Source organism: Diadema antillarum, unplaced genomic scaffold (assembly GCF_040938485.1).
Source record: "Diadema antillarum isolate AM-2024a unplaced genomic scaffold, OU_Dant_1.0 seq00000770_RagTag, whole genome shotgun sequence".
Lineage (NCBI taxonomy): Eukaryota > Metazoa > Echinodermata > Echinoidea > Diadematoida > Diadematidae > Diadema > Diadema antillarum.
This window is the reverse complement of record NW_027271660.1, coordinates 1,175,753-1,236,700: the sequence shown is the minus strand read 5'-3', so window position 1 is coordinate 1,236,700 and position 60,948 is coordinate 1,175,753. Positions and strand designations below refer to the sequence as shown.

General features: G+C 40.2%; 3 protein-coding genes across 3 annotated transcripts; all 3 read right to left on the bottom strand.

Annotated features, from left to right (window-relative positions):
* Positions 1-3,807: 3,807 nt before the first annotated feature.
* Positions 3,808-11,174, bottom strand: LOC139738856 (uncharacterized). Its single transcript, XM_071649489.1, has 7 exons — positions 11,074-11,174; positions 7,520-7,760; positions 6,957-7,188; positions 6,095-6,223; positions 5,585-5,813; positions 4,958-5,096; positions 3,808-4,308 (listed from the first exon to the last, which is right to left on the bottom strand). Exons 1-7 carry the CDS (start codon positions 11,172-11,174, stop codon positions 3,814-3,816), a joined length of 1,566 nt encoding a protein of 521 aa, XP_071505590.1. The 3' UTR covers positions 3,808-3,813.
* An 8,801-nt stretch (positions 11,175-19,975) lies between these two features.
* Positions 19,976-22,057, bottom strand: LOC139738864 (uncharacterized). Its single transcript, XM_071649497.1, has one exon. It carries the CDS (start codon positions 21,789-21,791, stop codon positions 20,205-20,207), a length of 1,587 nt encoding a protein of 528 aa, XP_071505598.1. The 5' UTR covers positions 21,792-22,057; the 3' UTR covers positions 19,976-20,204.
* Positions 22,058-35,864: 13,807 nt separating this feature from the next.
* Positions 35,865-46,003, bottom strand: LOC139738855 (uncharacterized). Its single transcript, XM_071649488.1, has 4 exons — positions 45,919-46,003; positions 40,288-40,423; positions 38,312-38,418; positions 35,865-35,887 (listed from the first exon to the last, which is right to left on the bottom strand). Exons 1-4 carry the CDS (start codon positions 46,001-46,003, stop codon positions 35,865-35,867), a joined length of 351 nt encoding a protein of 116 aa, XP_071505589.1.
* Between the last annotated feature and the right edge of the window lie 14,945 nt (positions 46,004-60,948).

Sequence of the window (60,948 nt, the reverse complement as noted above, 5' to 3'; positions counted from 1 at the left end):
TATATCATAATGTAATAACCAATATAGTTTTCGACAATATCTCGAGACACTGAGGGTATACTAAAGGTAATGCTACTAGTATTAATTGGGTTTCAGGTTATCAATGTTTGTGAGCGAAAAAGATTTCTTACATCCGTATTATTTAGCACAGGCTGTGAAAGAGCTACTGGACTGGCTTAATGTCATTTCATTTGAGACTCCATGTAACTAAGAAGAGTGATTGCCTTCAAATTTTTGATATTTTTTTTTTCGTAGACATATCACTTCGACACCACGAATCCTTTCAGTGTAAAATAGAGGGGAAATGGAGAAAACTCAAAAGAAACGATTGAAGAGTAAAGCGCCAAACTAACGACACTAACCACAAAGCACACCCACCATCCATTCTCCTTTCAGCTGCCATGGCAACGTGTCCCTTAGTGTATAGGACGCAAGTATTATATCACCGCATAGAAACACCTGTTCATGGGTTCGAATTGTCACCATTGGATAATACGACGACGTTTTGTGTGATTGACGATGATTCTTATGACAGAGGTTTATTAGTATACAGACTTCACTTTTGATAAAGTAGTGTAAGGTGATATTACCAATAACAGGTGAGTTGTGGAAATAACATTAAGGATTGTGACAATGATTATGCCATTGATAAACACATTTCCGTAATGTTTGTTTATTGTATATGTATAATGTTTTGTACTTTTACCCTGACAGTGTGGACCTCTTTGAAAACCAGCATTTTAACTGACGAGAGTTTTGGCATAGCCAAAAAGTCCGGCCTGATTAATGTCTGCAGTACGATTATTTGATATGTGAAATTTCAGTCAACCACAATATATTTTAGACTGTAGACAACTTACTATTACTCATCCTTCACAGTCTTTCACAGAGTGGCCTAGTACCTTGCCGACTCTATTTGCCTGGGAGTGTTTTGTGTCACGGGGATTTATGAAAGGGAGAAGGTTCCTCTAATTGACATCAATGGATCGAAACACACCACCAGTGTTCTTTAGCCTGTCCCTAGTTGGCCATTTTATGATCATACTTCGGTAAAGAAGCCGGTTAGCATCTGTACTGTCTTTATTTATCAGTGTCGTCAGCACCAACACAGCATTATATCATCATTCAGTTCTCCATACGGCAGAAAGATGTCTCCTCATATTCACACTCTATTCACACATACACAAGTCTTCCTCGCTGATCTCTTATGACTACTGTTCAAAAACACTGCAAAAACTCAGGCTAATATCATCATGGTGAATATCATAAAGAAGCGTGATTAGAAATTTATTTTTGCAAAGCAGTGTGTACACGTCAAGAATAGTTTGCACCAAAGACCAATAAATCATAAAATGATTTGTGACAAACATATATGAGATGAAAATTCTCTTTGAGATGATAAGAAGAGATATTTACAATATGTGGCACGAATATACAAGAACTACAATGTATAATGAAATTTCCAGCAGCCAGATCGCAAAGGTTAGAACACCACTGTCACCAAAGCGACTAAGGCAAATGTATATAGGTGTACGTCTAGCAAGCCAATTCAAGAAGTTTGTTTGGTATGACGCTATATAGGTATTTTGTTCTGTGTCATTAATTGGTGAATTCAACCAATATAAAAGAAGTTCTTTGTTTCTCTAAGGTTGAGATAGAAGGGGGCAATTTACCACCCTGCGGATCCTGAATGAGGGAACACATGGATGAAGGATACACTGACAAACGTGCATCTTACCATCCTAATTACAGGAAATTAAATTGTTTTTACGTTACTACTCACGGAGTAGATACAACCAAGAGAGGGACAGAAGTATGCGCTCTGATGATACATACAGAGTCATTTGAAACTTTGCCATTTCTGCTTCTTCACCAGATATAAACAGGTATCTACCTGCATCGAGAATTCCTTTTGATGAATAATGTTTTCCAGTCAACCAGGTGCATATAGCATTCGAGGCAGACACAAAGGTAATAGAACCTGATAACCTAGATAATTTCATACTAACGACTTTCGCGCATAGGTTATCATAATTACATTCAGTAGCTGAAAATATAAACCATAACGCATGTTTAAGCTGTAGTTTTTCTTTCATAATCTACGCTAAAGATGATGGAATCCGTCGAACCAGAAAGATGCATGCACTAAGGACACAATTGCTTTTAGTGCAATAATGTGCACTTGAACAGGAACAAACCAAAAGACGATCGTTCTGCTTCCACAAACCTGTGTGTCAAAACGTTGGTACGAGGGCTGAGTATGGTCATTGTGGGTAATTTAACTCCCCCCCCCTGCTTTTTCCATTTGGTTCGTCCATATGGTATATGCATCTGAATTGCGTATATAATGATGGAGTTCAGCTTTAAGAGACCAACAGAGAGTCACACAAACCTTAACATCCACTTTATGCTTCCAACGACACGGCAAGGTGGCCACTTTCTCATGGCATATAGAAAATATATATATATATATCAGACTCTTTAAAACTTTGTATCAAAACAGCACGGAGGTGAATTGGTAGCAAAATTAATGCATGAAAATGAACGGACTATTGTGCGATGAAGTAAGAATTCTGTCCATTTGGTTTCGGTGGGAAGGAAAATATATTCAAGTTTATACAGTCATTTTCAAAGGAATGCCGTGAAGTTCATAGATATGTTTTGAAAAAGATCTGACGTCACAATTACAGAGACTAATTGTGACCGAGAGAAGAAAGCATGCACGATTCTTCAAGTATTAAATAAAACCAAAGTACAGTACACTTGCTCCTGTCCAGCGCATTGTAGCGAGCTTATCGTAATTAGCCTCGTGTCAGGTTCCCTGTGGTAACCTCACTTTGCGCTATATTGTAGTGTCCAAAATAATGTAAAGTAATCTACGCGTTTGTCCAAAGCGTGCATTTACCGGGAGAATGAAAAACTTCTCGGTGTATTCAAATTGTGTAAGTGTACATAATTATCAAATACTGCTTGGGAAACAAATACTGGTGGAAGAAAGCTCTATCGCAGTACAGTGACTATTAGTATACGGTGGCGTCTTGTCGAATACTGGGTGCTTCGAAAGCGAATACTGGGGGAATGGAATACTGCAGCTCTCTTTCATCGGAACACCATTCTTTACTACATCGGCGTGTTAGAACACAAGACCGTCAAAGCTATATAGTACATGTACAATGTATTGTCAGGGTATTTATCTCCACGAGCATCATATCTCTTTCTTCTCACAGACTACTCGTCTGTTGCTAACATAAATCGTATTCTATTCGCATAGCCACTTGAAGGTATAAACCTTACGATACGGTGGGAATTAACTGTACTCAAAATTATAATAATTCATGTTTCTTTCTTCCCAATCCCCAACCTTTTGTCTTTGATCACATAACTGTTGGAGTTTGCTTTAATTTCAGGCATGGTAGAAGATCGTGTAGAACAATACTTAATATGCCCCGTTGCATAAAACGGAGGCCATTAAAGACGTCTAGGAATACTGCATAATTAAGGTGCGTGTCCAATATGCAACGGTCTCCAATAGAGAGCGATTGGAAGACAGACGACATACCGTAATACTTTCCCGCTAAGGAGTGACCATCAATCAAAGCATTCTACGCTGCAATGTAAAGCTGTAAATAATTCCGCCGACCATTCCCAGTGACAATGAATATCATGATGGGATCTCGTATAGAGTGCAGAATATTTAAGTTACATGTTTTCATCATTTTGGCCATGACCACTGGAGGCTATGCCCAATCAAGTACAGTGGAGCACAATCTAAACCACGTTACTTAGCAACTTGCAAGACCTCCCCCTCCCTGGTCAGACAGTGCCTGCAAGAGCCGTCCTCCGCACGGACTGGACTCCCGTAGCGGACGGTCCTTCTTTGACTAGCCGTTCTTTCAACGCCTTTCTCCTCTTCATTTCCTGCTGTAACAAGTACAACTGTGACTTGCACATCTTCGGCCGTAGCCCCTGGTATGTCATTTTGTGTATGGTGGTGAAGTCCTGCTTCCCTGCGTGCTCCAGAGGTTTATTATCGGGAGCGAAATTTGGCGTCGGTTCGTCTAGCGAGACGTGCTTATAAGTGGAACTATTCCAGCTCTCTACCTCCATTTTGCCTCGCGGCTTCACGTACACGTTTGCCTCGTGGAAATCGCCGTAGCGGATGCGTGGTTTGGCGCCCCAGTCTCTGAAAAATCGCTTGTTTGTCGTCTGGTCGTAGAATTTAGCCGATCTCATCCCGCCTTGCGTGTGCGGCCGCCGAAAGTTTGGTTGTTTGTAAGCATCCTTGACATCGATGGGGCGGTAATCGACCTGTAAACAATCAAACAGGAAAATTATTACTGAATTCAGTGTGTCAATCCTCAGACATATTATCAATCTTCGGAGAGGATGAGGATCGAAGGATGTACAATGTACTACAAACCGGCATAACCTGGTACAAAGATAAAGTCTCTATCATATGCAATATTCAGTAAAGGCGCTTTCCATGAGTGAGCTGTGTTTGGTTGGTCTTAAAAAGGCGAATAGGTGTCCTATGTCAAACGCCCGTATTCGTATATCTATTCCGTTATTTCACGTTCACTTCTATTTTCTTGCCATGCCTTATAAATATTCTTTCTATTGCAGTGTAGTGCACATTTTGGTGCCGGTCTTACCTTTAAAGCCCTAACTGCGTTTCAGTCATGCCCGTGACAAATTCCTTCGTTGCCTACAAAGGTTTACTAGTAAATGCAGCATGGTATTAAACTACATGTATGTTTCCCCAGAGACTCCCCAATTTTTCTTACGACTGAGTGATTTTGATGAAATGTTGTCCAACTACATATCTTCCTGTTTCACAGTCATTTTTTCTATTGCAGTACGGTGGATATCAACTGATGTTAAAAATAATAGCGGTGTCGCTGGAATAAATACATTGTGCCATGTATTTCGTGCCAAGACTTTTCATGTGTAAACTAACCTTGTGTGACGAGTCAGTGGCAAACTTGACGGTAGGCGGGCAGTACGTGTCTGCGTCCTTCTTCATGAGGGCGGGCTTTGGATTAGTCATGACGTCAACACCCTGAAACTCTTGCTTCTGCTCTGTCACAAAGTCAATCCTGTGGCAATGTAACAAAATAAACGTTGAAATATCAATGCGATAGAAATTTCTCTGCGTGGTGGAAGCATGAAATGTCCTCAATTCGCAGCGGTCAGTGGAGCATTGATTTCGATCACCAGGCAATGACTAATAAATTTTGACTAGCAATGCCCTTAGAGTTTTAAAAATCATATCGGCTTTTTAAAGTAGACACACCAATGCTACCTATGCTATGAAATAGAGAAGCGCTTTCAAAAAGTCGAATGATTATCTCTTTTCAAAAAGCCACAATGGGGTTGCAAAATACAAAGATAATTTAGAAACCAACCACAAAACGATGACAATGTGAAGTGAGAATGTCTTTATTCACACACTAGAAGTTATTGAATATCCATTGTGGAAAGTACAAGTTCACTTATGTACCATAGTGAATCACTTCTGTAATATTAATGATATCATATGAAGCATGAATCTTGTCGCAGATGTCGTGGACTAAACCGACCGTACCTTGAATCCATGCTAAGTCTTATCGTTGTAGGTGGTGGTGTGCATGGCTTGGGCGGTAAAGGTTGACTCTGGTAGCCAGCGAAGTCACGCTTGCTCTGCGTGAGGCCGTCGAACTTAGCCCGGCGGGCAGCCGAAGGGTACTGGTTGGAAGGACGGGCCGTCTTCGACTTGTGACCGGGACCCTGGTCGGTGTAGGTCATCTTGTGCACAGTGGTGTGATCGAACTTTCCTGTAGAAAATAACATATTGGAATCCGTTTTTATTATACGCCATTGTCGTGTACAAAGCGGCAATTGTGTGTTCATCTACTTCGTGAAATAAGTTTATCATTGATTGACACACAAAACATTTTGTGCAACGAACTTAACCACTATGCAAACCAAATTCAGTGGAGAAGAGAAAAAGGGCCCTCAATCAAATTTGGCAAAGGAGAAAACAAAGAGGCAAAAGTAGAGGAAATGAGAGAAAGAGAGAATGAGAGGGGGAATTTGACAACTGTATATTGTTTACCTTCTCTAACGTGAATATTGCCTACGTCTGCCCGGATCATCTCTCGCTTATCGATCGGTCTCTCGACAAAATCGTTTTGTGTCATCGATACCAGCTCGCCAAGCTTGTCACCCGGGTATAAAATAGAACCTGCAAAATAGAAAAAAGAACACGCAAAGCATCGTAATTTCTCCTTTTTCCTTCAACATAACTATTCTACATTATTATCTATCATTCCCACCGGACAGACACAGAGCAAAGTGTTGCCCTATCACTGGGCGCAGATTACCTTTATTCCTTTACGTATAGTTCAGATCACTATCCTGACCGCATTGCTCTCTAGAAATTTCCACACACTCTGCCATAACTTGGAAATATTCTACTAGACATTTACCAAACGCTCTCTCCTACAATGTAATTTGACATTTGCATCGCCGAAACAAGTTGACACAGGTTTAAAGTCACTTGGAAGATGGGTGGAAATCATGAGTTATTCATTATCTACCAGTTGGCCCATCTTAACAATGCCTCTTGTACCCTGTGGGGCGGAGGAAGGAAAGATGACCTCCTTCGGTGTCAATACCATTACGTCGTTTACACAATGCCTAGCATAATATGTATAATATATTCGTACAGATGTCACGAACATCACACTATCTTGAAGGAAGTGTTCGTATCTCCCCTCTTCTGAAGACATAACATAAATATCACGCTCTGACATATTTTTGAAGATACAGGAGATGATTTTTTTTTCCCGGCTAATTCAACAAATAAGGATTGTACGCCCCTGGGCAAGATTACTACACTGTCATCTCAGAAAATCCATGATTTCTTATGAGGGAGGGAGCCAAAACCAGGGTTTGGTATATTTCCCATTGTTTACCTGCAAATGACGGCAGTTCGCCGAACGCTGCCGATGGTTTCGAATCCCATGGTCGAAACTCTTCCTTGTGGCTCGTGCGCGGATCGAACTTCGCCGATCTCGCCCGATGCTGGTTGGACCTTGTTGGAGGGCGTAGGGCTGCAATTTCAGGAAACTGTGTGTGACCAGGATAGGTTTCCTTGTAGACCGTCTTCCCATCAAGGGGTGCGCTGGAAGGCTCGTAGTTTTCGGTCTACAAGCAAATTAAAAATGGCACATGCAAAGACGGTGATCATACAAGAAATTAATATGTCATGTATACGACAGGGTTGCAGAGTTTCGATGGCCGTCAGCTTTAATTTCGTACGTGGTATAAAAGGAAATCTTGATTAATAAATCTTTCTATTTGTCTATTTATTTAGCATTCATTCATTAATGCATCTATCCATGTCAATGCATTCTTTCACGTAGTTAATAATTATTTCCCTTGTCTCTCTGACATATACCTCTTAATACATCTCATTCTCACCTGCTTCTAAGATTGGGTTTATTCACGGAAGAGAAAACAAACGGGTGGGACTTACAGGCTTTATTTTCGTGGGTTTCTTCCCATCCCCACGGGGAACAAAGTCGACCCTCTGCGTGGTGTTGAAGACCATCCTAGGCGGGTCGGGGTCACGGGGCGTCGGCGGGGGAATGAGAGGCAGCCGACGTTGTGCCCCAGGGAAACCCGTGAAGGTTTGCTGGTAATGACTGAGGTCACATGGTCGGTTGCTGTTCACTGGACGCCGCTTCGTCTGGCAGTCATTGTGATGCTTGTGTCTCCTACATTGCAGGAGGGAAAGGGAGTGATGAAATACAAAGACATGTGTTTCATGATTGTCTTTCTCATGACATGTTAACTGGTTCTCAAAGCTTCTAAATATCATTGTCTATGGAATATTTTGTAAAGGTTATGTAAAGTGGTTGCGGAACAAACAATTGCGCGTACATGGTCTACCATTGGAAATAACACAATTACGTGTATAGATGCAAGGACTATCATGACTTGTACAAACCATCACAATATCATCATTTGCAACTGAGTAAGGACTATTCATGTAGGCCTTGACTATAATCATCGCTACTCCTCCTTTCTCGCTGACTTGCCTGCTCTCCTTTCTTGTTTATAATTTTTGTATGTTTATTTATTCTTGTCTTTCTCTAATGAATTCATTCCATCTCGCTCTCTGTACAACAAATCCTGAGAATGTGCCCTTTCCCCGTATGCTCCCTTCTCTCAAAAATAAACAAACAAAACAACAACAGTGCATCACAATGCACAATTTACATTACAATGAATGTTATGACTTGAAGCATGGTGTACATACATGTATATCTACGATAGATGGATTCCTCAAAATGATCTCTCTCTGTCACCTTATTTCTGGCTTTATCCTGTTATGCTCTAGTGTACATAACCAAACTTAGCTTTGATTGTTCGTTTGCTCCATAAAAGACATACTCTGTCATTCTCCGCTATTTCATAGAAGCAGCTGCCTATTAATATACCTGTCTCAGCCTGTTGTAGGTTCATGTGAATTTTTTATTTTGTGAGAGCGACACTCGCGTGACGTTGAGGTTAATGCTAAACGACGATTGTGTGCCAGTGAGAATAAAGCGATTGACTTTAAATTCTATTTACGATATACATTATATTATACAGCGTAAGCGGTGATGGGTGGAGGTACGAAGTTCAACTACACATGTGATTCTATACAACAGCACAGACATGTCTGAATCTAGTTTAAGCAGCTGCCTTTCATTACTGTCTAACAGCACGAAGCTCAACGTCAGGAAGTGAGATATCATGGTAAAGGCGAGACAAGAGATGGTATGACAGGTGGAGTGCACTGGTGAATATTTGATAGGATCATGCAGGTGTATAACGCCTTGATATTAGCTCGCGGACAAAAGGCAATTCTTCCGGAGAATCGAGTACATCCCCAGCTTGGTTTATCTATCCATTATTTTCGATGTGTGATTACGACTTGTGGCGCTCGACCGAATTCCAGCACAATGTAGATCACTGCATTTACTGCAAAGAATTGGTATCGCATATACTGTGAAATATCACTGGCCAGCTACGTGTGGGTATAGTCAGAGATGTCCAGCACCATAAGTAACAACACAAATAGTTCATGATATAACCTATTTTATCTATCAGTTTAAGAAAAAAATGTATCAGAAATTGCCCTATAACGCATAAACAAAAACACAATTATATATTTTGCAAAGGTGGTATACGACAAATCGAGAAATCGAGCAGTGGCTACTGGCTCGTTTCCTGCTCAAGTATCCATTTATAGTAACTTTTTATGCAAATAAGTATCAGAGGTAAATCATCTTTGACATTCTCCTGGATATCTGTGATAAATGTTTATGCAGTATTGCTCAAAGCGGTGTTAGACGTGCCTTCATTCATATTTATCCCTTGATTCCATTTTTATCTGTGATCGAGGATGTTATAGCAGCGAATGTCGAAATACTGCAGTTAATAATATTGATCAAAGTAATACCAACACAAGTTTATAGCTATCTATCATAAGGAAAACAGCGTATGTTGGTTATTAAAAGTACATGTTGTATAACATGCGCTATTTCAGTGCAACCATTGTTGACAATTTCTAAGCGTCGATACCGTGCAATTGTGAATATAACAGATTAAATATTTTTATTTGTTCTCCAAGTGCAGACCTACAGTACAATGCAGCTGTCTAATGTGAGCATTGCTAAGTGTGTGGATTTATTGCATATATGATACTTGAATGCAGCTCCAATGTAAATATTGACTGTCTTGTCTGTCAACTAAACGCAAGAGTGATTCTCAGTTGTATTGCAATACTTGCAGAATCTTATCATACAATACTCGCAGAACGTTATCAATACTGTGTGTTCAACAAGCAATTAAATGGAATGATTTGTTCAGATTATATTGAAGACGGTGTGTTATAAGTTCCGTGTGTAGTGTGTATACACGCATAATCCCAATGCTGTTTCAACAGGGACATTTACAATTGTACGTTGATAGTCCTTGTAATTTCACTTATAAACACATTTTTGGACATACTGTAGCTTCTGTTAAAACCCGTCATCTCTGAGAGACACTTGGAGAGACAAAGCTCAAGAATACACGTTGATCTACAATTGTTTAAGGCGAATATACGTGTAATATACTGTTGCCAATGCGTGTGTAATGTATATTTTACATGACACATTAACGACAAACCAATACAATTATGTAATTTACTGTGATCATCAAGACTACAGTTTGTACATGTCTGATGGATTAGGCCTATAGCAAAATATGTGCGCCAATTTCCTCTAGATGTTTTGTTTTGTTTTTGTTTTTTGTTTTTTTCAGTGCAAACTACCGTAATTACAAAGATTGTACCTCTTACCTATGATGTTGCTATCCAGTTACAAGAAATTTACAGCACATGTTAACAATATATGTCTACTCCATTTTTTCCCTTTTGAGAATTCAGCTATGAGTGACCAGATACAGTATATGGGACGTACTTGTATATAGTTACATTGTATACTGGTGCAGTGATTGGCTTTCATCAAGTCTCTTATTTGCAAGTATATCACAGCTACACATTTGCACTGGATTCACTGGCATCCGGCAAAATAATTGCAAAATTCGTAGACCTAGATCTCGTATCCTCTCCATCTGACAAAACATGGTAAAACATGACATGTGAAGTTCTTCACAAATGCACTTTGTTTATCCGTTGAAATATGACCCCCAAAAACCCACATGTAATATACACTGTTATAGCTATACATTAATTGTAAGCACGTACTGTAGTGTACAGCGTATCACTCAATTTTATTTAGCTCCTTAAAGTTTCACTTTATATGTCGCTTGAAACAAAATGAAGTTAATTCGTAGAATGTTATTCCAGTTTATTGCTGTTGTGTGGGATGAATACAAAGTTGTACATGAGAAGTATGATTCACAGTCAAAGGTAGGCACGAGTATACATCAAGTCCTATGGATGTCATGTTTAGTATTACATAAAACATCAGCTGTCCGTGGTATTATGAATCATCATATCAATACTCACAGGTTAATGTCGGTAAAATTACTTACCCGCAGTCACAGATTTCACAGATGCATGTGAAGTGTGGGAACTCCACATTCAAGATGCTGGAATCTATCGAGTCTGACGATACCAAACCTCTGGACTTCATTCTGTGTAATTTCACAATTTCTTGGTGTTACTCAACAAACTTTCAGTGAATGCTATCAGTTATTTGTTCTTTTTTCCTGGGCAGGATTCAGTTTATATGTGCTGGATTCAATTTCTCGGCGTTGTTGAAATAGGCAACATGTTGATGTGGATTTACACCGAGCGGGGTAAAGGTGTCTATGAACTCTTCCACTGGTGGGTCAGCATGTTGTTTGTCCGTTACTCCCCTCTGCTGGCCCTGTCGACCCCCACGCGTCCCGGAGAGCGAGTTCGCACCGTCCCAGTCGGAAATATGGAGGTAAGATAACGAACGCGACAAATGATACTTCAATCGTTGAATCGTCAACACCAAATTCGAAGAGTTGGAGACTTTTTCGAATTAAAATGTCCAAAGTTAGACTGAATCCATCCTCTGACTGATATTCAAGAGGAGTTTGAGAAGAAACTACCTTGGTATATCACATATCACTTTACATGACACCACCGATATACACCACGGCTGACACACTAACAGCGATGAATGGGTTCCGATACGCTTTGCACGCGGTAACTATCAACATCGCTCGCCAGGAGTGTAGCCGCCTATTGTTAGCATTGTGTAGGACCGTTGCTAAGGACGGGTAATGAATATGTATGAAGGGTCGTCGCGAACGCTAAAAGGTCGAACTGGTGCATTCGTCTCCACCTTCAGTATAAAAGCGTTCATCCGTAACTACCACAAGCGTGCAGTCAACATTGTCATACAGTGCTCCTGGCATGGTCAGTGACATCACCTTGCTCTACTGAATGAAAAGAATAGTTCAGATTACCCAGCTCTTCGTGGCAAATTATTGTTCCATTTCTAACCGACAGACAAGAATTGTAATGCCGGAGCATTAAACGTTAAAGTTCAAACAATTCTACAGAGTTAACGGGACTATGTTATATGTACAATTTTGGGTGAGATAGGGATTCAGGTTCTGATGTTTGCGTATGAAAAACCTTTCATGAAATACAAATTAAATAGCATATCAATTCTGAGAGAAATTAAAAGTTTATTTGATGAAACGATCTTGAAATAGCCGAGTGATATACTAAAACAAAGCGATCCTAACAAAAGATCGGACCCACCTTTAATTAGGATTGCTTCGTTTTTTAATATATCAGCCATTTAACTTTGAATTCCTATCAGAATTGTCCATGATTATCTCGAAAAAGGTTAAAATATACTTCTCCCATCTCAACCAAAACTACAGGGAATGGTTGATCAGTACCCTTGGCCTATAATTTGTTCGTGTTTTTTTCTCAAAAAACAAGCATGTTCCCCCTGCCAATTTCCCAAAAGAATCAAATTTGCGGTGTTTGCTCCTCTCTGAAACAAACAAACAAACAAACAAACAACACACACAAAAGCAAGCAAACCAGGCTGAGCAACTAAGCTTGTATGTAAATGGGGTTTATTGAACTTCATGCGTATCCTCGGAAAGTTTAACTTCATATATTCCCATGTGATATGTATCTCCTACTAGGATAATTGTTTGGAAATAGCTAGGGCAGAAACCAGACATACAGGAGAAAGAGAAGAGAAAATAGGAGAAATAGAAGAGGAGATTTAATTCAAGAGAGGTGGAGGGAGAAAGAGGCAGAGATAGGGAGAGAGAGGGAGATAAAGGGGGGTAGATGGAAGAGGGAGAGAAATGAGATCGAGTATTCTCGCAAAGATTTCTGAAAAGAGTAAGGTTTTATCGACGTTTCGGGTGGTTGGAGCCTCTTCTAAGATCCCCCCCCCCCCCCGGCCCCCTCCAAACACTCCACACGCATCCATCTCCACCTCTTACAAACCCAATAATCTTGAGACTCCTATCATACTGCCATACTTGGGTATACTTCAATTCTCAATTTGTACTAATTCTTACCTATCCTGACGGGAAAGAGATTCTTGTATCATAGCCGATTTACATGTATATATTTGGTTCTCTTTTGTTGATTGTAAAGCGCTCAAAAGCATTTTGGTGTCATTATTATTACGATGTACAATGTATTCTATTTCCTCTTTGCCGAACAACTACAGATACATACATCTATCACTTACATTTCGATTGAAGGAAATACATGTACTGATAACGTCCTATGAGTGGCATTTGCTAACAATGAATATTGGCAACTTATCACAGCCCTTCTCTACATTCTGAGAAAGCTTGAGGTCTAATACATGTATCATTTCCTCAAGGAATTTTGTCCTTCTTACACTTCACAGTCATCCATCTTTTGCAAACCCAGGAATCCTTGGGACTCCCATCACACTATCACACTCAGGCAAACTTAACACACGAAATAATTCGAAACAAAACAAAGAAGAGCAGCAATCGTATCATTTCCCTTTAAAGAGAAAGTTGCAGTTACGCAGAGGTTATGCTTGTGATATCATCATGCGCATTCAGCTATCGTGCAAATCATCAACACATTATATAAGCTTTCTGAAATCATGCAAACAAAAACATACTGACAAATATACTAGTACAACTAGGTTCTCATTTTCGATGCTTTATTGTTCTTGGTTCTCTTTTTGCATCCAATGCTGTGGTTGAAAGATGGCACTGTACAAACTAATTGTGTGCTTTCTTTTTGTAAACAATGCAGATGTATACAATATACATGTATTCATTTGCATGTAGTGCTGACTTTCATTTTGAACATTTTGTTCTATCATGTTCAAAATTCATATCAACATTATCAACATGAAACTGTAAACGTGGCTTGTTAAGGTGACCAACTGACTTGTGATTACTGCACAAGCATTCAACTGAATTATACATGTACATATTTTCATGGACATACATGATTATATAAATTAAGAATGCAACAAACCCTTGTTTCTCCTGAAAACAAGAGCAATCCCCTGATGGCAAGACGCATGTAGTTATGTACAGGCAAGGGAAAACAATGCATGTTGTGAGTTGACTTTTGATCAGTAAGTGCACTAAAGTTCAATAACCTTGTTCACTTCCTGGTTTGATCAAAACTTTCAAGGTTCGACAGTTTGTTTGACATCAACTTGTAGAATGCAACTTGGTAACAGAGCGAGTTTCTGTATATATATATACATGTATAAAAGAAACCAAACAAAGCATTAGACAACATTACATCATGATTCCTATTCAAGCATTTGGGATGGTTTGACAGAATCTTTCCACATCCAAATGTATCAGAATGGTCTTGGTTTCACGTCCCTATCTAGTCCAGCGGAATTCAGTATAACAAGGTATTTAATTGGGACCAAGGAACTTTTTCATCATCATGCATTTTGTTGTTAATAAATACATTGTGTAGATAACAAACACAAATCCTCTCCCAAAATGAGAGAAAAAGCAACCCTTCTCCTAAAAAATTAACAACACAAAAAGTAAAATCCAAATCAAAGCGACTGTCCCACAGGATAAAAGGGAACAGTCCGATATGTCATGAATCTAGGTGTATTTGTGTCAAGTTTCTTTGTATTAAGAACATGACCACTATTTTCCAATTTACCTGAACCAAAACAGCAAATTCTTCACAACATCTATACTGCCACCTCATCTTTCCGAGGACAATGCCACATTTATGCCCTAAATCTTCGGATGCAAAATGATTTGCATATCATCTGCAATTTGAATGTGTATTATCTTCTCCCATCATTGTAGCCACTTTACAATTATGACACTTGTCTCATAATGTCATGTTCAAAATCATATGTCAGGTTTAACATAATTCGTAACATAAATCCAACATCTGAGATGTCATTGTCCATTCAAATTTAATCTGGTAACACCTACTGATATATCCATAGTTTACAGACTTGATTAATTACATGCACCACAATGAAATACTGTTAGCATCTGAGTGGCATATTTGATGGCAATACAGATTGGCAACTTACACTGTATCACTGCTCGTCTCCAGATTTGAGAAAGCATAAAACAGCTCAAAACATCACATTTAGCATGAAATGTTTCCAGACAATACACAACACCACATATTTATGACAGCAAATGTCAATTTCATACACCCATACACTGTTTCTTATAAGCTTACCATTGCTTACCTTAATACCAAACATTTTCGCACGCTTCTATTTTTGTGAATTTTGCAAGAGCCAAGATTTTCATAATTTAAATGCACACCAAAATTCTTGTCTACATTATGCACTGAATGCCATTGCAATTTGCAAAAATATCATGCTGCGAAAAAGGCTGTCAGCTCCACTTCACGAAAAATTCATGCCACAAATATTTCTTGCTTTACAGTTCAAATATCACCTTCTACCTGTACTGAAGTTGATAAATCATTAAGAACATTTACAGTTTGTCAGAATCATGTTTATTGTTTCAATCCAATATTAATGCAATACTGCTCTTTTCATGAGAGAATGTTCACTTTTAATTCTGTGTACACAAGATGAATGCTGAGAGCTGAACTGTCATTTCAGCACATTGTTCTAATCCACAAAATTCCTGCTGTGAGCATGAAATGATTCCCAACATCACACACAGTGCTGTTTCCAAGACACCATTCCTAAGATAAGTATCTGGAGCACATCAGCAAGATACATGAACATCACAATGCGAAATGAGAATGAATTTTTACATCTCATGAACAAGAGACTTGAGAGTCTAGTACTCACATGAGCATCACATACTGTATTCACCTTCCATGCATTCTTGCAGACAACACTTTGAGAACATAGCACAGGAGCGGGGGAGGGGCATGGTGTCCATTTGAACAAATGTCGCTATGATAGCGACTGATAATGCCTAAGCCATAATGCATGGTTCTCCCAGGAGGTCTAGAGTATGCTTTGACCTGTGGGACAACAGTTTCATATAATTGGCAAAAATTTTAATGACATGTTTGTCAAAAATGTGTTGAATGTTTACTTTCCTTGAACTAAATTTCATTTGGATGGATGGCTAAATCGTTTATGAGATCAGTCAGAGATTTGAGAATTTTCACTTGACATTTGAACCATGCCCATTGACCCCATGGCCCATAATTCTTCAACAATTACTTAACTGGTCAATTTCCATTTTCAAGGCAATACTTTGAGCTATTTTCAAACTATGGGAAAAAATTCTGATACACTGTATTTGAACATTTTCCCTTGATTTTTGACCCCCATGGCCAAATTCTTTTCCCCTAGAGAATCATTGTGCAGTACAGACCTAGTTTAATTAAGTTCATGTATAGAGTAATCTCCAAGGTATGGGGGGGGGGGGGAATGTAACTTCAGCATTAAATAGTAGAATTTTTGCATTTTCTCTTGACCTTTAACCTTTGACCCCATGACCATAACCTTTCCCAGAGAATCTTTATTTGGTAATGCAGGGCTGCACACTAACCCATTTTTTTTTCTACTGGTCCAACCTGGCTGTCAGACCAGTAGGTGCCCAGTTTTCCATCTTTTACTGGTCTATTCCTGAAAAAGTTACTGGTTCGATAGTGGTTTTAACTGGTCAGGGACCATCTGACCATTGTCAGTAAACACTAAGTTTCAAGAAAATACATGTACACTGTACCTTCAAGCATTGCATGGATATGGGAGAAATAGTGAATTCTTGATAATTTGACCTTGACCTTTGACCCCATTACCCTAAAAGTCCAAAGAGAACACTGACAGGCAGTACACATGTACTAAGTTTCATGAAGACTCCTTGAACTATTTCTGAGATGTAAAGAAAAAATGAAATTTTAGCCTTCTCCTGTGACCTTTAACCCCATGCCTCAAAACTTCCCCTACAGAATCATTACCGGGTAGTATGGATACACACAGTTTCATGAAAATACCTTCAGGCATTGTATATGAAATTTTGAGAATTTGACATTGACTTTTGACCTTCAGCATATTATGCACCCAAAAGTTGATAGGCACAACTTTGTCCACTTGTGCATACCCAAATGTCAAGTTTCGCTAGGATACTTCAAACAGTTATGCTGTTCACAAAATTGATTACGGAAGGACTGATGGATGGATGGACAGAAGAATGGAAGGATGGAAGAAAGGATGGACAACCCCAAACCATAATGCTTCCAGCGACACGTTATGGCGGAGGCATAAGAAATTTACTGACGACAGATGACGTACACTACACACTGGAAGATGACTGATCGCAATAGCTAACTTGAGCCTCTCATTCACGAGCTAAAAAGAGCAGGGAAATACAGGTGTATTCAAATTTTGTTCAGTATATCATGTTGCAACAGTATATCATTTCCAAATCAGAAAAGGGACAAATCAACCATGAAATGCTTCACACTTCACTAATAGCACATCACTGTATGCAACATCTTAGCATTTTCATGGTGTTTACCTTTTTGAATAATGATGGACTGTGTTCCCTATGCACCCCCCCCCCAAAAAAAAAAAAAAAAAAAACCCAGTGGTAACACATTGCCAGTCCATACTCTTGTCAAAGTAGCTCCAAACCCCACACTGCCAAACACAACAAGGAGTTTTGATTTCAACTCACAGGAGAGATGCCTCATTCTGATTCAGGGTATTTTAGTTCTATCACAGTCCAATGACGCTGAATATGAAACGGCTCTAGCAAGATGTCAACATATATTCAAGAACATGAGTACCTCACTATAAATCTTCACAATATGTAATGCATGCACAGTATCAGTCTTGTGGACTGCCTACAATGTGTACAAGAGTGAAGATTGCCAATCACAAATCCTTCTTGTGCTTTTCACGCACAAAACCACATTCAACATTGTCTAAATCACATTCCATTATACGATTGTACATAAAGTGGAAAGAGTAGTCATGCTGTAACTTTACAGTGAATTATATTCTGCCATCATGAAATGAAAACAAGAGACCTGTGGGTCTAGCGCTCACCTGAGTATTGCAAGTTCACCTTTCACGCAGTCACTAATCTAAATTATTAACAGCTCTATCAAAATTTGACCAGGCATTCTTAAGTAGAAGATGACAATGTACAATAAGGGCCCAAATTGCTTTAAGATTCCTTAATTTTGAGGGGATTGGGGGCCCTCTGGGGCCCTCTGGATGGAGCATGGTGCCCATTTTGATAAATTGAGATCCTAACTTCCTAGGGATACTACCTGCCAAATTTGATGAAAATCAATCATGAGCTTTTCAGGAAGATGAAAATGGACAATTTAGGCCCCCATTTGGACCTCCCCACCACTCCCACTGCCCCCAAGAGGGGCACCCCTGGATCTGCTATGAACAAACTTGAAACTAGTCATTACTGTACTAACTCATAGTATTAACTTAGCTCAATCACTTCTGATTCTAGAGAAGATTTTTAAAGATTCCTTCATTTTGGGAGGTTTGGGCCCCCTGGGGCCCTCCTGGTTGGATACCGTGCCCATTTGAACAAATTGATATCCTGTGCCCCTAAGGATACTACCTGCCAAGTTTGGTGAAAATCGGTCATGGGTTTCTCAAGAAGATGATGAAAATGAACAATTTGGGCCCCATTAGGACCCTTCCCCACCCCTTCCCTGGGTCCCAAGGGGGGGGGGGGGGGAGGCACCCCTAATTCAGCCATGAACAAACGTGAAACTACAGTCATCAATGTACTAACTCATAGTATTAACTTAGCTCTATCACTTCTGGATCTAAAGAAGATTTTTAAAGATTCCTTCATTTTGGGAGGTTTGGGCCCCCCTGGGGGCCCCCTGGGTGGGGCATGGTGCCCATTTTAGCAAATTGAGTTCCTAACCCCCTAGGGATGCTACCTGCCAAGTTTGGTGAAAATCGGTCTGGGGGTTTTCAAGAAGAAGATGAAAATGTAAAAAGTTTATGCACGACGGACGTCGGACGAAGAACGATCGCAATAGCTCACTTGAACCTTTGGCTCAGGTGAGCTAAAAACCCAACAACATATGAAATCCCACTGCATGATTAAATGTGTACAAGAGTGAAGATTGCCAATCACAAATCCTTCTTGTGCTTTTCACGACAAAACCATGTTCAACATTGTCTAAATCACATTCCATTATACGACTGTACATAAAGTGGAAAGAGTAGTCATGCTGTAACTCTACTGAATTATATTCTGCCATCATGAAATGAAAAAAAAAAAAAAAAACAAAACCCAACAACAACATATTAAAATCCCATTGCATGATTAAATCCACCAAGTCCTTCTGGTAATTTTGCAACAGAAAGTATTATACTGTGCTCAATGAAATTGAAAACTCTGAAGCTTACTGTGTATCTTACAATGGAAAAGATAAGATAGAACAGGCCCACTCTAATGTCTCTTACAAGTAAAAATAAAACACAAACATTAAACTCCTTTCACTTCACAGTGCCCCAAAGACAACAATTGATTCTGATATCAAGTACTTCTTGCTTACTCAGGAAATGGACATTACTCCAGATCTGGTGAACCAATGTCACAAGGGTTGAAAATGTTACTAAGGTAGATTCAATATGGTTCAAATGAACATGTCCACAACAAAGAAATTACAAAGTATTTCCTCACATTCTTTTCTCTTTAAATGCCTAAAGTATTGTCATGTAGATAGATGACATAATGAAGAGTAGAGAGAAATCATTGTATCTCTGAAATGTTTGGTAAGATTTGTGATAGATTATCTGACGCTTAACAATTCCTGTGCCAGGGACTACGGATAGTGTGTACTATGGTACGGGAATTTCTGTGGTGCCAATCTGCACTCAAAGCACATGAAGAATTAAAGCAACAATACTTGTTGAGTTCACAAGGTCTCCCCACATTATCCAAATTATGTACTATACCCCATTGAAAGTGAAACTTTGAAATCAATGTTATAATTGGAGCGCTGTTCAACCACATATTAAGACCACCATATATCACTGAATCAAATGTTATTTTGGTCAGAAATTGTCAGCTTGAAAATGGTGTATAGTTGTATCACACAGTCGATTGAAAACATGCAAGCTACATGAAGTTCTAGAGAAAAGGGGTTCAATGCTTTTGGGATAATGTAAACTAAATCCTTACACGTGTCTTCCCATATTTTCTGCTTCCTCAAAGCACCAACCACTCCCAAAATTTTATGACATTCCAACTGAAGTCTTGCTGTCTGAATGCTGCCCTTTGATGCTTTCTTTGGAAAGTGGAACAACCAGGCAGTCCTCAACAGTTCTTCTTCTGCTACCAGGTCCATACATGAGATTCTCCTTCAGCATCTCTGGACCAAGGAAAGTGTGGATCAGGGAGGCATCACCTGCCTGCATTATCTGTTCATTGAGCAGTTGTTGAGATGTGGCTGGGTTCTGAGATTGTAACTGTGGCAAGGCATTGCTTTGACATGTAGTGAAATCTTCAGACTCTTTTGATGGCTGAATCTGTGGTGGACTGTCACTGGTCTGCGTGGAGGTGTTTGGGTCCTGTGGTGTTTGCTCCAATAGCTGAGAGGGAGCAGGGTGTTCAAGTTGTAGTGTTTGGTTCAGACTTGGTATGGAAATCTCAGATGAATATTCTGAAGAATGGTGCTGCATATTTGTCTTGGGTAGAAACTCTACCAACCTAAGCTGCAGTGGTGTACCCGATTGCTCAGAGAGTGTGTTTGAGTCAGGCAGTTCAATGGTTATTGTTGAGAGTTCCTGAGTTTCACATGGAGCACTTTCCATTTCATCATGTGACAAGCGATGGCGCTTCAACAAGTAGTTATGGGCAAATGACTCATTGCAAATCAAACAGCGGTATGGCTTTCCTGTTGTGTGACTGAAGCTGTGCACACGCAAACCACTTGAGTATCTGAACGCCTTTCCACAAATCTCACAAACGTAAGGCTTCTCTCCAGTGTGGCTCCGTTGGTGCGCTTTGAATTGTGAAAGCAAGCGGGAACTGTGGCCACATATGTGACACATATATTGCCGTACATTGCTGTGCACGAGCATGTGCTTGCGAAGTTCCCTGCGGGCGCGAAACGGTCGCTTGCAGACTTCACAGACGTATGGTTTCTCTGCAACATGTATCCTAGCATGCCGCCTTGCCTGACGTACTTTGGAGAATTGCTCTCCACATACATTGCATTTGAACTTGTTCTCATGGGTTGCTTTGTGTTTCTGCAACACACGCATTTCAAAGAATGCTTTCCCACATTCATCGCATTTGAATGAACGGGTGGAGTTATGTATCAGCATGTGTCTCTCGATGGTGATAAATTCTTTCTGGCAGATGGTGCAGAACCTGTCCACTGGCTTCCTACCACGTCTCTTGGCTGGGGATCTTGTCTTTCCATCACTCTTACTTCTGGTACGACTGGTACGACTAACCTTCTTCTTGCTTGCCTTAGTACTCTGTGCCTCCCAGTCTTCATCCTCTGAGTCACTCTTATCTGTGCTAGAAACCTTGTAATCACTATCACTACTATCTTGCCTGGTGTCCCTCAAACTTTCAGCATCCTCACTGAATTCTGCTTGGACACTAGTAGGACTCCTATCACCAGCTTGCTTTTCTCTTTCAGTACTTCTTTGACTCGCTCTTGTTCGTACTGATGTACTGGGCACCTGCATAATATCTGATGATGGAACAGACATTTCCTTTGAATTCATAAGTTTTGACATACCTTCACACATACACATTACAATTCTCTGCAGTTTATATGGATTTGTAACCATTTTGGTACCTAACATATGCAATGGACAGTCGGGGTTACACCTCTTATCACATGACCAAAATGGAGCAGAAGCAGCATCATTGACAAAACAGCTGTCTCTACTCCGTCTAGAATACTCTTGTCTTGAATTAACAGGTTTGAGGGAGATTTTGGTACTGGATTCATTCTCTTGCTCTGCACATAATACACTCCATGCTGCAGTTGTAATGCTTGGATCACCGCTGCTTTCTGAAGAGTTTTCCCCAGCCTGCCTAAACTTTATTGCACTTAGTTTAAGTGGGTCTTCTAGCTCAAGTTCTCTGGGGTTATCAAGCGTCTCTCCTTGACTAATGCCTACACTTTCGTAAACTGACTCTTGTCTGCAACTACCTTTGTGGATTGGCTCTGCTGATGTGCTGACTGAAGCAGCTTCCATTGAAGGGAATCCCTTCCATTTGATTAATTTTATCCGTGCATACATCTTTTTTTTCTTTATCAATCCCTCACTTTGTCTCACACTCCATTTCACAGGCAGTTTGCAACTTGAATTTTCCTTCATAGATCTTGGTTCATTGGGTTTTCCACACTTTCCAGTGCTACCTGATAATTTCCTGACTGCGGTTTGATTTTGCTTCAAGGTTCTGTGAGGACTTTTCATGTCTGCTAATGAGCTTTGCCTGTGCTTCAAATGCAGATCCCTTTTTCTGGAAATGTTTTCAGAAAGATTACAAGAAGGAGAATCTGACTCTTCAGTAACATCAGCTTGTTCAAAATTAGAGTCATCATGTTGCTGGCCTTGAGTGTCAGCACCTGCCTCATCACAGTCAGGGATGTCATTACTTTCAGATGACTGTGTATTGTCTGACCCTGATGACATGGTTCAGAGCTTGTCGACCTCCAGAAATTTGATTACGTGTAGATGAAATGGCACACTCTGTTGATACTTCTCATCAAATTTGGTTTTAAATGTGCTACTTTCAACATACTCAATACCAACTTTGTTTTGAAAGTAGTCAAGTCAAATCACTGTGTCTCCATCACAGCACAGATGCAGATGTTCCGTCCTTTTTCACTTCATCACACCCAGTCCACTCACGAGATGTTTGCTTGCCAGGTGCTGCACTGCAGTCCAGATTTGTTAGCACAGCCAGGAGTCACAGTCACTGTGTCTGCTTTCCTGTCTGGTCACATGTTCAACAAAAACAAAACAAAACAAAGCAAAACAAGACAGACAAGGAAAATCATTCAGTATAATGATACTTACGAATCTTTGATGGTATTAGGAATAATTTGAATGACTATGCAGACATTTTGAAACATTCAATTTGGGATTCACAGTGCAGTAAAAGATGCATGCTCTTACTACTAATACTAGGTATACATTTCCTACCAAAACAAAACATGAATGTTTCTGGTCTGCTAAAGCTTACATGAATGCTACAGTGCCCTTCTGTTTGAAGCAAAAGAAAATGCTCAAGGAACCAACTAACTGTAGTAGGAGCACCCCTGTGGGGAATAGCGGGGCGTTCCATAGACCTGCTATAGCTTCCCATAGACCCCTTCTGGGGGCCCACCCGTATATAAGGGGGCACGTTTCCGGGCGCCATTAGTGGGTGCTCGGGTTTTCATGAAGACAAGTTGTGTGAGGAATACGGACAAGATTATTACCAGTGCCAATTCAACTACTAGTAGACGATATCAGAGACTGAAGGACAATACCACGGAAACAGGTAAGTACATTGTGGATGTGCGAATCATTAACCGGGACTCCACGTCCACAACATAACCAATTAATTTCTCTTATGTCAAACTTGTGCAAAGTCGTCATGTTTTCCCACATCTAAAAGACAAACTTAAATCATGTGTAATTTTATATTCTCATTTGCATATCAACATTAATTTCTAAGATTGAATTAAAATTTTAGTATGCCACTGGCACTGGTTTCCCTGTTCAATTTCATTAGCCTAATCACCACCCACTTCAAATTAATGTTTACAGAATAATTCCATTGTTACTTATTCTATTATGTAAGTTGTATCATCCATGATCCAGCTACATAAAAAAAGTCTCCAAAATCTTCATATTCATTTTGGGCGACATTGAAGACACAGACACAAGAGCATAAGGTACCGGTACCATAAATCCAGAGACTCCAACCCCAAGCACCTTCTGATCGGGAGATTCTCCCGCCCGAAACCCCTAGTAAATGGGAGACTCCAAGTTGATGTGTGCGAAGTTCCTAGGGTTCTAGATGTTCTCTGGTGCTATCTAAGGCTTATTTTTTCAACATACGATAGCAAAAAGTAAGAAATCCTTTCCACCGGGAGACACAGAGCCAGGGCGGGAGAAATCAAATCTCAAACGGGAGAACGGGAGATTTTGCAAAAAATGGGCTTTCGGCGGGAGATCTCCCGTCGAAAACGGGAGAGTTGGAGTCTCTGTAAATCGTAAATGGCATAATTTTTAGCAAATCTTAAATTTTAAGTTTGACTTAAATTCATAGTGCACCTCCAGGGACTACTAGTACACACCTCTCAGAGCTTGAGCCAGGGTTCTGAGAGGTTCATCTATAGGCACTCACTCCACAACATAAATAGGATCATGGAATGGGCCTCAGCCCTCACGCTAACGTGAACACTTTATTTTCATTCACACCGACAGTTCATGTATGGAGCGGAAATACCTGTACTCATTTTGCTGAAGGTTAATCCTAGGTTTTACTTTTTAGGGGTCTAAATTATTTTAGGGCACGAAGACAGAACTTTATCTAGAAAGTATTTTGATGGTTCCCAGCAATGATTTTAGGTCGTTAGGAGACAAGGACATGGACAAAGCTTCTCCCCGATCCCCTGAAGAAAACTGACATCACCACTGATCACCACACAGCAAAATCAATATGTGGTACAATGCAAATCTATCTCTCGTACGTTCGTATTCACTGACCTCTTCACACACACAGTACAGTCGCGCAAATTGGTTGCAGGGTAGACCCTATTCACTGTTAGAGAAAAAGAATACTGAAACTAGCTCAATAAAGGGTGCGCTTACCAATTTTTTAAAGATTACTCGTCTCCCATTCTACAATCCCCTCGGTCCATACGAATAACAGGCCTCGACCTATTAAACATTCATGGTCTTGGACGTAGCAGCACGTAGTTTGACAATAAGTTCCCGGGCGAGAGAGGGAGCTATTCCAATCGGTATCAGGTTAACTCTCTCCGGACACTCTCGTTGGCAAAAAGAAACAAAAGAGGTAATTTTTGCTGACCAGTCTTTGTAAATATCCCATAATACTTGCCACGCAGTCCCCTTTTCCCAACATTAACAGTGGGCATAGCTCTAACTCAAACTCTGGCTCCTCAACCTCCAAGGGATTTTCGAGGTATACATAAAACCATTGCTCACTGCGTTCACTACAAAAAGGAGATGCAATTTTCCAAAGTCAATTCCATTCCTTGTTAATGCAGTTTTGTTATAATTCTTGAGGTTCATACATGTATGTATTATACCACATCGGTGAGGTGCTTTTAGTTCCAGCAACGTTAAAATGGCTTTGGAACAAATTACAGTGTATTACAGAGGAGGAGTTGCCTTCCTGTCACACATGTGAACTCTGAGGCTATTGCATCAGAGATTGACTCGCATCTCCTCTCATTCGTCAACCCCGTCGTCAATGACTGACTGAGGGTGAATTTTATGCATTTCCAGCTCAGTTCCAGACGACGACCATGCGGCGAACTCCCTTTCCAGACAGTACACGTCAGCATCTCGGCCTCCGCCTCCCTCCGGCCCGGAGCTCGTCGGTGGCAGTGCGCACTACTGCAGGTCGCGATCGCCATCGAGGCGGGCTGTTGAACCCACAAATGTAAAAACGCCCACAAATGTAAAAATACATCGCCCACAAATGTAAAAATCGCCCACAAATGTAAAAAACACCGCCCACAAATGTAAAAAATTTCAAGCACAAATGTAAAAACGACAGCGCCCACAAATGTGAAAAACGCCCACTAATGTAGTAAAAAATTCAAACATCAACTACAAATGCATTTTTTTTTTTGTTTATATACATTTGTGGTTGACGTATTTCTACTTTGTGGGCGTTTATGTACACCCTTATTTCGTGCGTCATACCTGCTACTAGACGCGCGCTACTTAATAATTGCATGTATTCTGTGTACTGTGACCTGTAGAAGCCGATCCGTTCTCAGTTACGAGCGACATACAGGGACTGGAGCTCTAAAACTAAGGCCTTGTCACATCGTGTCTGGGGAAGCCTGTGGTTGACTTGCGGGGAGTTTGTTTGTTTTTTTTCCTCCGGAGCCCCCCGCAGTGGTGTTGGCCCGCTCTAGTACCCGGAGATGCGCACGCAAGTCTGATTTGCCAGTGTCGCTGGTCATCTGCGTGCATGTTGAGGGTCAGTTACTGCCTCTCTGCTGGTTAGTTGAGAACATTTATATAGATATTCTGTATGACTTTCTGCCATTTCAAATAATTACTTCAGAGCCTGGACAGAGGGATTCCTTTGCAGATAAGTCAGTCCTCACCCGCCGCCCAGAAACAGAAACTGGCAGGAAAACATACATACATACACACACACACACACACACACACACTCACACACACAAACACACACACACACACACACACACTCACACACACACACACACACACACACACACAGAAGACAAGCATAATCACAGAAGTACATGCAACGATACTCCATGGCAGGTCGGCATGCAAAACTAGGTAAGTGACACGCGTCTAGCAGGTAACTCTTTAACATCGTTCATGTCCACCCGCAGAAATTGTACAGCTCGTACTCGCAACAAGCTCGCGTAACTTGCCCGGAGGCGCAGCTGCCCACCGGACTCGAAGGTGTGACACGCAGCACACCGTAACCATAGAGATGTACAATGTATATTAATAATATATCTCTATGTACTATACCCACACACACGCACTCGTCTCCGTACACGTACACATTTTTACAAGAAGTGCACTGCTATCCTAGAGAAGTGAGTCTATTATATCAACGTACTATAGTAGGGCCTACTTATCGTTTTTACATTTGTGGGCGACGTTTGAAATCATTTCTACATTAGTAGGCGTTTTGTACATTTGTGGGCGATGTTAAATTTTTACATTTGTGGTCGATTTTCTACATTTGTGGGCGAAGTATTTTTACATTTGTGGGCGTTTTTACATTTTATTTTGTGGGTTTAACACGGGCCCCTTGGAGAGTGACGTGGCCAAAATATTTCACCAAGGCGATCTGGGACTCTATACTCGGACTGTCGCGGTGGTTCGTACCAGTGTGCACCTATTTGTAATTGCCGCTCCTTTACATCACCCTCATTCAAAACCTTCGTTTGAGCAGTTAATAATTCTGTTGAAAGCACCCCACCTGCGTGTGGTACATAATGTACACGACAATAAAACGTGTATATCAATAATTGAACGTAATATTCAATTGTCAACGACTATTGTTAGTAACGAGTGGAGTCATGGCTCAGGAAGTTGAAAGATTAATTATGGCTGTATGATGAGAGCGTGTTTGGTGCGCATTCCTGTTACATAACGATAATAACATCTTGTCACATATTACACGTCACGAGGCATACCTTCCAACAGTCTACAGATCAAAAAAAATGCAACAAACAATATTCATTATTAAAAACACGATGCGTACGACGCGTGCATGCGCAGGCGCTGCCTTTATTGGCACGCCAGATGGTGCCACCAAGGAGGTATTAGGCGAGCCTAGTACCTCCTTGGTACCACCATTCGTCTAAAAAAATACAAAACAAAAACAATTCGTCTGTCTGCAGGTCCTATATCGACCATTTCACTCTCATTCCGCTCTCGCATTCGTCTATTTAAAACCTTTCATCTATTTCACAACTATAATTCGTCTTGGTCTAGTTGCAAACAATTCGTTTTCTTTGTAAACTATGACTTTTTTGTGAGCTGTTTGCGTTTTCATTATCATTTTTTTTTTTTTCAAATCATTCATCTGTAGTTGCCAGCAAAACTCACCCCCTCACACCATTCACCATGTGGCCAGTGAAAATCACCACATCAACTGGAAGAAGTGTTCCATCCTAGCCAGAGACGCTGGGAAAACCTCACGCTGGGTAAGGGAAGCCATTCACATTCGCAAAAAAAAAAAAAATAATAATAATAATAAAAATAAATAAAGGGGGTGGGGGGGGGGGGGGGGGGGGGGACTTTCACCCGAGACCTGGGGCACTTTCCTCACTCCGAATACTTAGTACATTGGTACCAGTATACGATCCCATTCTCTCAGATTTCAGATCGGCTTGCGCCAGCTACGTCGGCTCGTGGGAAGTCCTTTTCTCAGCGTTCGATCTGAAGAAGCCTGCATGCTGATCCAGCCGGTGGCAGGCGAAAGTCTTATCAAGCAAAGGTAATTTCCACTGATTGTGATAAAACGAACATTCATCCAGTTGATTTTCCAATCAGATGAATCTTTTCAGCGACACCATTCATCTTGTTGTGTACTGTTTGTCTTTTCATAAAGCGATTCTTTTTGCAAAATAAAATCATTCATCTTGTTGAATATATTGTTTATCTTTATGTAAAACGTTTGTATTTTCGTAGCTATTGATTTTTTTTTAACGATTAATCTATCCGTGCACAGAGCGTTCGTCTCTTTCAGCACGATTTCAGAGACATCGGGGTATTCGTTATCCAAATCACCATTTATGATTCGTCTGGTTCAGCCATTCTTCTCGTAACTTTCTCTTGTTCTCTGCTGAATCGTTTCTTTCATGAACAATCTACATTTTGTGACAACCATTTCTCTGTTAAAACATTAGCTGAACGTTTCTCTTTCAGAAATCCATTCATCTTTTCTTGTGGGCACGCTGATTGAAGTCTCGGATCGCCGCATCAGACGTTTTGCGTAACAGGAAAGATAGCTGCATCCCGGAATATAATCCCGGAAGTGGCATCAGAAACCAGAAAACACCGATTGTGTTAATACCTAACCTGTTTGCTTTTTATTGTTTTTTGCTTGCCAGCCAGAAAACAGGGGTGTTAAAGGGATGATACAGTATTGGTGGAGATGAGAATTGGGCTTTTAACTTTTTGCGAGATACCAAGAAAACACTTATGATATAGTACAGAGCTACCATTTTAAGAGGAATTCAAAGTTTATTTGATAAAAATCGGGTTTGGAATGACTGAAACAGCCACAAAAAAAGAGTAAAACAAAGCAAAAGTAATAAAGTGTGGGTCCCACGCTTTATTAAAATCGCCCTTTTTGGATATCTCAGCCATTTCAAAGCCAATTTTCATCAAATAAACATTGAATTCCTCATAGAATTACATGCTCTTTCATATTTCATACGAGTTTTCTCATTATCTCACCAAAGAATGTTAGAAACCTGAAATTTGATCTCAACCAAAACTATACGATCCCTTTAATATCATATTGTTTAAGCCATCCTTCTTTTTTTGAAGGGACACTAGAAAAATATTTAGCTCTGTTTATGTGTGTGTTTACTGTTTGTTATCCAAAATGCTTTCCCCCTCGACCACATGCATCAAATGAATCGACGTCCTTCATATTCCATAAAATGGGCCCCTTACTTTAATAAACGTAGCCCCTGCCCTGGGTAGAGAGAACTTGCCATCGATTTTCTAGTTAGGAATAACTATAGTAATGATCTCCTTTTGGAGACAAACATTATCACGAGTTTTCTCGTACAGACAGTTCATTATAGAATTGTGTTATGAGGTCTTAATTCATAATGCATGAAATACTGTTTGAACTGTTTAAACTAGGCCTATCTTATTTGAAATCGGTACTTGCTTGATGGGCAAACTGCAAATACATGTGATATTCTATATGTCCACACACACACACACACACACACACACACACAAGAGCACACGCACACATACACGTTCGCTCTCCCTTCTCTTCTCCATTGAAATAAAAGGTAAAATCAAACAAACGTTAATAATCAGTTTATGTAATGACTCGAAGGTGTCGAATTTATCAACGTTACCACACAACACCTCATTAGATCTAAATATACGTAGGCCAAATACTCGGCAACTGGCAGTGTACAGGCGATCTCTCATTTATTCATCAGTAGATTCCAAAATCACGAGCAAGGTATAATTTTGACCAAGATTTGACCAAATTTTGAGCAAAACATTGAAAGACCAATTAGCATATATATATATATATATATATATATATATATATATATATATGTACATATACGAATATATATATATATTACTATATATACCTATTCAGATAAAGAAACTTGAGTAGTTATATTTACGATGTATACATCGCATCGTAATAATTGATAAGATTATATCCTGCCCTGTTGCTGAAAGAAGGAAGGCCAGCATAATGAAATTGCTATAAGCTCACATATACTTTTTTTTTTTTTGTGGAAACGTCAAGCTGTTGAGAGATGACTTCTGTGTGTATCTGTGTGTTTGAATGTGATACTTATAAAGTACTACTACTACTACTACTACTACCACTACTATATATACATTGTACTATCACTTCTCCTACTAGCACTATACTACTGTAACACTCGATAATTTTGAGGTAGCGTGGTTGAGTGTTAACAGCAGCAGTTCAATGATGAAGCGTAACACATTTGATTGAAGTCCACCAGCAGCTTTATTGAACACAAGATGCTTCGAACATGGAAACAAGTTCACAATATCCAGTCAAGTATAAGTGCGATATAACCCATAATATAAAAGCCGTAACCCAACGGAGGGGGTGGCTAGGGTTGTTAGCTTATCCAGGGAGGTGATTGTCTCACCTCCCTGGCTTATCTGAGGTCCTCACCTGAAGAAGGTGGGAATCAAGACTGCCCTGTTCTCTTAGTCACACTGTATATACACTGTATCTATGTTTATGCTTATTAGTCTGGTTACTATAACTACAGACATGTTAATTAATAGCTGTACCAGTATATGTTACAAGTGAACAATATACTGCTTTAATATAAAAGAGTGACTCACTTGGGGAGTAGAGATAGGGCTATACATGCTGTGCCCTGTATTATATTCTTAATCCTAGTGCTATATTGTTAATCCAAAGTCTATTCAGTTGGGTTCTATTCATTCCGTTGTGGCACACACTTTCTTACTGCTGGCCACACTGTTTATACATACAGTGTTACAACATTTATCAAACTTACATACAAACCCCTTACTGGTGTTATAACCTATCAACCATACATAAAACTACCTTACATTAGTATGGCCTTCCCAAAAGAAACGTCCTCGTTTCTAAATTGTTAATCAAATATAAAACCGATGGAGTTTGCTAAAATAACATATAAATGAAACAACTGAAAATATAAAACTAATAAAACAAATTAATTTTATAGGAAACATACTCAAACATTAAACTTATTAAAAAAATCAATAACAAAAACTTAATCAAAAATCATGGAGGGGTATGTCTTCACTACATGATATACATGTAAAATATGGAGCTTTGCTATCGAAAAGAAATGAAAAAAAAATATCGCCCTTGCCTTAAAACTCATAAAAAAATAAGTGTACGAACTGTACACTAACAGACTATTGTATGTTGTGATCAATTGGCAAAGGTGAAATCAAGGAGGCAGCCATGAGAGGCAAATCATATTTGCAAGTTAACAAAGTAATGTGGAAGATGAGACAAATGGTGAGTAGGCTCAAATATGTGATTATGAAATACAGCTGCAGTATAAAGTCAAAAGTAGATACATGTTATATATCAAGTTGTGTGATGGCAAATGATAAGACATTAAATTCATTGAGAGATACATCACGTTCAAACCTAAATTATGTCAATTTCACATGTTCAGTATAAAGAGGTAGAGTAAACTTTCATACCAAGCTGTCCGTGCATGATACCAGATTAAAGACACATGTAACTCCAATAAAGGAAAGTGTACTTGAAATAATCTCCAAAAGGACTAAATTATTGTGGAATTCAACGATGAACAAAAAAAAATAAAATAAAAAAAATATTCTTACTAGGATAATGAAATGCATAACACTATAAACCAATACAGAAAATACTACAATACAAAAATCAGAAAAAAAAAGCGAAGACAGAGCATGCACACAGCTATTTTAATTAAACGGAAGTACTATAATCGCATTTGATAATTAAAAAAAAAATATGAGTATTTAAAGTGAAAAAGCATTTATATGCACATGGCCAATGAAGAATCCTATGATCAAAACATCAGATCAATATATTACTCAAAAGAGGTGCAAACACTGCAAACAAAGATGTTTACAAAATAATAACTGAGAGATTCTCAAGCATGAAACAATGATAAATGATAATGATAGGATATGATGAGAGGCATTAATGCAATGATAACAAAAACAGGGTAGAAGAAGAGACTTAAAGTGGTGACACGTGATTACAAGAGGTGTAGCTTGTATCAACCACATGAGAGAGACAGAGTATGCAGAGAATCGGAACAAATGTGTGGTTGAGAATGGAACCCTACGCAACCCGAGTCCCGCAAAGGGTCTCATAGGTACTGACGACACCACTGCATCAAGGCAAACGTGACATCACCTGAAACATAGGTTGGAATCATATTGGGATAAAAGATTCCCCTCGGTGGGAGAAGATGAGGAGTCGACATCAGTATCATAAAGTGAAATCAGTGGAGGAAGAAATAAAGGGGGGAGTGGAGGAAGAAATAAAGGGGGGGGGGAGGGAAGCAATAAGAAAAAAAAAGAGAAGTGGTGATGTGGCACAAGCAAGATGTCAATATGAAAATGATAGGCAGCTGAGAAGTACCGAATAGAAAACACGATGAGAGACAAAAATGACAAAGAAAAATTAAAGTGCAAGCATCCAATACCACAACGAAATGAACAGTTATAAAATATAAACCAAAACACAAATCACGCTGAATGCAAAATTGAAGAGCCACAGAACCCAAAATATATAAGCCCTATCTAGTGCAGTGCACAGAAACTGCGCTAACTGAGCATTTAAATATAACGCAGGCTAAATCATTCAGAAAAATGAATACATGTATAACATTTTCGAGGGTGAGAAAGAGGAAAGTTTGCAGAAACCAGAGCTAGAAGAAAAATGGACACAGAATTGGCCTTAACAATTACAACACATTCAATACGGCGACTCCAATACATGAATATTCAAACCTCAAGTCTAATGTTAATATACAAGCCCCAAAATCAAATTACTACATATACAGTAGAACTCAAAGTGGGAAAAATAAAACATGAAATATGCCTGTCAAATTGACTATACATATACCTCAAACAGTAAGTATAATACTGTAAAACGAGGAATGTGTATGAAATTGAAATACACATGAAAGTTCCTTCCACACCACGTGCACCGAATGTCAAAGGCAAATCGCGAAAACTTCATGCCACGAAAAACAGGCCGTTGGCTCCAATTCCCAAAATTTCGTGTCGCGACAATTTCGAGTTATACAGTACACGCGAAATGATTATCATACAAGAGACAAGAAAAAAATTAACTAAAGAGGATCAATCTAGCAATTCAGTCCTGGTCATCGATGTGGTGACACCAAGAAGAAGAAGCAAAAAGACCCATGGCAAGGGTGATGGTGACATGATAGCGATCCCCTCATCAGCCGCGAAGAAGACTCGGATGCAGGAAAAATGGAGATGCAGGCAATGGAGATGTGTAGCGATGATCTCTTTGATGCGAAGAAGAGATGGACAAAATGGATCACCACAGAAAATCTCTAGCGTTGAATTTGAACTCCGAGGCGATGATTCCTTGACGGTACGTACGTAGGCACCTCAAAAATGATCAGTGGCAAGGATTCCAGTAAAAGCAACAATAGCAATCCAGCAACAATCGATCCAGAGCTGGGAAGATCGGTGACAGCAGCATTCAATCAAGTAACACAATATTAATCAAAGGCCTATACGACGAAGACTCTTTATGTCCATGTATAGTGCGATTTACAGGACATAAAATAATATATTTCGAAGTTCAAAACGGCAAAGCGTCCGGCAAAGAGCCGTTGAAGCATTGGTCATCCTTAACAGCAAATTGCGAGGTAAAAACGTAAAAAGGTGAAAGCACGGTCCCTTACAGAAATCAGGACAGCTGCTAATATCCAAATGCGAATAGGTGAGCTTTCAAGTTTGAATCTCCGAGCGGGAAGCGATGGCCAGCGTATAGAGTAACAACAAATGTATCCAGCATAGAATATAACAACAAATGTATATGCACACAGGCTCCCTTATTTCGCTTGGTAGCCATATAGCTACCCATGACAATAGTCATGGGTATGGCCAGGGAGTATCGCCCCTGAGGACTTGTCACCAACACACCAATAGTCAATGACTCCCGTACGTTGGCGATGTGCGGCGCACCTTGAGGTCTCCTCTGTCGTCCTCAGTGTCACACAGGAATTTCAGACGTAGATCAGCTAGAAGCAGTCAGTCACTGGACGAAGTTGAGAAGTCACATCCGTAACCCAATGCTACGCGGGGCAAGTTCACGGCGTCGATCCAGGTCACATAAACAGGAGCACATCAGCAGAAACAACTTGCGAATCACACATCAGCGAATTCTGGCAATACAATTGAAGCGATTTAGTTGTAAAGAGCGCGCACTGACGACACGATGAAAGCTCCAATGTCCACAGCCCAATATCATTGACACAAATATTGGGAGTTTTCACAATGTAACTGCACGGTGTCCTGTAAATCATGGAGAAGAGAATCTCTTCAATCTCAGCAAATACAAACTAGAGGCAGTCTCAAAAGTGAAGTGTTCCGTCATAGGAGCAGGGGCCTATGGGAAAGATGATGGCAGTACCACAAAAATTCAGCACACAATCCTGCAGCAGTTATGCCAATTAAGTAGCAAAGTTCAGCTGTAGATGTCAAGCATCCGAAAGTGAGCGCAAATCAGAATCGATGGCAAAGTCCCGAGCGGTAAGATGGCTCCAAGTTTAACCGCTGCCACCAATGTAACACTCGATAATTTTGAGGTAGCGTGGTTGAGTGTTAACAGCAGCAGTTCAATGATGAAGCGTAACACATTTGATTGAAGTCCACCAGCAGCTTTATTGAACACAAGATGCTTCGAACATGGAAACAAGTTCACAATATCCAGTCAAGTATAAGTGCGATATAACCCATAATATAAAAGCCGTAACCCAACGGAGGGGGTGGCTAGGGTTGTTAGCTTATCCAGGGAGGTGATTGTCTCACCTCCCTGGCTTATCTGAGGTCCTCACCTGAAGAAGGTGGGAATCAAGACTGCCCTGTTCTCTTAGTCACACTGTATATACACTGTATCTATGTTTATGCTTATTAGTCTGGTTACTATAACTACAGACATGTTAATTAATAGCTGTACCAGTATATGTTACAAGTGAACAATATACTGCTTTAATATAAAAGAGTGACTCACTTGGGGAGTAGAGATAGGGCTATACATGCTGTGCCCTGTATTATATTCTTAATCCTAGTGCTATATTGTTAATCCAAAGTCTATTCAGTTGGGTTCTATTCATTCCGTTGTGGCACACACTTTCTTACTGCTGGCCACACTGTTTATACATACAGTGTTACAACATTTATCAAACTTACATACAAACCCCTTACTGGTGTTATAACCTATCAACCATACATAAAACTACCTTACACTACTATTACTACTACTATACTACTACTACAACTACTTATGATAAGAACCTTTGCGCACTGCTATTCTCTCACGATTAGCAAAATGCGTACATGCACGCAACATCGATTATATTTTGTCGTGTTTAACTCTACATCATACAACGCTAGATTTCTTTCATTTGCTGATACATTGTAATTATAAGGCTGTTTCACGATCGAAGAATAAAAGTAGAATGCGAAATAGTTTTTTTTTTGTCTTTAAAAAAAAAAAAATTGCCCATAAAGTGCATCAACTATATTGCAAGTAAGAACAATGATGCTCCGAGCGTCCATGCAGATTTATGGCATGCTGTTGCGGGAGAAGTTTGAGTGAGGGCACGCCCTTTTCCGAAGACGCTTTCCGATTTGTCTGCAGTGCACAAGAGTCATATGTCCTTCCTAATACAGCATTGCGAGGAACTCTGCAGGAAGAGAAATAAAGATGAAGGAATTGAGAAGATTAAGAAAAATGCACACTTGACTACCTAAATCTAATCCTGTGAAGATTAAGAATAATACACACTTGACTACCTGAATTTAATCCAAACAGATTCAAAGGTTAATAGTTGAGTGAGGGATTTTCTGTCACATAAATTCGTCCGCACTTTTCCCCCCGCTGTACGTCTTTCTGACTTTGCTTGGGTGACCACCAGTTACGACATAGTAAAGTCTCCTGAATCATGGGAATAAAATGAAGAAAAAAAAAAACTGGGACACGCAAAAGCCACAAACCTTTTCAAGCGTCGTTTTAGCAGCAAAAACCATCACAGCTATTCTTTCCTTGCGTCTTATACTTTGAATTTACGACCTACTCCAAATCGGTCGGTTTCGATAATTGGAAGCTATACAACCAAAATTCTTGTCACAATCGCTGACGCAGTTACGACTTCACACCAAACCAAGACTCCATGGGATCAAAGGAAATTTGCTACGAGAAAACGATTCTTTACATTAATCCTGGGCAAAATATATAATAGGAGTGTCAGACAATGTGGTGTGCATGATTGAGCAAGCACAGATTTCTAGCAGCAATGCCATCTGTGTATCACAAGCGAGAGTTTGTTGACTCAAATATTCGTTGTTGCTTTTTTAGGAAATTGTCGTCTGCCCTACTCGTAGTGGTAGTCAAACAATTATAACTACACATAAAATCACACAAACTATGTCAAGAAGTAGGCATGAATCTAAATGACAGCATACCTAACCAATGGAACCAAAATCACGATTTACAATGTTTAGAAAAGATAACTTAAAAGAAGAAGAAGAAGAAGAAGAACAACAACAACAAACTTATTGTTACTACCCAGAGTTAGACAAATTGGGACTCTACTTTCAAAGTCTTTTGGGCGGACACATTAACGGAGAACATTGTTTGTATCTGTGGTTCTTCCTTTTCCCTTACCACGGACGAGCCCCCTATAGAGTTTTCACCCCCATGCAAGTAGACTCTCTGTCCCCAGACCAAACCACAAATGGTCATCGGTTACGGTCACTATAGAATACAGTTATTGATCTTAAAGTAGTTTATTATATACATGAATGAACGATGTCTGGTTTTGTCAGTCTTGAGGAGTAACTCCACTGAAGTTGACTGGAGAGAAAGTCAGTCTTGGTATCAGCACTGGTGTGTGACAGTCATGGAGTCTTGCGAGCTCGAATAAAATACTGGATAGAGACATAAATCATCGAAATGACTGGTTTGCCTGGTTTCTTCATGCGTCTTTAGAATTGAACTCTAATGTATTGGGTACTGACTCGGAAACCCAACTTTATGTAACAGCAATAGATCGAAGGACAGCTAATAAATGCACTCACGTTAATAGTTTCTGTTCTAGTTCTCCCAGTTTCCCTTCATGATCTATGAGACAGTCGGTTAACGTTTGCTGTTAATTGGTTACAACTTGATGAACTAGAAATGCACTCTGAGAGCGCAGACCTCCGCCAAGCAGCTCATTTTCACCCCTGATCTTGATGTTCTTCCACATTGCAGATATCAGTGATTTCCACTCATATGCATGCTGAAAATCGCCAAATTCCTCAACGCTAATAGAAGCCTTTTGCTTCCATCATCAGCTTCGCAGATAAAAAATCCTTCAAAAATTCAAATAATTTCCAGATCACTACGTAACTTTAATCGTCTGTTCCTTGTGTCTTAATCTTTCCTGTAATTTCATCCAAATACGTTCACAACTTCTGAGTTATTTTGCATACAGACAGACAAACAAACTAACAAACAAGCAAACAAACGAAAAGAATTGGGAGCATCAAGCCATGACCAGTATGCTTCATTCCCGATCATGTGTGCCTCACGCAATCATAACACGCACTCATAACAATTATGGTTGATATGAACAATAAAGGAGGAAATAATGTGAAGTTAATATTGGAGACATTTTTTTTTTTTCGGATGTGAATATGATCTTATTGGAAGAAAATGGAGGAGTATAGAGCAAAACTTAAAACAATAAAAACAACTATTTATAGCCAAAATTTAAACCTGTCCACAGTTAGTATTTGTCTCTCAGAGGTCCATTTCACCATGGCAGCGTGTCATTCCTTGGCAGCCATCTAAAACGATTTTGGTGAGACGGAACATTGCGAAGAACAGAAATCTTGGGCAGGACTGTTCTCATTAAAACTTGCGGAGGTCGACCTCAGGACGATGAGAATAGTAATCATAGAAATACATCTGCAATGTCTACCACCCTGTAAGCACTCTACGGCATAAAGAAGACGTGATTTAATTATACACACAGAAATTAACATCGTCACAACAGCCCTATAATGCTAAGGCCCAATCATATTAGAGAGACTAAGCTGCAGTCTATACTCCGCAGTGCACCCACCCTTGTAGTTCATTTTCCCATCAGCGTCCTTGTCGACGTCAGTGATCTTTTTCTTGAGCTCCTCCTTAGTGTACGCAAAGGACAGCGCCTGGACCATTTCATCTAGCCTAGAAAGCAATAACCGGGAGCAATGTGCGGAAAATGTTACTTATACATATAAGGTCAACGGGCTTTATAATTATGTGACATTGTGAGAACATATGATATACATCAACATCATGTAGGAAAATATATCTATACAAATCAGATGAAGTCAAACCACGTGACGCACTCAAGGAATGTAGTACAAGTAAATATACACTTGCCTTTATATGGTGAAAATGTTTACTCATTTCGTATTGTTTTGCCGGCACTTCTCAAAAAGTCTTTCATGTGTATGTTCTGTAATTCATTTTGTAATTTTAAATACTTATTATTATTATTATCATTATTATTTATTCGGCTTTCATTCACAAATATCATAGTACATATTTCGAAATCAGAACATACATTGGAGTGGTAAGGGTGCACCAGGTTGGGCAGCCCGGGTTTGGAATGAGCCAACTGAATGACTTGGGCCCTCGGGCCATCCTCCCCAACCCACCTGGTGCACCCAAAACAGCCAGTTTACAATATAAAAAAATACAAATTTCATTAACAGGCATACATTTAAACAAAAAAAAAATAAAAAACTGTTTCTTTATATAATTGTCAATTTAGGATATGTGTAACTACCAATCTTTCTTATTCCATTCAAATATATCAGAGGTCATTTTCTACATAACAAAACTAAGAACAAATATTAATACTATTAGTAATACATTGCATACATGGCATATATAGGCCTATGTTTGTGAACTCTTAAATGGCTACAGACATCAAAATCTGACTCACTTACAAATACATACAGTTAACGCACAATTCATAAGTTTCCATGTAAACCATATTATATTCCCTTACAGCATTTCATTTTGACTTCATTATATTTGGACACTTAACAAAAACAGAACTGCAAGAGAGAGAGAGAGAGAGAGAGAGAGAGAAAGAGAAGATAGAGAGAAAAAACCATCATAAATAACTAAATATCTAACTCAACGTACCCAACCCAACGCAACGCAACACCCAGGGAGCCAGCTCAACCAGCAATGCATAAATTTGAAGTTTCTATAATAAAATATTGTGTAAACCATATTTCCTAACCACATTTCATTCTAACTCCATAATATTTGGACAATTAACGAAGAGAGAGAGAGAGAGAGAGAGAAAGAGAGAAAGAGAAGAAGATATATAGAGAAAAACATCATAAATAGCTGAATATCTAACTCAACGTACCCAACCCAACCCAACACCCAGGGAGCCAGCTCAACCAGCAATGATTATACTGCATGCTTTCTATTGGGGAAAAAAAACAAAGCAAAAAACTACCATGGCAATGTACCGCTGCGGCGGCTCAACATTGCACAACTGTACACTTTGCTCACTAATAATCACATGTGCCATATCTCAAATCAAATGCTCATAACCCGAGTAAGGTATTGGAATAAACAATTTCTATGATTTTCGTTGAGGAATGCTATTACCATGGCAACACAATGTTTGACATGAAGAAAAAAATATGGGGAAAAATGAAATATGCGCAACTATATAGGGCCTATCATAGCTGTCACATGTACCAAAATTTAAATCAAATTGCTCAAAAGCTGAGGGAGTTAAATAAATTCACAAAAATATTATATAATACTATAGAATACTTGATATTCGTTTCATGTTCATCCAATTTTATCACTTCAATGACCTTCATTTCGGAAACAATATCTTAGAAATCCTAGTGTATTGCTATTGAATTCGATGAACGCTCTAGCGTTATTTTCAGCATTCTTTTTTGTATAATTTTAAGTTGTATTTGTAATATCCTATGTAATAAAACGAGGAACTGCATATGACGCAAAATCTCAAAATGAAAAAAAAAATGGTAGAGAAAATGTTCGTGTACGCACGTGATGAGGCCATTTCCGTCCTTGTCTAGTTTCTTGAATTCATCCATGGCCATCTGTTGTTCGCTTTCAGTCAATTTCGCTGGTCGCAGCTTCTCCATCATGACAACGAATTCATCGAAGTCAATCTTTTTGTTGGCTGTGCACAAAAATACGAAAATGAATAATTCTTGATGTGTATAGACATTCTGATTAAATACATTTGATGGTCGGTTGTTAAATTGGTACGGTCAGTTGTTCAGCTGGTTCACGGGCTGGTGTTTGCACACTGTAAAATTAGCGAGCTTTTTCGTAGATCTGCTACGCGAATTCATAAGGACTACGCTATCAGGCTAAAAACGGTGTTCTGCGCATGCGCGAGGCAGTTTTTCACATTTTTCAACCCGAGAAGATGTGTCGTCTGCGTGGTGGCTTCCTTTGATTCCATGTATTCCTGTTATGCTGCATGAAAAGTATCGTTCTCACGTCTAAAGCTGCGTTTACACAATCCGGCGAGGGTCACCAACGCAAGGAACGTGGTGTTTGCTATGGCGCGCCAAAAGGAACCATGTCTGATTCTGTTACAATATGACTTCCCCGCTAATGATTTTGTTACAAAATTAATATTTTTCTGTTGATTTTTTTTTTTTTTTTGCTCTTGAGTTTGACATAACAATATTTTGAGTGATACCGCATTTCTGTTTTTTTCTTCTTTGTGAAAAAGAAGCAGATCAGGTTCCTCTTGGCGTACCATAGCAAAATCCCGGCCCGTTTCCCGTACACGTGTTTTTTTTTTTTTTTTTTTTTTTTTTTTTTTTTTTTTTTTTTTTTTTTTTTAGACGGCACAGATTGGGGACCCTAACCCTAACCCTAACCCTAGCCCCACCCTAACCATCAAACCCTAACCCTAACCCAACGTGTTTCCCATAGGTTTAATACGTGCCATGCCCCAATCAGTGCCGTCTAAAAAAAAAAAAAAAAAACACTTCCCGTACCGCGCTCGGTGTTAACGCGCCGTAAATCGCGCCGTAAAACGCTATGGTGCGCCAAAAGGAACCATGTCTGATTCTGTTACAATATGACTTCCCTGCTAATGATTTTGTTACAAAATTAATATTTTTCTGTTGATTTTTTTTTTTTTTTTGCTCTTGAGTTTGACATAACAATATTTTGAGTGATACCGCATTTCTGTTTTTTTCTTCTTCGTGAAACAGAAGCAGACCAGGTTCCTTTGGCGTACCATAGCAAAATCCCGGCCCGTTTCCCTTACCGCGCTTGGTGTAAACGCGCCGTAAATGCTAAGGTGTGTTGCGGCGTCGAGTGTGCATGAGTATGGAAGCAGGAGCCCGTCAAAAACACGGATATACGTCGCGTAGTAATTCGAATTGCTACGCGACGTAAATAATTACGTCGTGTCGTTACTAGTATTCGAATTACTACGCGTCGTAATTCGAATTACTACGCGACGTAATTATTTACGTCGCGTAGTAATTCGAATTGCTACGCGACGTAATTCCGAATTACTGCTCAACGACTTAACGTCACGACATTAAATGAATTAGTGTCATGTTGTAATTCCTAATGATACGCAACGTAAATAATTACGTCGCGTAGTAATTCCAATTACGACGCGACGCAAATAATTACGTAGTGTTGTAAATAATTACAACGCGACGTAATTCCGAATTACTGCTCGACGACTAACGCAGCGAATTAACGTAGCGACGTTAAATCAACCAATGAAATCGTTCGTTCTTTGCTCAGTGAAGCATCACGGTGCACGTGCCAAAGTGCTAGACACTAATTTCCTACAGCATGTTTGTCAGTTTTGGTCAGTACAGAGTACTTGGTTAGCTGGTATACCTTGGATATATTTCTGATGCAATGTAGGCCCAATAATTTAGGTTATAAACATTTCATAGGATTGTACTGTCAGCGAAATGGCATATGGCTCGCTGTATAGCAGGGATGTGGAGAGGAACTTCCACTACCCTGCTGTATAGTCAGCTCCGGTTTGCACCAGCACGCAGTGAGCGGATTACATGCGCTTCACTACCTGTTTTTCACACGCTATTACGAACGATCCCATTGGTTGATTTAACGTCGCTACATTAATTCGCTGCGTTAGTCGTTGAGCAGTAATTCGGAATTACGTCGTGTTGTAATTATTTACAACATAGCGTAATTATTTGCGTCGCGTCGTAATTGGAATTACTACGCGACGTAATTATTTACGTTGTGTAGCACTGGGAATTACAACATGACACTAATTCATTTTATGTCGTGACGTTAAGTCGTTGAGCAGTAATTCGGAATTACGTCGCGTAGCAATTCGAATTACTACGCGACGTAAATAATTACGTCGCGTAGTAATTTCGAATTACGACGAGACGTAATTATTTACGTCGCGTAGTAATTCGAATAGCTACGCGACGTATATCCATGTTTTTGACGGGCTCCTGCTTCCATACATGAGAAATCTCTGCTTATAGGACAACAGTCGGCAGTACCAAAGCCATTGTAAAAATGTACCTAATTTGACCAATTAATTCATTAATGATTGCTGTTAAGTGTAACTACAAGCCAGACATACTCGGAAAAATCAAGATCATGATGTAGATAACTTAGAGAATGATCCTCAACTTTTATCTATACACTAAAGATCAAATGAAGTTATTTTTAATTCTATTGTGCTTTTCTTCCCATCCAATAACAAAACGTATTATAAGTACAAAGCATACATTATTTTTTCTTAAATCATGTTGTTAGCATTATTTGTAAGAAATACTAATCATGAAGTTTCATACAGCTATATGAACAACTGTCCAGAAACAATGCATACTCCGCAATATTGACAAAAACACATTGATATTATTGCAGTTATAATTACACATACAGTGATCAAGCTCAGATATAAACAAATTCTTATTTAAAAAATATTATGTTCAGAAAACAAAACATCAGTTTTTGCGCGGGTATATAATGAAGGTTAAAAACACAAAAATCAAAAGAGCAAATATATACACACATTATAGACACATATGCTTGAAAACACACCCACACACATACACATACGTTGTGCTGTTCGCGCTGAATTGTTTTTGCAATTTCGGCTTCTCATCGTAGGCTAGCATTAGCGCGTCAAACATAGCGATGATTGTGTGTTAAATGTATGCGCGCGCGCAATATATAGTAGTGTGATTTTCGGCCTTCCATAATGGGCTAGAAAGATGGCGCACGAACCGACGGTTTGCTCGTTCGTGAGTCTAGCCAAAATGCAGAAAATGTGTAAGATGATCTCATGATAGTCACAGAATTCCGGGTGGAAGTTCTTCCTCTGATGGTTCTGCGTAAGTTTACGATTATTTCGTTGTTCACAATTCTTGATAAAAGAGAATCTAAATACCTTTTGTGTGTCCGCATATCATGAACGGTCTAGCATAAGTGACGCTAGTGTAGGTTATGTACGGTGCATATTGATATAGCGTAGGATTGACAGCTTCGCATTGTGTATTGTACGTTGCGTGTAGAGTTACTGTAGTTGTAGCGTTGTAGATTCGCATTGGTTCTTTGTGTTATCACTTGGCCGTGAGCTGATGACTGTCTTTTGTGTTTTTGTGTTTTGACATACGTGCTTTACGTATTACATTCTCATAAGTATGTGGTTTGATGTATGGTAGCGTACAGGCTGAAATATTTTTACATTTTCATGTGATATGAAGTGTACGTTATTAAGGCATCTTAAAGGGAACACAAACCCAAAGAGCAATGTGGATTGAGTAAAAGCAGTACAGGTAACATTAGTAGAACACATCAGTGAAAGTTTGAGGAAAATCGGACAATCGATGCAAAAGTTATGAATTTTTAAAGTTTTGGTGTTGGAACCGCTGGTTGAGGAGACTACTAGAGGTTATGACGTATGAGAGGACCACAATATAAAGAAAATATAAAAGGAATTCCACAAAAATTCACTTTTCTAGCAAAATGAAAGAGTTCTTGACTAACCGCTTTCAGAAAGCAGGGGGAATAAGTGCTACCCCTAACATATGTCAGTATCAAGTTGATGGAATGTGTAATTTTCATGAAAAATGAATTTTCATTGAATTCCCTTTTTATTTTCTTTATATTGTAGTCCACTCATACGTCATAACCTCTAGTAGTCTCCTTACCCAGCAGTTGCAACACCAAAACTTTAAAAATTCATAACTTTTGCATCGATTGCCCGATTTTCCTCAAATTTTCACTGATGTGTTCTACTGATATTACTGCTTTCACTCAATCCACATTGCTCTTTGGGTTTACTTTCCCTTTAAGCAGCTCTGGCTTAAGGGAAAGTATGATTTGCCTTGCTCAAATGTACGAAGGCAAGCGTAGTGCCACATTTGTAGGCATATAATGTGTGATGTAAGTTATTTTGCATTTTCCATATAATCCTTTGCAACTTACTGTATTATTTCACAGCTTGGGACAGGATCGCAATCGGAATGCATCCAGAAGGGCTAAGCTTCTAGGCTTGGAAGATCACAAGTCTGTAAAGTCTGGTATAGGGTCTTTACATGCATATCACGGCCTCTAAATACATGTATTATTTTCTTGTAGACATTGCAATAGAACATGAATATTGCTACAGTGTCACCTACAAAGTGTAATGACATTGCTATAGTGTAACAGTGGATGGATAATGACATTCCAAAGCTGCCATTTCATGATGTGTAGTGAATACATGCATGGATGCAAAATGTGTATGTATTGTTGTAGTAATGGTAGTACTTACCGGCACTACTGGTGAGTTGCAACTGTAACTTGTCTTGTAGCTCAGTCAGTATGTCTTTCAATCAGGTTCCAGGTCACAACTGGCGGGCGCCAGAAGATGTTGCCCCTTTTATATGCTCCCCTTGGGTAGGGGGGGGGGGGTTAACCAGCAACCACCAGGGGGCGCTACTATTACATTCCTCCCCGTTTTAAAAAACTAGGGGCATAATAAAAAGAATAAACCACCCGGGGGGGGGGGGTCTGGTAGCCTCACTTGGCTATGACCGTTAATGGTGGCAGCCACCACTATCTTTACAGGTATTGGGCTGAATCAGCACCAATCAGGCAGGGTTGTACTTCTTACACCCAAGAAAGGTGATGGGATCTTCCTCATCGCCTTTTAAAAACGAAAAACATTCATACTCTTCCCTAGTGTCCCAACCACCAGGGAAGCTACTCGCCCAGTATACTGGGGAGCAATGCAGGGTAAACCCCTACCTGGTAGGTGTGATAAATCCACCTTCCACAATCACAGGAGAAAGCATAGAGGTGGTTTGTTACACCTCTGTTAACTCCTTACAGGGGGGTGGCCCTGATATATATGCCTATCCTATCCCTTTCACCTTACTGCATAAGTAGCGTGGGATACCGCCACGCATACACCCTGGGTAAACTTAATCCCAAAATCTTTCTCTGGCTGGTGTATCACACCAGTAATCCTCTTCAAGGTGTTTGGAGGGATGATTGCGCGTTTAAACAAGCACACGCAAGAAGCTCGTCCATATGGTGACTGTTCACCATGCATCATTGGGATGTGAACATTCCCAATTTCTAGCCGTGAATGTTGTAGGTGCAGTATAATTCTATACTTACGGAGGAGATCTAACCCTAACAGCATTTCACCTTCGATAGGGGCCACATAAACCTCCGTCAAGAACTCACAACCCCCTAGCTTGATCCGAATGGGGTCTACAATCATACCTGGCATCCTCAAATCACGGCCATCTGCGGAAATAAACACATCCCTGACCTTTTGTGGACAAGGTTGTAACTTTTCATACACCTTGTGGGATATGATTGATATTTCCGCCGCAGTGTCCACCACTGCCTTTAGAGAATGGTTACCTACCTTTATAGGTACTGCAAACAAGGGAGTTGATCTCACCTTGCATACAGCCACCTCATCTAGGGGTGTTTGAGGGTCCAACTCCCTCAAGGGACTCACCCCACAGGATTTATCTTCATCTCTTGACTGACCTGTATTTCCTTTCTGACTAGAGGGTGCATCGCCTACCTGGTTTACTCCCTCTCTGTCTGGTGACAATATAGGAAATACTGGGATAAATTCAGGCTGGCTACTGCCATCCTCATCTCCAGCACTGTTCTGGATATCAGTGGAAGGTTGGCCCTCAGTTGTGCAGGTCGGAGCAGGGCCTAATCCTCCGACCCCGACGAGTTTGACTCCTCGGTTTTCCTGAGTGGCACCTTCTTGTTGTTAGGTCTGGACATATTTGGGCAGTTCCTTTCAACATGCCCTTCCTTTCCACAGTGGACGCAAAGGGGTTGCTGTCCTGGAGAGTTTGGAGCTCCCCCAGAATTACGGGGGTTCTGTCTCTCCATTTGTTGATTCAACTGTTTTCCTAAGGAGGACAAGTTGTCTAGCTTCCTTCCCATGGATCCCAGTACGTTTTCCATGGATGCTAGGCGATCCAACCTCTTACTCAGTCGCTCAACAGAGCATTCTAAATTTGATAATCGGCGCTCCATTGTGGGCAAAGGTTGGCCATTTCGTGTACCTCCTTGACCTGAATGGAAGGGGGCATTTTCCACCCTACAGTCCTGGGATTCTCCCTCATCTTCTGGGTTGAGGGCCATGGTCTTGACTAGGCGTGGCCTGCCATACACTGCTATACGGGAGTGTTGATACCACCGTAAGGCTTCCACTGCGTCGTCTACATTCAGGGGGTGTCGGTCAAGGGCATACCACCCTGCCTCCATGTCAGTACACCCCTGGCATAGACGGAGGACCAGCTGTTGCTGCACCGCTCTCTCTGGGAGTTCTGGAAACGCGCGGCTTCCCAGTTCGTTCAAACGATCTGCCCATTTGCACAGAGATTCCTCCGCGCTTTGACGGGCAGTGCTGAACTCTAATTGCGCTGCCTCCGCTGGCTCCTGACGATCAAACCGTTTTACAAAGCGATACATGACTTCGCAATATTTCAACTCCGGTTCGCGACTCATCAGAAGCTCAAAGAAATTGCTAGCCTTGCCCAACAGGCACCAGCATAATTGATCCAAACGCTGGGCCGGGCTCCAGTTTCTCGCATTTGCGAAAGCCTCAAATTTGCGGCAAAACGCCCTCCAATTACCTGTTCCATCGAAGGTAACAGTCTTTGGGAGGGATTCGCAACCCCAGTGGTGTGGTGGGTCCATCCCAGGCCTATCACTGGAGAAGTCATGGGAGTCACTTCTCCTGGCAGAGCTAGGAGGGTACCCCTCCTGCCTACCCCACTGGGTTTCATTGTAATCCCATCGCGGTGCCCTTCCACCCATACGTGTGTATGAACGCTCTTGGGGTAGGGAGTGAATATTCTCTCCATCTCGGGAGTACTCCCTATCATTCCAACTACTCCCTCTGGGAGCTCCACGTCGCTGAAACCTTTTCTGTCCGATTGCTACACCCTCAAATTCTTGGGAGTCGGAGGCAGAGGTGTCATAATCGAAAGCACCTCCATATGACTTCCCACATAGGGTGTCTTGTCGGGATCTATCTTGCTGCACTGAGCAGTGACGCAACTGCCCTGCATGGGAAGATGGGGTCTTCCCCGTTTGATCCTCCCTGGGGGGAGGATATACATCATGGGGGTGCGGGGAAGTCCCCCGAGATTGGACTCCTCCCCTTGATGTCTCAATGGGATCAGCAGTCGCAGTGTCTGAAGGTAAAGACTCTTCGGGCTCTAACTGCGGACAGAACACAAATTTCGGGATGAGATCCTCGATCTCTGGAATGTCAGAGGACTCCAACAAGTCCTGAGTGACATTTCCATGCTCATTCCGGAGCTTCAAAATGTCATTGATTTGGAATAACGACAATCCAAGACGTACAAACTCACTACGGGATAAATAATTAATGGGCATCGCCATGACTAGCACCCATGCAAACAACCTATTCACTCAACGAATATGTTTAACACAGGTACCAATAATCAAACTAAATCAACATGTACTAATGAAGAAAAGACCTTAAACATATACTCACAGGTATTAACCAATGATATACCAATTACCACAATCTGTAATTATCATAATCAGCGACACATCATTTCACACACAAACTATAACTCACTTTAGTTTTTACTACTCAAACACTCCCAAAATACTACTCAAAATAAACACCAGATACAATTGTAAACATATATGGCTACTAATTACGAACCTAAAATGGGAAATTACAATTCGTTTCTATTGCCTGATGTCACTTGAAAACTAATCACAGCTGTTCCGATCTCACTCCTCCCTTATCACAAAAATAGGGAGGTCACAGTGACAACTCAACTTGGGTAAGACTCAGGAGTCTAGGACCTACAAATATAAAACCAGAATAGAATATGACAATGCTAGAGAAATAAATCTGTGCTTGCAGGAGAACAGATATTTATGAAAACACAATCTCTTTACGCTAGAAGTTACCGTACAGACACAAAAACAGAAGCAAAACAATCAGTCACAATTAACTTTACCACCAGCACAAGTGAAAAGGACAACATGCAATCAATGTATGCGACACACTCCACGCACAGCAACAATACAGCACACGTCATAAGCAGTAGAAACTTGGCCCAAGTCAATTGTGGTTACGGATACAGAACTATTTTCGTATCTGCAAAACAATCCAAAATGACAGTAAAAGCATGAAGGTTTATACACTACCGATATTCAAAACACATAGTTATCCGGATAAACAAATCAAAAGTGAACGGAGTAATGTATCAGATACAGTGTACTCACCGGAATGATGTCCTTCAGCACCGCAAAATGATGCAGACTGAATGAGCCAAATTGTAGCACCAGTCAGTCGAAGGACAGTCACACAAACAATTAAAATTTATTGTATAGACTGTTGCAATTCCGCACAGCAAAAGGAGAAATGCAATCCAATCCTCCTAAATAAAGGAGAAAATAATGACAGGCCCTCCTCACCAAAGAGGAGTGAATGGTGCCCACCAACTTCCTCCCTCCTTCCCAATCGAAAAGAAGGACGTAGCACTTCCTCACGTAAGGGGGAGGGGGGAATACCTCCCACAAAAGGTGGGGAAATGCAGACTTCCGCTGCCACTAACTAATCGCGGGGCAAAATACTCCCGCGAAAATAGAAAAACACGAACGTTCCACGAGTAAAGCAGCCTACCGAGAGGAGAGCACTGGAAAGGGCAAAATAGAGGTAGCAAGGAAAGTCAGAATGACAGTAGAAAATGAAAATGTCGACGCAACAAAGAAAGAAAGAATGAGCGCGACAATAGAAAACGCGATCGAGAAAGAAAGGAGATCGCGCTTCGAATCTCGCAGGTTGCGAAAAGTAGGAGAGCGCGACAGAGAAAACACGAAGAAAGAACACGAATAGCCGCTCTATACGAATATACACTGAAAGGGGAACGCGATGCCAGAGAGGTCCAGCACAACAGGCGCGCAGCTGACCGCAGGGAAATACCCTCCCTCCTTACACACGATGGACGTGGAGAACTGTGCACGCCAGAGCCTAAACACACTGGAAGCTTTGACAGAACGGCTAGCGAGTGCAGTGAATACACACCGCACACACGAGCTATCCGTCAACGCTATCGCGCGAAATATCAGGCAAGTTAAAACTCGCGTGAACTGGGACACACAGGTATACACAGGGATACAACACGCAACGAATACAGTGATATCACGCAACGAATGGGGCAAGGGAGGTCCACCTACCCAAGCCACCGCGACACACGTCTGGAACGAAACACGTGAAACAAATATGACAAATGTAGATCTAGCACTCAGACGACCACCACGCAAATACACGTAACGCGTATACAGGGCTAGACCGAGATCTAGACCTGGACCACGTTTAAAAAGAAAAACGCACCACGCAAACAATGACAATCGCACTCACAAGCTGAAATCACGCCGAAGAATAATTTCAGCAAACACCATCGACAATCAAACTAACAAACGAAACACGCTTGCAACTAGAACAATCAGAAAAGATGGTGAAGTAATTCACATTTTGTGAGGAATATAGTGTTAGACTTTGCTGTTAGTTGGAATTTTATTAGGTGTAAACCAATACAGGAAACTGGAGATTGCAGTTAAAGTGCAGGTATTGTTGTTAGTGTTAATTGAGCTGCACTTTGTTTGGGTTTTATTTTGGTGGGCAATTGAGTTGGGACTATGGAAGGATTACCTGTGGTAGATAACAGGGAAGGGGGTATAGCTCTTTGTGTATTGTGCCTTCTCTGTATCCACAGCTAAGGGACTTAATAGCAGTATAAAATGTTTTGTTAGGGAATTAAGTTGGCCACCTTGGATGAGCTTTTAATTGGGTCTGTGTTTAACTTGGGAAATTGTGTTCCTTTGTCCTTAGTTGTGAAGGTTAGCTATTTGGGCATGGGAAGGGGAGTTGAATTATAGATCTCGCCAAGGACAGACCTACAGTATGTAGGGGAAGGAAGTTTTCTGAAAATGATGATGAGCTGCTGCTCATCATCAGTCAGTTCGAGTGTTTCGTCTTCAAAGTTTGAAATATCTTGTGATCTGGTGAATATGTAACTTTGGTTACGTAAATAAAGCCGCTGAGGTCAGCTTTGAACTATACACCAGAAGTTGAAATCTCCCTATGTTTGAGTATATGTGTGGCAATGTTGGTGATGACAGTCACAACTATGGAACTGTGAGAAAAAGCCCACAGGAGTGCAATTGGGTGATGCCCTCCCCGCGCGTATCTCTACATTTGGTGTCAGGAGTGGGATGGGAATTTCAACAAGTTTTGGTGTATGTGGAAGACAAAAACAGCAAAATGTTGCCAGAAATGTTTTGCTCGTCACAGGATGGCTGACATAGCAGGAAGGATCAGCATGGAGGACTGGAGATGATACAGTATGTCACGATGAGTAACTGTTTTCATTATATATGACTGTCTTCAGAAGTAACTTTATAACTGGTAGCAGGATAAAGTGTCGGCTGGTGTTCAACTCTCTGATTGGGCGAGCGGAACTTGAGATGGAGTCAGGGAGCTGCTCATCGATGAGTCTTGAGAAGCTGGAATACCAAGATGCAGGGCGACTTTGGGATGGATGGGCTCGTGGTGGCCTGGAGTCTGGGTCTGGACCCGATGCTGACTCGAGAGGTGACGAGTAGATGCTTGGATGGAGGTAGGATTGCTGGTTGCCGAGATAGGATGCTCTACACCTGATGTCTCGAGTGGTGCCAGTTATGCCGAGATTGAGAACTTGATTACGATGAAAATTTGTATACATGTTCATAAACTGAAGGACTGAGTGGATTTTATCATTTTGTTGGATATGTCCCTTAGGGCCTAATGCATGCTACGATTGCAATTCTTGTGTCTGAGAATAAGGTTAGTAAAATTGCTTATTTTCAGTATGTGAAGTATGTGTACTTGCTATGACTGTGTTCATTATATTGTGTGAGTCACAATAATGGAGGGTTTGCAAATTGATAATTGCTCTCTGACTACATTTCGACAAGCAACATTTGAGCTTTGTAATCTCGCTCTAGGCCATGCACGATTTGAAAAGTTTGGTGGGTGTTGTGAAGACGGCACTGAAACACCTTTTTCTAACTGGTTGGAAGGATTCAATTTCATTATTGAACCTTTCCATTTCAGTGATGAGGAGAAGGCTTGGGTTTTGGTGAGCAACCTCACGGGGCCAGCAAGAGAGGAGATAATACATCGCTTGTTGAAGGAGGAACAGAGGAGTTTTAAAGCGGTAGTTAAGGCTCTCCGTTCATGTTTTAGTAGGGAGAATTCTCACTATTTGCAACGCTTGTTCCACAATCGTGTCCAGCGTGATAATGAGGATTTGGCGGACTTCAGCAGAGCTCTCATGCGTCTCTATGCAAAAATAGTGGATGCTGCAGACGATGAGACAGAAGCTGCAGCATTGGGGCAGCTGAGGGATGAAGCTCTGTCAAGTCGGTTTATCAGTGGGGCACGGGATGTGAGGGAACGGGTTATGTTGAGGCGCCTGTATTTCCAAAATCGGGGCGGCCAGTTTGAAGTGTTTCGGAGGGAAGTATTGTTCATACTCTATGGTGGTCGTATGCCAGAGAGAGATGGGCTGAATGACGTGAGTGTGGATGCTAGAATACATGATGTGTTCACTGAGCTAGTCATTCAGCAACCAGATCTCTCGGGTACAGCTACCATGGAGGTGAATGAAGAAGCATCTGCTCTTTTGAGAGAACAGTCGCAAAGTGAAGGTTGTGTTAGTGCAAGTGGGGGTGGTGCAAAATTTGATGCAGGGGGACAGGAGCATGATGAGTGTGACAAATGGTTTGATGCCGAGGAGGAATTGGATGCTGGGGAACATCTAATGGTAGAATCTTTGGACGAGGATACCATGACGGATCCCACTTTGTCACATGAATATCATGATGTCCAAGAGCATGTAAATAGGCAGCCACTAAGCACTCCGGTAGCACACAAGTTGCGGTTGGCTTCAAAAGGGGGGAAGATTACTGATGTTGATATGGATGCCAGTATCTTTGTAATGACCGAGGTGCGCCCACCTCAGAATAATGTATGGGATCAAGTAAATGTTCAGAGAATAGTTTGGGGTCCTTGGGAGTCGAATTGGAGACCAGATTGTGTCAAATGTTTTCTGGCTGCAGGATAGATTTATTTTCCATTATCATCAATGGTAAATCAGTTTGGATGTCAATATTGAGAATTTGATGTGTTCATCTGGATATTTTTGTGCAGTCAAACAAGATCTGACTTTTAATGTAAATTTGTGTTGAGAGCACAAAACTTTGACTCTGGGATAAGAAAAGAAAGGTTTTGTGTAGTTATGCAACTTCATCAGTTAAGTGAATGATAATGCTAGTTTCAATGTTTTAATGATGAAGTGTGTGCTTTGAGAATGATGGATATTTCTCATGGTGTTACACTCTACACTGCAAGTTAGTATGTTGTAGATTATTTTGTTCTGAATATAGCCCTGTTAATTAAGGCTATTTTGTCGTTAGTGTGGATGATAATTCTGTCAATAGAAATTCATTTTTTTAAATGGTACAAGTGTATGCTTGGTGAATGCATTACGGGGTTCTTATCATCTGAATGTTATACATGAAATTAAGGTAACCCCTTGATAGTGAAGTATATTTTGTTTAAATCATTTCACAAATTAGTGTGTAAGTTGTAACAAAGGATATAAACAGGGTAAAAGAAGAGAAAAGCTTCAGTTGTTTATATCAATCAAATTCTTTACCATTTGTTCATTTGAATGTGTTTAGAAGATATGTAGTGGTTTCCTGGAATTATTTTTTTCATGATGAAAATTGATATGACAAAATCGGGATGTTAAAAGGATTCACTAATGGAAAAAAAAGATTAATGCAATGATTCGGTCCTTTGTTGAATACAGTATACAGACCGTCCTGACAAGATAAGATTAGTATGCATGTATTTGGTGGTTAAAGGATCACTGTGTATTTGAATGAATATGATCATTTATGAATCACTGCATTACAATGTATATCCTTAAAACAAATGAAGTTTGTCCAGTGTTTAGGGGTAATGGTGTATAAGCAGTTGTACAGCATTTGTGTTTTTATGTGTTGATTGGTTTGTTATTGGGCTATTATAGGCTAGAGCCATAATTTTAGGAGAATGCTAGAAATGTTCAGTATGTATTGTAAAAACTGTTCTATTTGGCAGGTGAATTCGAACATTAGCACCTTGCAAAATAAGTGGATTGAGATGAATTAATGTATTTGTGGTAAAATGACATTAATTGGGGGGAACTTGAAGTAATTCACATTTTGTGAGGAATATAGTGTTAGACTTTGCTGTTAGTTGGAATTTTATTAGGTGTAAACCAATACAGGAAACTGGAGATTGCAGTTAAAGTGCAGGTATTGTTGTTAGTGTTAATTGAGCTGCACTTTGTTTGGGTTTTATTTTGGTGGGCAATTGAGTTGGGACTATGGAAGGATTACCTGTGGTAGATAACAGGGAAGGGGGTATAGCTCTTTGTGTATTGTGCCTTCTCTGTATCCACAGCTAAGGGACTTAATAGCAGTATAAAATGTTTTGTTAGGGAATTAAGTTGGCCACCTTGGATGAGCTTTTAATTGGGTCTGTGTTTAACTTGGGAAATTGTGTTCCTTTGTCCTTAGTTGTGAAGGTTAGCTATTTGGGCATGGGAAGGGGAGTTGAATTATAGATCTCGCCAAGGACAGACCTACAGTATGTAGGGGAAGGAAGTTTTCTGAAAATGATGATGAGCTGCTGCTCATCATCAGTCAGTTCGAGTGTTTCGTCTTCAAAGTTTGAAATATCTTGTGATCTGGTGAATATGTAACTTTGGTTACGTAAATAAAGCCGCTGAGGTCAGCTTTGAACTATACACCAGAAGTTGAAATCTCCCTATGTTTGAGTATATGTGTGGCAATGTTGGTGATGACAGTCACAACTATGGAACTGTGAGAAAAAGCCCACAGGAGTGCAATTGGGTGATGCCCTCCCCGCGCGTATCTCTACAATGGTATTTCAATGGATTTGGAGCTCCCTGAATACAGGTGGGCCTGGTGACAGTGGTCTAGTGCAAGATGTTACAAATCACGAACTGTCACTCAAACAATCAACACACTCCTCCTCCCCTACAAGCAAAATTACCGATGAAAACGATACACCAAGACAATTAGACAAAACAAGCACAAGACAAATTACACTACAGGAACAATCGACAAACGTGGACACCGCCAAGCTCCCTCGCGCTGCCAAGAGCTCTCGCCTCGGCTCCGTCGCATGTGCTCCACCCTTCGCGTATCGGTGCGGTATAGGAGTGCAACGCCTGTTGGCGAAAATAATAGCGGCAGCGGAGTCAGCTTAAATTGCGGCTCTATGTCCACGAAAACAATGGCACAGGAAGTAGGACAATTGTCCGTGACGCCACTGTTGTAGTAACGGTAGTACTTACCGGCACTACTGGTGAGTTGCAACTGTAACTTGTCTTGTAGCTCAGTCAGTATGTCTTTCAATCAGGTTCCAGGTCACAACTGGCGGGCGCCAGAAGATGTTGCCCCTTTTATATGCTCCCCTTGGGTAGGGGGGGTTAACCAGCAACCACCAGGGGGCGCTACTACTACAGTATATTGATGCAGTACAAGACAGTGTACTATTGTTTGTTCAGAAGAAGCAAATCTTTTTGTGTGTTAATGGAGAATTATATCCATATACAATTGTGATCCAAGAAATGTGTGTTTGATATGTATATTCATAAAGTGTATCATTCATTGCTTCATTTACAGTTTTACCGGTTCACATTCCTGCGCACACGCACTGGGCTTGCGCATAGACAGCAAGAAGGAGAATTGATTAAAGGGAAACAGTCCTGAGATTTTCACTGTACTGATAATTAAGAAGAGTAAAAAACATAAACTTTCACCAATTTATACGCTTGGACATCAAAAATTGTCTCCGTACGCGATTTTTGAAAAATAATTCCTGCAAGCGATCGTGAAAGAGCCGGCAAAAAGATGCTACGTAGTGCATGCCCTACTCACCAAGTTGACAGCCGTGCCTCTAAAAACCAATTTAAGTGTTCAAATGATTAGTTGCAATTTTATCATATAATGTGAAAGTTTGTGGTTTTATAATTTCAAACAAAATATTTCAAGCTTAGATATATATAATTTACGAAAAATTAATATTGTAAACATAAATTTATATGTATTTTTAAACCAAATATACCATGAACTTGACATCAAATAGGCACGGTCGTTTTCTAGCTTCCGTCCGTGTTGCATACTTCTTAGCGTAGAAACCACTCTCGCGCGCAAATCCTTACCATACCAATACACAGTACACTCGACTCCGTCCAGTCGATTTTGGCATTCAAACCGAAGATAACCTGTGCATGAGAGAGTCGAATTCTTCAAAGAAAATATTGTTTGTATCTCAATATTTCTGTAAGTAGTCAGATAATCGCCTTTCCTCGAAAAAAAAAATATGACGTGAGCCGGGAAGGGTAAACACAGGGGGTCGTAGGGATATGATTTCGCTCCACTCTGCCGTGCATGTCCAGTCGGCACTGGCAGCAGCTAGCTCAGTGGCACTGTACTGCAGTCCAACCCCGGCTGCAGGCCCACGGTAAATTAAACATAGCTAGCCACTTTCCTTACCTCTCTACGCTTTTTTCCCTCGGTTCTCTTCGAAGTCGATGCTCGAGGTGTTTCTGTTTTATAACTCATGTGAGCAAATGGTCAGGATTGCATCTGGTTTCAGGAGTTTTCTCGGTTTATAACCGAGGGCCACAGCCTGCCGGTCCACGTAAAAACATCGCTTCACAAGTTGTCCACGCACAGGTAGGTCACAACACGATTTCGAGATTTTGTAGGCCCTAAGTTTCTTATGTTCGGCATCGTTGTACCGATATTTCCCAGCCATACAGCTCACCTTTCACGATACTTTTGTTGGTCTGGGACGGAAAAAAGGATTTTCCTGGGAAATTTTCTGCACGATTCGAGCAAAACTACTGATGTAAGATAGCCTGACCAGACGACGCTGAATGCGGTCGCCCCTGTAGTGTACTAGCAGGCCTGTGTAGAATCGTTTCTACCTACAAATATGTACACTCTGTACGTACTATAGAACATGCATGAGCGGCGACAGGTAGGGCTGCAGCTGCGCTTGAGACTGGAAAAGTGCGAAGGGCAAACCGCGTACGGGGTGCGTACGCGTATCTACCGTAGATCTATCATCTAGTTGTACCGTCCACACGTGCGAATATAATACACAATACATACACACACACACAAACACACACACACACACAACGTAGAAACAATGTCAAATACGAGTCGGAGTAGCCACCGACGTCTTCATGCATCTAGGGAGCGTACGGATAACGAGCAGAACACGGCTGGGAAGAGTTGTGCATCGACGACGTATGACTCTCCGCCAAGACTTGCTCATTAGCATATTCACCATGCAGAGTCACACTTTTTCAACCAAAATGTACGAGCTTATTTGGTGATTTTAAAGTTTGTTTTTGGTGAAAGTAGTTCATTGGAGGTACCAACAACAACATATTTTTTTTTAAATTTCGTGAGGACTGTGTCCCTTTAAAGACAAGAGTGCAACGTTCGACTCGACTGTCTTCGATTTTATTCTTGTTGTGCATGTGTATACGGTTAGCTGACTGGATAGGATCTAGTGCTACCGGTACCTAGAAATCTGAGGCCAGCATATACGTACACATCCCCCACACACAAAACACACAAATACACGAACATGACTGTCATGAGCGTGCACATTGTATTTCTCACCGTCTTCATCAACGTCACCAAACTCCGGCAGGAAATGGGGGAGGTACTTCTTTTCGAGAACTTCGACTAAATGCAGAAACTCTTTTGCGTCAATCTTCCCACTGCTATCCTTGTCTGCCTTGTCGAAGGCCTTGCGGTATTCTGCAGGAAAACCAGTTTTTGGAAAATTAGAGTAGACATAAAGATAATTACAAATCAATCATAGGGACAGTTTGTAAGCTTTGTATTATACATGTAGTACCTATATGCAATGCAAACGTATATGGAATTATTATGTTGACTTGCAATGATTCATGACATATCACTTATGTGGCCAAAAGAATATCTAAATACTTTCCCTATATTCTTATCACAACGTTTCCATTATTTTTTTTCGTCAGAATACTTGGACTACACACGCACACACGCACACACACACACACACACACACACATTCCTAGATAAGAATCTGCCAGTGACATAAACTGACAATATTATTGTATAAGTATTAGTACAGATAACCGAGACTTCTCCTCTAGACCGATCGTTACTTGCATTTTTTTCTCAATACAATGACTTAATGAATATTCTCTAAGTTATTTTTAAAGAATCCAATAGTTTCTTGATATGATTTTTTTTTAATCGCAAATATAGATTGTCATATATTTGCGATCAAACTATACTGTAATTTCATGACTGTAATAGTCAAGGTGGAAATCATAATATGAACACTGTGTATAAGCAATCATTGTTTTCAAGGGTAAAGTCACACGAAAAGACTTCAACAGGGTCGAATAAAATACTGCAGCAATGGCATGTTAGTATATACCTTCGCGTTGGGCGTCTGTCACTTGAGAAGCCTGTAACGAAAAGAGAAAGAGGAGATTTTTTTTAGGGAAATTTGAGAGAGCAAGACAATGAGAAATAAGAGAGAAAGTTACAATTGGAGAAAGAAAAGGGATCCGAGGGAGGACGTGAGAGAGAGAGAGAGAGAGAGAGAGAGAGAGATAATAATTAAATTATTGCGATGCTTAATTAGATGACCTCGAAACTGTTCCTAACTATACTCTTATTATTGTCACTGTGGGTTTTATAAGGATTCACCATATAATGTTAAGGAAATCACAAGCTGCTGCAAATGAAGTCTGAAAAGGTTGATTAAAAGCGGAACATTGCCATTAAAATCAAGAACAGTATAACATTGTATCATTCACACATTGAATATCAATAGTACAATATGATACAATATAATAACATACACATTGTATTATCATAAACTTATAGTTGTGGGTTTGTTCTTTTTTAATGAAAATTCTCTCGATTACGCTTTATTTGAAACTTAAGTCCCGAATTATTTCCCTCAAATTCATGCTGAGGAGTGAGGCACAAAAATGGCCTACAGAAATAACAAAAGAAAAACAAAGACCAAGAAGCCAACGCGGCCACACACATTTAAGGACAGTTTATGATAATACACGTAGCATGCTTCACATCACCGAAGGGTTATTCGAATAGAGAATATAAATGTAAACTAACGCAGTTTACGAGATTCGTATATGTCGTTTGGTACAAGAATTGCATAATGTATCGTCTATCGTCTATCGTCCTGAACAACAGTCCTACAGTGTGAGTAATAACGTGTAGGTAATTTTAGCCATCTCAAACCCTGACGGATGCAAGTTGCCTCATCCGGATTCGGATTCAGCATATAAGGTAAAACCTTCACTTTCGTTTTTCCATTTGTTTTCTTACTATGATAAGGAATTATAGGAATTTCAGATTTTGGAGGCCAGCCATTTTGGAAGCCATTTTACACATCCCTAAATCCTCAAGGATGCAAGAGTTGCGCCATTCAGATTAGGATTTAGCAACCTCGAATAGGACCAAATCCATCCCCCCCCCCCAAAAAAAAAGAAGAAAAGAAACATCTGGCAAAACAAGGTTCAGCCCCTGGCACGCAAACTTCTCCAAAAAGATCGTCTGTTTGTATATCTATTTGTTTTCGTTTCGTTTTGTGGTCTTCAGCGTTTTGTCTCGACATGCTTACATTGAAAACTTGTACTAAAGTCAAGCTATGTATTTTTATAAGGCTATTATTTCAGTGAAAGGTGACAGCATGCAAATGACGATTCTATGGACAAAACTAGGAAGGAAGGGATTCTTGACATGCTCTACAAAGATTAACATTTTTCTTTGACCATTGGAGACAATCGGATAGGATTTTTCTATAAGATGTGGGTAGTAAATTATAGTTTCATACCCGAAATTTTATTAGGGTTGATTCACTATTTTCAAAGTTATCGTTGCGGAGGGTCCCGTAGCGTTTTTTGTTGGTTTTTTTTTTTTTTTTTGGGGGGGGGGGGAAGATGTTTTCTTTTTTATCTATTTTGATACAGAAAGTTGTCATCTAGAATAGATTCGTTTGGGTAGGAGTGAGGGCATTTTCGGATGAACAGAGTACTTAAATAAAGGCCTATAAGAAACAATAACAGAAAGCCCTTGGATTAAAAATCATAATTTCAGTTTTACCGTCTGTGGATCAATCATCTTGTATACAAGATGAATGTCATTTGCTTTATGTCCTCAACTCAGTTTAGTTGATGAAAATTTCATATTCTCACACAAAAGTGGGAGGAAGTATATTCGTCTCTTTCTACAGGTAAAACTCTACACGATTTGAACTGAAACAGCTTTACAGAGTGCTATATCATCTTTGCAGCAAATATTCTCTCCCCTTTCCTTCTCCTTATATGATGTTTGTATAATATTGACTGTCTTTCTCAGTCGCTTCTTCCCACAACCCATTTATCTGTGTATTTGTGTGTCTGCCTGTCTTTCCATCTATCTGTCTGTCTATCTGTGTATATCTAATTTTTTAAATGCATTAATATCTATCTATCTATCCATCTTTCCTTGCTTTTTTTTCTGGTTCCCCTCCCTCTCCTAGTTCTTTCTGTCGCAAACTTTCTGTAGTAGACTTATGGGGAAGGCTATATGGCTCGTTGCGTATATATATCATCGTTAATTCAATTCTCTCTTTCTCCGGCCCTCCTTTTATACTGAACCGTTAGTTTCTAAATTCAGCGCAAGAATCCCTGATGTATAGTCTCCAGTGGTATAGACAACCAAGGCTAGGTAGATAGTCACTCCAGTTCCTGCCGTAAGCCTGAAACGCATTATCATTCCTTGTTCACTGAAGCCAGTGAATCTATACAAGATGTGCACTCACCAGATCCGAGATGTTACCAAAAATTGTTGAAATTTGATTAGATTTGATTTGGCATATTCGCTGTATGGCATTTTCTTTCCAGGTAGGGCCTATAATGAATTCTCTGGAATTTTACTAATATTGTTTAAGTATTTATATTTTCAACAATATTTGTCATTGATATACATCTGTATATC

Bases quoted from the DNA above. Each gene is read 5' to 3' on its own strand.
- LOC139738856 (XM_071649489.1), bottom strand. From the start codon at position 11,174: ATGAAGTCCAGAGGTTTGGTATCGTCAGACTCGATAGATTCCAGCATC. The intron at 6,224-6,956 runs GTAAACAATGGG...TCTATTTTGCAG, and splicing joins CGAACTGCCGTCATTTGCAG to GTTCTATTTTATACCCGGGT. The intron at 5,814-6,094 runs GTAAACAATATA...TATTTTCTACAG, and splicing joins CAATATTCACGTTAGAGAAG to GAAAGTTCGATCACACCACT.
- LOC139738855 (XM_071649488.1), bottom strand. From the start codon at position 46,003: ATGCCAGGTATGATTGTAGACCCCATTCGGATCAAGCTAGGGGGTTGT. The intron at 38,419-40,287 runs GTGCGTACACGA...ATTGCTTTCTAG, and splicing joins GACGGAAATGGCCTCATCAC to GCTAGATGAAATGGTCCAGG. The intron at 35,888-38,311 runs GTGGGTGCACTG...CTCTTCCTGCAG, and splicing joins TGGGAAAATGAACTACAAGG to AGTTCCTCGCAATGCTGTAT.
- LOC139738864 (XM_071649497.1), bottom strand. From the start codon at position 21,791: ATGTTAGGTACCAAAATGGTTACAAATCCATATAAACTGCAGAGAATT.